The 72089-nt window shown below is 39.1% G+C and overlaps 1 long non-coding RNA gene across 1 annotated transcript; it reads right to left on the reverse strand.

Annotated features, from left to right (window-relative positions):
• Window positions 1–34153: 34153 nt before the first annotated feature.
• LOC131489801 (uncharacterized) lies at window positions 34154–37199 on the reverse strand. The gene is made up of 2 exons (XR_009250749.1): window positions 37030–37199; window positions 34154–34443 (listed from the first exon to the last, which is right to left on the reverse strand). It is a non-coding gene; the product is annotated as an uncharacterized LOC131489801 (long non-coding RNA).
• Window positions 37200–72089: the final 34890 nt, after the last annotated feature.

The following is a 72089-nucleotide window of genomic DNA, read 5'->3' on the forward strand; positions in this document are numbered from 1 at the left end:
GCTGGCTTGACAATGCACCATTTGTTGCCTACCTTCACTGCCTTGTCTCCATTCTTACTCCCACAGTGATGTTTTCTTCATCTCCCCGGTAAACTGGATGTGCCCAAATCCTTGTCTTGAGGTCCACCTCCGAGAGAACCCAAACTAAGACTAAATAACTTTTAGTGCAAATCTGTATCTGGGCTGAGGAGCTAGACAGTGGACACTCAGGAAAAATCCAGTTAGTCCCACAGACTTTTGTTTGATGCAGTCAATGTTTTCAGCCTGTAATACTCTCTGGGCAGTTGCAAGTAAAGCTATCAAAATGAAAGCAATCTTCCTCAATCCAATTTGATGATTTAATCTGTGTTCACTCTCTCCATATATATTTTTTTTCAAAACTTAAGAAGATTCAATGACATGCACTTGAGATGTTGACTCTTTTCTATGAATTAGAATTGTGCTGGCAAAGAGTAAGAACATTCTAGGATCAGCTATAAAAGGTTTTGATCATTTTTTAAATCTATCCTCATTTGAAAAACTGACCATGGTGTTTGGGTTGCTTTTGTCTGGATCTCAGGACCACACTGTATTTCAGGTGAAGAGGCACAGTTAGCAAAATGCCTTCCATTTTCTTCCACATGTTTTCTTCATGGATCCATGGAACAAAGATTTATTTGGCAAGTACTATGTGTGTGGTCTGTAATAGACCCCCGATGATTCACTACATTTCTTGGAATTTTGATATGTTGCAATTCATTACATTTATGTATCTAAGGAAGATATGACTCCAATGCTTTTTAAATTTTCTTAACAATTCAAACCCATCCTGGCATCGGGAAGCATATTTTCTCTGCTCTACGCACCCAGAACACCTTACCTGTACCTTTTCTGATATCACTGATGCTTTAGCTTGCAAAATTTTTTTGGCAAATATTTTCTGTATATAACCTCTACTAGATTATAAACTCCCACACTGTCTAAAGTATGTTTTATATAAAACAGAAGCCAAGGGTGTGTTTCTTGTATAATCCTTTCAGAGAATTTTACTCTTAAAACTTAAACTTGCTCATGATGAAACTTGTTTGCCACTTTCATACCCGCTCACGGTTTATGGAGATAATCTTGGATGTACTTTTTATCACAGAGGCACTTCATTATCCGGAAAAACAGAAGAAGATGATTAAATATATTTTTTCTTAGAAATTTCCCTTCTAGTGTATCAGAAAGGGGCTAAGGAAAATTTCTGTTTTGAACTGGGAAATGACTTCCAGGTTTCTTCCCTATGTTAAGATTCTATAAATTAGTTAGCAGGGGAAACACATGCTTACTGATAGTTGAACAAGACCACACTGAAACAGAAGTTTCTTCTTTTCCTATTAAGTGCCTATCCCCTTTTGCTTATGCTATCTTAGTGGTCATAAAAAGCATTTCCATATGATGGGTACATTTAGATAATCCCACTAAAAACTTAATGTCTTTGCCTGTGTGGAATTTAACTATTCAAGTCCCAAGAAATATGGTAGAAACTCAGAGCTGACTGGATTACCTATTATATCTCAATTTATGAGTCCTTCTAACTGAATGTGCAAGATAACATGGATTTTTTTTATTCATCTGGCTTTTTAAAATGATTTGTGAGATTAAATTAAATACAGTCTAGTCTGGGCATAGATGAAGGCAGGGCTATTTCTGAAGTGAATGGTAGCAATATGAAGTGTGAATTCTTCTTACTATATATTTTTCTATAATGCCCTTGTGATACGTTGATATGTTGATTACTGGAGGAAAGGGCAATTATCGTATGAATCGGAAAATTATTAGAGGTGATGTTGTTAAATATTAATCAGAACTGGTATTAAATGTCTAAGATCAAACCAAATCGCACAGTCTAGTGTAAGGGAAATACCAGACACAGAGGAAGAAAGAAAGATAAGCAGAAGTTGAAAAGTAAGGAATGTATTTTTATACTGAGCCTATGCTAGGTGCTTTTACATATGTGATTTCACTTAATTCTCACAAAAATTTTGCAAGGGAAGCATTATTTCCAGGTCTGCTGATGAAGTTGCTGAAAATCAGGAGGGTCTGAGTCCAAAACCTTAATTAGGAGAGAGAGAGAGAAAGAGAAAAAGAGAGAGAGGAAACAGAGAGGAGAAGAAGAAGAAGAAGAAGAAGAAGAAGAAGAAGAAGAAGAAGAAACTTTTCCAAAGGAGACATCTAGATGGCTAACAGTCACATGACAACATGCTCCACATCACTCATCATCAGAGAAATACAAATCAAAATCACAAGGAGATACCACCTGACATATGTCAGAATGGCTAAAATTAGCAACTCAAAAAACAACAGATGTTGGTGAGGATGCAGAGAAAGAGAATCTCTTGTGCATTGCTGGTGGGAATGCAAACTGGTGCAGCCACTCTGGAAAACAGTATGGAGGTTCCTCAAAAAATTAAAAATAAAACTACATTATGACATTATGACTTTATGACCCAGCAATTGAACCACTAGTTATTTATCCAAAGGATACAAAAATGCTGATTCGAAGGGGATCATGCACCTCAATGTTTATAGCAGCACTGTTAGCAATAGCCAAAATATGGAAAGGGCCCAAATTTTCATTGACTGATGAATGGATAAAGAAGATGTGATATATACACACAGTGGAATATTATTTGGTGATGAAAAAGAATGAACTATTGCCATTTGTGACAACATGGATGGAACTAGAGTGTATTATATTAAGTGAAATAAGTTAGAGAAATACAAATATCATATGATTTCACTCATATGTGGAGTTTAAGAAACAAAACAGATGAACATAGGGGAAGGGAAGGACAAATAAAATAAGATAAAAACAGAGTGAGAGGCAAACCATGAGACTCTTAAATGTGGAGAACAAACTGAGGGTTACTGGAGGGGAGGTGGGGGGATGGGAAAAATGGGTGATGGGCATTCAGGAAAGCACTTGTTGGGATGAGCACTAGGTGTTGTACGTAAGTGGTGAATTACTAAATTCTACCCCTGAAACCAGTACTACACTATATGTTAACTAACTTGAATTCAAATAAAGGAGGAGGAGAAGGAGGGGGAGAAGAAAGAGGGGGAAGAGGAGGAGGAGGAGGAAGGAGGGAGGAAGGGAAGGAAGCCAGGAAGGAAAGAAGGAAGAGAGGAAGGGAGGAAGGAAGGAAAAAGATAATGTACAGAATAAAGATGATAGTGAATAAAGAGCCACAGAGTTGGAAGGATAGAGAAGAGAGTAGGAATAACGCAAGGAGGTGCCCTGATGGGTTCTGTGTCAAGGTGGAGGTCTTCCTCTTTGACAAGAGCAAAAGGTGCAGATATATACAGGACACTCACTCTCTTTTCCTAAAACTACCTCAGTTGAGCCTAAACAGTAGAGTGTTTTTAAAAATCAATTATTGTGGGAAAAATGATAAGGATTGTCTTGCAATAGTAAAAAGGATGCTCTGTGGAAGAAGCTTTACTTCAGTTGCTATGAATATTTAAACTTTTGGTAAATGCCTAGGGTGTTTTACTTGCCAGCCTTGACTTTCCTTGGCTGTAATACAATCAATCAAATTTTAAAATAATTATTAAAATAATTATCTCTTCTTTGAAAGAAGTTGATTGATTAGACCCAAAGTTTGGGTCCCAGTGGAGCAGCTGGGGAAACTGGGAAATGCTGGGCGCCGTTACCCAAGGTGGGAGGGGGTGGGAGGTGTTGGGCTAGGGCTGGGGATGCTCCGCCTCTCTTCCCTCTAATGGCTGCAAGAGGGCACCGGACTCTGCGGAGGCCTCAATGGTTAATGTGAAGTTTGTAAATGCACTTGCATTTATGAACAGGACATCGGGATACATTATTAATGCCTGACTGAGAAGGATAACAGGAGGCTTTTGTGGTTTATGCAGTAAACTGTGTTTTCACTTAAGAGTGGAATATAGTAAATACAAATTGATGATACAGGCAATAGTAATCATAAAACCACAGCACAGGCAGGCTGACAAGAGAGGCCTGGTGCCGATTTGCAGCTAATTCAATGGTAGACGTTTGCCTTCCAAATGTTTCTATCCACGGTAGGTGGGTATTAGCAAATACTCTGTCATTTCTAAAAAGCTTTGTTCACGCAAAGATCTCTGAATTACCATGGTTAGAAAAGCCAATGTCCTCTTCAGATACAATTTGGCTTGGGAACTTATTTAATAGTTACTATTTCGAGAACACAACTGGTTTTCATTTTTAAGTAATGTAATTAAAAATATAATGAATTGAAACCATCATTTAAAAAATATTTCCAATAACAGAAAGATACTGGTCCTTCTTGAAATAATGTTTTCTTACTCGTCTTGTTGTTCTGAGAGAACTTGGCGTTTATGAAAACTTTAGGGCTTTCGGCAACTAAAAAATATGCTTGTCAACAGAGAGGGAGCTTGGGCATCCTCAGCTCACAAATCCTTCATTTTGAAGACACCAGGCAGCACAAATAGAATTTTTCTGCTGAAGCCACAGCTGCAGGAGCCATTGCCCTGGGCAGAACTATTTCAGTGGCTTTGGGTAACATGGATTTCAAGTTTACCCACTATGTGGTTACCTGGAGGAGGAATTTAATGGCAAACAATCAAGTTAGGGCCGATCAAAAGGGAGTGCAACCCATTCTTAGGTTGGAAGCTACCCTCAGTGCAATGCGTTTCTGCAATCAAGCCATGTATATATATATTGGCTTCCTTATAAATATGCATTTCAGAATATTTCCTCAACAAACCCTAAAAGAACACTTACGTTCATGCTACAGAAATCCCAGCAGCAGATTCCACATGGTTCTTCGGCAAAAACAACAGCCCATTCTTTCTGTATACTCTAACAGGCCAGCTATATGTCCATGAGTTGTGGCACTGTGAATGTTAGGTTTATAAACTATGTTATCCTTCATACTCAACATAGTCATTTGTGCCCTTAAGGGGAAAGAAGGAGGGAAGGAAGGAAGGAAGGAAGGAAGGAAGGAAGGAAGGAAGGAAGGGAGGAAGGAAGAGTTCAGAATATAAACAGCCAACTTACGAACAAAGAAATTACCCCATGTATATGAAAGGGAAAGAGATTGGTTAACTGTGTGTTTACCTCAAGCAAAATGTGTTGCATTTAAAGTATAGTTCTACTCTCAGAGAAAACAAAGAGCTTCAGAGATTTTAGTCTCTTTTGATTATTGCTTATTTTTAAATTATACATTGCTTTTATTTCCTTCCAAACAGAAGATGGTCTAAATGCTCACAAAATGAATTGGGTGATATCCATAGGGAGATTTCTCCATAAATAGTGCAAAATACTTTTTACAAACAACTGAAAGTTTCAACGACAGGACCAGTTGGCTTCATATTGGTCTTTCTGATTTGTCCCCAGTCTTTTCAATGTGTTCACCTTTCTGTCTCTCTGCCTCTGTCTCTCTCACCTTCTCCCTCTACCTCCCTCTCATCTAGGATGTTTTAACATGTACTCTGTAAATGTTCTGATGTCTTGTTCTTTTCACACACTATAGAAAAGTGGAGGAAGGATTGATATTTCTGAATCTCCTTGTTCAGAACACAAGGAAGGAAGTTGGATTCAGTGGCTGCATTACTGATCTCTCAGGATAAGCGGCTGAACTATTTAGCAGTGAAAAATATATGCTTTAATGTTAGATTATGGTTTTGCATTCTTTAGCTTGTCATAAAATTTATTGCCTTGCAGAATTATTACATGATGTTTTCGGATTAGGCCCAGATGGAGATCCAAAATGTAAAGTTGCAGAGAGAAATGTATAACATATGGTCTGAAATTCTCATTGAAGTTAATGAAACCTCGGGGTCTCAAGAACTATTATGACCTAGATGTTAGTCAAACAAGGTAATCTAAAAGATATTTGTACTTTTTCATTACGTTTGTGCCATTAGCTGAAAAAGGATGAGATACTAGCAGGTTTGAGGGCAAAAAAGTCTGGTGACGTAAACTTTTGCCCTGTAAAGTGTTTATCTTATCCCCACCTGAGTGCCAGGGAGACTGAGCATCATCTTCATTCTGGAAAGAAAGTCCTCTGCTCTTCACTGAGCTAGTTCCGCTTTTGATGGAGCTGGCACTCAGGGACCCTTGGACGATTCTGGGGTCCTGGATTCTTTTCCTTCTTGGAAATTTGTAGATGTGCTTTTTTAGCCCAAGTTTGAACACATAGTCAGATGCTATGGACTGAATGCTTGTGTCCCCCCAAACTCTCTAAATCTCATGTTGAAGCCCTGACTCCCATCATGATGATATTTGAATATGGAGTCTTCCAGAGGTACTTAGGATTAGGTGAGGTCATGAGGGGGTGGCCTTCACAATGGGGTTAGTGGCCTTCTGAAAAGAGGCACACCAGAAAACTTGTGCTCTCTGCTCAAGTACACTAAATTAAGAGGCCATGCATGGACACAGCAAGAAGAGGGCCATCTGTAAGCCAGGAAAACAGATCTCACTAGAACCCAGCTATGCTGGCAGCTTCTTCTTGAACTACCAGCCTCCAGAACTGTGAGAAAATAAATTTTTGTTGCTTCAACCACCCAGCTCAAGGTATTTTGTTATGGCAACCTGAACAGACGAAGACATCAGGTATAATAAGAGGAGATGGAATTAAATAAAGGAGACTCTCTTCTTACCCTCTACAGTAGGTGGAGTAATGGCCACACAAAGACATCATGTCCTAATTCTGCAACCAGGAAATGTTGCCTAACAGGAAAATGTTTCGAGGTAAAGGTCTTGGTCTAAGGAGATTATCCTGGATCATCTGAGGGCCCAGATCCAATCACACATGTCCTTGTAAGTGAGAGATGGAGACTCCAGGCACACTGAAGAGGAAGAGGCAAGGTGACCATGGACACGAAGATGGGGGTGATGCAACCACAAGGCGAGGAAGGCTGGCAGCCCCCAGAAGCTGGACGGGGAGAGCAGTGCAATCTCCCCTCACGGCTCTGGAAGGAGCACTGTTCTGGCCACACCTTGGTTTTGGACATTCTGGCCTCCAGAACTGTAAGAGGGTACATTTCTGTTGCGTTAGGCACATTGATTGTGGCGATTTGTTCAACCTGCCAGAGGAAACGAATACTCTCCAACTTCTTCCTCTTCTTCCATAGAGTGTTTGCTAACTGGATATGTAAGGCCAGGCCTGACCTTGAATTTGGGGCCTGTGGTCATCTCTGGGGCTAGGCAGCAGCTGCAAAGCAGGAGTCGAGGGAGTGTGAACTCAAGCCTTACGCCTGGCAGGCTGTCCTGAGAGACAGTCTGAAAGAAGGTTTCTGGCCTCTGGGTCTTTACTGACCAGAAAAGCCCGCTCCCGGGCCTGGGGGGCAAATTCAAGCAGAGCAGTGTGATGCTATTTGACCAGTTGGCCCTGTGGTCTTTCTCAACGGCAGCATGGGGCACCGTTGCCAAATCTGACCTTCAGTGTTTGAAAGGAACATATGGATTTTCTTTCTAGCATTTCTACCCTGCTTTATTTTTATGACAAAGATCGCCTGGATGATGCTTCTGGAGGATGAACCCTTTTATATGCCATCAGCAAGCCGAGAAAGAGCGGAAGCCCTTACCGCTCCCTCCATGGGCCTTTCTCTATCACTTGCTCTAAAGCTCGGCTGAGGGAGGGGAAAGCCATTTGGTGGCTGGAAGGGCCTGCTGTTCTGAAGGGACCAGGAGAAGGGGGTGCTCCGAGAACGCTTTCACTTGAAAAGACCAGCTTTCTCAAAAAGCAGGCCATAATTAGTTGGTTAAAAGTTTAAGTTTTCATCCGTGTTGGGGATTTGGCGGAGGCTCAGCCCAACAATGGATAACACATGCAGGAAGTCTCTTGCGACTTCTACCTTCTCCTCCAGACTTCTTTTCCCTTTTCAGTTCTGCATCTAATGTGTTGTGAGGTTCTTTGCCTGTCGTTCGCATTTGCCAGGAAAAAAGAGAGCTGGCCTCGTTCTCTTGTTAGGCGACTTGTTCTTGTGAATGGTATGGATGTCTGGGCCAGCTGCCCAGTCCCCTATTTTTCTGCTTTAAATAATCAAAACTTAGAGCATAAATACTAACAAATACCATCTGTGGCATCGTCCTAAAATCTTTCTAGTAATCTCAAAAGCTTTAAGTAATTACTCACAAAGAAAATAAAGCATAGAGAAGAGCTCTGCAAATCTCTGCCTTCCTGTTTATGATGAAAACCTTTGAACAAACAAATATTTTGCAGAGTAAATGCTTGAGAACTTATGCCAATGAGGCCAAGAGATTGCATAAAAAATAACATACTGCACACAAGGGATTCAACTACATATTAGAGAGTCTAATTATTTGTTGAATTACTTCCTCTCCCCCCACCCCCGACCTTTCTGGGGGTCACCCACAACCTGGTTAAAGAATCACTTACATTTTTAATTCACTCAGCATCTGAAACATTCAGACCTCTGTTTTGCACTGAACTTAATGGAGGCAGGATTCTAACAGAGAGACAACCTCCCACGTAAGTGAACATCCGGTATCCAAAGATCAGAAGAGCCAGTGGTCCTTGGTCATTGCTCCCATCGAGGCAGGTTTAGTTTTGGCCATATCTGAGATGTGCAGATGCAATATGGAGCTGGCCTGGGGAAACTGCCCAGGATTAATTAAACAAGCCCCACTGGGGAGATTATAGATATCTTAGTGGTCATCTATATTTGGATCCAGTAATTCCAGAGTGAGTCATACAGTATACTGAGAAGATCAGTCCATTTGGGAAAATGTTTCTCAGCTCAGAGATGTCACCAATGCACACATTTTCCTCCACAGATATGCCTACCTTAATGTGATCATTGCACTAAATTTTTACTGTTTGTAGAAACCAGAGAAATATAAAAAGTACTTTGAGAACAGTCTTACTGACTCAGTCACAAACATTCGCGGATACTTGTTGTATTCGGGGTCCCGTATAAGGTTAGTCTCATCAAATGTACGAGCTATTTGAAAGTTCACAGTACGTTTTAATAGAAAAATAGCAGGTCTTTGCATCGTCCACCTTTAGAACATGTCACTTCAGAAGTTTAAAACCCCATGCAGGCAATCAATCACTTAAAGTAACATCATGGCTTGCCTCAGTGCTGGAGAGGTCAAGAAATGCATATGAAGGCTTGAACATCACAGTTCACTTACCCTGGTGAATTATTCACTTAGTGTGTAAATGGCTCTGAATTTTGCAATCAGAGACTGCAGTTATTGGCTAAAGTCATGTGTATGTAGTTCAGATTGTGACGACTAACCACACCAGTGACGGTCATACAGCAGCACTCTTGATTCCATACATTGAAGCTTCCTGAGTTGTTAAGAACGAAGAGACATCATTAATTTGTCAGAGAAAGTTGTGGGAGTTTAATGCATAAAAACTCCTTTCTCCTTATCTAGAAATTAGGGGGAATTTGAAAAGTTTCACATTTATCCAGCATCCATATGACATTTATGCTAGGTGTACGTGAGGGTAGCACATAAAATTTAATTGGAGGGTCAGACAAAATGGAAGAGAAATCTCAGTAAAATGTGGTAAATGAGCAAATGTAGTCACAGACGGGCAACGTGGACAGAGATCAAGGGCACTAAACTCAGTCTAAATTGATCAGGAGAAGTGATGTCTTATCCGAGTCTTGAAGTACCCAGAGGAACTCCGCAAACACAGTTGAGGAGGACAATTCACAAACGGAGAACAGCACAAGCAAAGGCACAGGGGTGTAAAAGTTTATAGGCATCACAGTTGGGAATTCTAGGAGCAAAATAGGACCTGGAATGTGATAAGAGAGCAAACTGGAGAATGGAAATCTATTCATAAGATTTCCACGCTGGGGATATTGGACCTTATCTCACACATATTAGAAAGGTCTTTCAAGGTCTTTCAAGGTCTGTCCAGCAGTAACGTAGACAGCAGATTGCCATGTTCCAGCTAAGAAAGGTAAAGGATTGGACTAACGTAGTCAAGAAGAAGGGAAAAAGATGAATATAATTTCTTTTTTATTTTTATTTTTTTAACGTTTATTTATTTTTGAGACAGAGAGAGACAGAGCATGAACGGGGGAGGGGCAGAGAGAGAGGGAGACACAGAATCGGAAGCAGGCTCCAGGCTCCGAGCCATCAGCCCAGAGCCCGACGCGGGGCTCGAACTCACGGACCGCGAGATCGTGACCTGAGTCGAAGTCGGACGTTTAACCCACTGAGCCACCCAGGCGCCCCAGTCATTTCTTTTTTTAAGGGAAAATTTGTTTACATGCAAAAAGTGCAGAGTTAATGTCTACAACTTGATGACTTCAGAGACAAGTATACCTCTGTGAAACCATCACCACAATCTATGCCGTAAATCTATCCATCACCTCCAAAAGTTTCCTCCTACCCTATTATTCATGATTGTTTTTTGTGATAAGAACAGTTGACACAAGATTTACCCTTTTAGCAAATTGTTAAGTATATAGTACAGTATTGCCAACTGTAGGCACTATGCTGCACAGTAGCTCTCTAAGACTTTCACCTTGTGTAACTGAAAGTTTGCACCCTGTGGGTAACACCTTTCCATTTCGCCCTTTGCCCAGCCGCTGGCAATCACCAATTCACTCTCTGCTTCCATGACTTTGACTATTTTATTCATAATATAAGTGATACCATATAGTATTTGTCCTTCTGTCTGATTTCTTTCACTTGCAATAAATATCCTCCAGGTTCATTCATGTTGTTGCAAGTAGTAGGATTTAGTTCTTTTTTTAAGGCTGAATAATATTCCATTTTTTCACTAGACCACATTTCCTTGATCCATTCAAAACTTAATGACATTTAAGTTGTGTCCCTGTCTTGGCTATTGTGAATAGTGTTGCAATACATGTGGGAGTGCAGATATCTCCTCAAGATCCTGATTTCAGGATCTTACCCAGACATAGCATTGCCAGATCATATGATAGCTCCATTTTTAGTCTTTGGAGCTGCACCAATTTACATTCCCAAAAACAGCGCCCAAGGATTCCCTTTTCTCCTCATCCTTGCCAACATTTGCTACTTTTTGTTTCATTTGGTTTTTGAAAATGGCCATGTGCTCACAGGTGTGAGGTGGTATCTCATTGTGGTTTTGCTTTGCATTTCCCTGATGATCAGTGATGTTGACCAGTTTTTCATACCCCGGTTAGCTTTTGCACATCTCTTTTGGAGAAATGTTTGTTCAGTTCCTTTGCTCATTTTTAAATTGGGTGTGTTTTGTTTTGTTTTGTTTTGTTTTGCTTTGCTGTTGAGTTGTAGGAGTTCTTTATATACTTGAATATTAACTACCAGATATATGGTCTGAAAATATTTTCTTCAACTACATAAATTTTCTTTTCATTTTGTTGATGGTTTTCATTGTTGTGAAGAAGCTTTTTAGTTTGATGTAATTCCATTTTTCTAGTTTTTTGCTTTTGTCGTTTGTGCTTTGGTGTCATGTCCAAGAAATCATTAAGGCCAATGTCCAAAAGTTTTTCCCCCATGATTTCTTCCAAAGTTAAGGTCTTACATTTGAATTCATTTTGAGTTGAGTTTTATGTACTATGTGAAATAAGGGTCCAAGTTCCTTTCTCCTTTCCTTCCTTCCTTCCTTCCTTCCTTCCTTCCTTCCTCCCTTCCTCCCTCCCTCCCTCCCTCCCTCCCTCCCTCTCTCCCTCCCTCCCTCCCTCTTTCTTTCTTTCTTTCTTTCTTTCTTTCTTTCTTTCTTTCTTTCTTGTGGATATCCAGTTTTCTCAATACCATTTATTGAAGAGACTATCCTTTTCCCATTGTTTATTCCCTCAGCCTTTTCAATGGTCAGTTGAGCATACACATGTGGGCTTGTTTCTGGGCTCTCTATTGTGATTAATATGTCTGTTTTTATGTGGTATCATAGTGTCTTGTTTACTGTGACTTTGTAACATATTTGACATCAGAAAGAGTGATGCCTTCTGCCTTGTTCTTTTTGCTTAAAGGTTTTGACTATGTGAGGTCTTGTATGGTTCCAGATGAATTTTAGGATTGTTTATCCTATTTCTATAAAAAATGCCATTAGGATTTTTGATGATAGGGAGTGCATTGAATCTGTAGCTCACTTTAGAGTACTTTAGGCATTTTGGCAAAATTAATTCTTCCAATGTATGAACACAGGATGTCTTTTCATTTAATTCTGTCTTTTAAAATTTCTGTTATCAGAGTTTTATAGCTTTCGATTCTTTCACCTTTTTGTTTATTTTTAAATATGTTATTCATTTAAATGCTATTTTAAGTAAGATTGTCCTATTAATTTCCTTTTCGGGTAATCCATTGTTAGTGTCTAAAAACACCGCTGAATTTTTGTATATTGATTTTGAATCCTGTGGCTTCACTGAATTCATTTATTAGCGCCAACAGTTTGTTTTTTCAGAGTCTTTAAGCTTTTCTACATATAATATAAGATCTAAATGTCATCTAAAAACAGAGGTAATTTTACTTTTTCCTTTCTGGGAGGTAGGTATGTTTAATTTCTTTTTTCCTCTCCAATAGTTCTGGGCAGGAATGCCAGTATTAGAGTTGCAGGGGTGGATATCCTTGCCTTGTTTATAAGATTTTAAGGATATTTTTGCATTTATGTTCATGAAAGATATTAGTTTGTAGTGCTCTCTTTTCTCTTTTCTTGTAACGCTCTCTTTGTAAAATGAATTAGAAAGTGTTCTCTAATCCTCTATCTTCTGAAAAAGTTTATAAAGAATTTTATCATCTCTTCCTTAAACATTTAATTGAATTCACCAGTGAAGGTATTTGGGCCCTGAGATTTCTTTCTTTCTTTTTAAAAATTTTTTTTAAATGTTTATTTATTTTTGAAAGAGAGCAAGAGAGAGAGAGAGAAAGAAAGAGACAGAGCATGAGTAGGCAAGGGGCAGAGAGAGAGGGAGACACAGAATCCAAAGCAGGCTCCAGGTTCTGAGCTGTCAGCACAGAGCCTGATGCAGGGCTTGAACCTATGAACCATGAGATCATGACCTGAGCCGAAGTCGGACACTTAACCGACTAAGCCACCCAGGTGCTCCAAGGTCTTGAGATTTCTTTGTGAGAATTTAATGCCTTTAATTGATCTTCTATTTGTTTTTATATCCATTTGGAAACTCTCACCTTTTCATTATTTAATCTAATTTATCTAAATTTTTGAACTTATTAACATAAGGCTGTTATTTTTTTTAATGCTTATTTATTTTTGAGAGAAAGAGATTGTGTGCTCCTGAGCCTGAGTGGAGTGTGGGTAGGGCAGACAGAAAGGGAGATATGATCCTTCCAAAGATGGCTGGGCGCTGACAGCAGAGAGCAGATGCAGGGCTTGAACTCATTAACTGCGAGATCATGTCTTGAGCAGAACTGAATGAGCCACCCAGGTGCCCCCATAAAGTTGTTATTCATAATTAGATTTCCATGTTTATAGGATCTGTAGTGATGTCTTCTTGCCCATGTCTGATAATGATAATTTGTATCTTATCTTTTCTCCCCCCAAAATCAGTCTTGCAAGAGGCTTATCAATTTCATTTATCTTTTTAAAGAGCAAGATGCTGGTTTTATTTATTTTCTCTGTTCCTTTGTCATGTTCTGCACTGCTTTCTTCTTTTTCTTGATTTCTAGTTCCTTTTTCTACCTACATTGGATTTAATTTGTTCTTTTTCTAATTTCTTAAGGTGGGAACTCAGAACATTGATTTTAGCTCTTCTCTAGCATAGGTATTTAATTTCTCTCTAAGTACTATTTTGTCTTCGTCTGACAAATTTTGACTTTTTGAAATTTTTTGATCATTTGGTTTAATCACTGAAGGATATCCCTTGGGATTTGTTTTTGTTTTGTTTTGTTTTATTTTGTTTGGGGGCCCATTGATTATTTGAAAGTGATTAGTTTCCAAACATTTGGCATTTTCCTATGTATTTTATTGTTACTGAGTTTTAATTCAATCTTATTGCAGGCCAGAATATATGCTGCATGCCAGTAAATGTAGCTTATATACTTGCAAAGAATGAGTATTCTTCTTCTGTTGGGTGTAGTGTTCTATAAATATCAATTTGCTCTAGGTTATTGATAGTGTTGTTCAACCATTCTCTGTCTTTGTTGATTCTTTTGTCTGACCATCCTATCAATTGCTGGTCTGAAGGCTGTTAAGAGTGGTTTTTGTTTGTTTGTTTTTGTTTGTTTTGTGTTTTGTTTTGTTTTTTACTTTCCTAACGGCTTATCAATACCGGTCCCCCCCTCCTTCCCCAAAGAATGTGCTGAAAGCATAAAATATTTACTCTCTGGAACTTTAGGGAAAAAGTTTGCTGACTCCTGTGTTAAAATCTCCAACTGTGAGTGTGGAATTATTTGCTTCTTTCACATTAGATATAAGACAAGGGAATGGTGTAAATAAACATACTTAAAGTTGCCTTAAAAAGAATAAGAGCCTAAGTATGGGTATTTGTAAATCATGAACATGGAAAGAAAATAAACCAAACATCAGAATTAAATATTCAAACATAAGCAACAATTCAAAGCAGAAAGACTAAAATGGGAGAAAAGGGACTATCTTATGTCAGTAAGGTACAATTCTTACTTTAAAACATGATATAAGTGGTTTCATGCTGCATATATTTTTGTGTATTTGCTTATTTTCCTTAAATACTCTTTGGTAGTCATACAACTTGAAAGGTCTTACTAAAGGTCATTTGTTTTCATTGCTGCATAAAATTCTGTTGCATAAAATACTATAATAGTATATTATTTTTGGATTCAGAGCTAACAAAAATATATGAGTATATAAAAATTTACTTGAAATGTAAACTTAAGAAGTAGTACAAAGGTTTCAACTGGGGAGGAAGGAAGACAGGCTGCCCAGAGGAGGGATCAAAAACATGAATTAATTTTCTATCAATCTTTTGGTTTTCATATATTTGTTGCATTATTTTTACAACTTTATTTTCTTAGCTACTGTACACTATATAAACATTAAAAATACAATTGTAGGGGCACACGGGTGGCTCAGTTGGTTGGGCATCTGACTTTGGCTCAGGTCATGATCTTGCTCTTCATGAGTTCAAGTTCCGTGTCGGGATCTGTGCTGACAGCTCAGAGCCTGGAGCCTGCTTCAGACTCTGTGTCGCCCTCTCTTTCTGCCCCTCCCCTGCTCACGCTCTGTGTGTGTGTCTCTCAAAAATAAACATTAAAAATTTTTTAAAAAGAAATAAAATTATACTCATTTTGTCAATATAAGTTCTATGAAGCTGTGCTAAAACTAATTGCATTAAAATGTATAGAGCAAAAGATCTTAGTAATGCAATGGGAAATTCACAGAAATGGAATAGCACTGGGAGACTTTAAAATATCTCTCACCATCTAAGGCTTATGGTAGTAAAAAAAAAAAAATAGAAGAGGGGCTCCTGGGTGGCTCAGTCGGTTGGGCGTCCAACTTCGGCTCAGGTCATGATCTCGCAGTCCCTGAGTTCGAGCTCCACGTCGGGCTCTGTGCTGACAGCTCGGAGCCTGGAGCCTGTTTCAGATTCTGTGTCTCCCTCTCTCTCTGACCTTCCCCCATTCATGCTCTGTCTCTCTCTGTCTCAAAAATGAATAAACGTTAAAAAAAATTTAAAAAAAAAATAGATTTGAAAGCTTACTAAATCACTAGAGTTTTACTCAATGACTGAAAATCTACTAAATTGTGTAAGCTGTTTTAATAAATGCATATGAATTTTTTATCCTACATATCAAGAATGACTGTCATTGTTTATTGAGTACACTAAAAATGTCTTTCTGTTTATTCATTTTTGAGATAGAAAGAGATAGACAGATGTGAATGGGAGAGGGGTAGAGAGAAAGGGAGACACAGAATCTGAAGCAGGGCTCAGGCTCTGAGCTGTTAGCATAGCGCCCGACGCAGGGCCGGAACTCATAAGCCGTGAGATCATAACCTGAGCCAAAGTTGGATGCTTAACTGACTAAGCCACCCAGGTGCCCCTTGAATACATTTTTAAAAAAGAATAGTCACATTTGGGACACATAGATGGCTCAGTTGGTTGAGCGTTCAACTCTTGATCTCAGCTCAGGTCTTGATCTCAGGGTCATGAGTTCAAGCCTGCATTGGGCTCTGTGCTGGGTGTGAAGTCTACTTACAAAAAAGAAAGAAAAAAACAAAGAGTGAATAATATATTAGACTACAAAACAGACAAACAAACAGCAACAACCCCCCCCCACTATTTTCCCCAATCAAAAGTTAGAAAGACTGCATTTTATAAATATTGCTGTCATTAATTTCTAATTAGCCTACAATACTTTTAAAATGTCTTATTTGACTCAGTAGTTAGTGTTTGCTGATTGCTTTTTAATTCACTTCAATGTGATGAATTCACCTTTTGACCAGGCAAATTTTGAATGGGTTTTTTTCCTTCAAGCTTTTTATTCATTCCGGATTGATACTAATTTGTATTTGTAGACTCAATCAGTTCCTGCTGTTGGAGAACTACAACAAAAGACCCACCAATGTTCCTTGGCTTCACCGACTAATGGGATAATTATCAATTAATTTCAAGGATTATTAATTTCAAGGACCAGGACTTCTTTTTCCTGTTCTGTTGCATGTGGGTCACTTCTCTTCTTCACAGCCATTTTCAAGAGTAGTTTTCCCTTCAGCACAAAAGGTAAGGTTCAACTGAGCATTGAGGAGGATTATCTGACAAGGACAAGAAGAAGCAGATCTAGGAGGGAAGGATGGTCTCCCTGTGATGGCTGGATGGGGAGCAGGTTCTGGCGGCAGCTAAGTGGTGAGGAAGATCCATAAGGAGACAGTTTGTATCTATGAATTGTACAGTCCTATGCTTCTTGAGGCTCTTGTGAGGGCTAGATGAGTGAGTTGTATCAGGCAGAGAGATCAAAGGAGACAAATTCAATTTTCTTCAATGTTGAGGTTGGATGGGTACTAAGAAGAAAATTTGAGTTCCTTGAATGGAGAATTGACAGTGACGGATAGAGGGAGCACTTTGATCATTGTACTTTGAGACAGCTGAATGTACAGTTATATTTTTTAAGCCAGTTTTATATAAAAAGAAGGAAGTGGAAATAAGTTAGCAGTTTACCTAAGAGCCACAAGGATGAAAGAAAAACATGTAGAGATCTGCACCCTGCACTCCCACGTAATCACTGAACAATAATAGAACACAAAGTTGAAATCGAACACTGGCATAATGTAATTAGGCAACAGTGCCATTAAAAACATTTCATTGAGTTTCTGTAGGTAACAGTTGATATCTGTTTTAAGGACAGTGATGGAAGACGTATGAACTTTAACATACACACCACCGCACATTTTTGCAATTCACCTCATCAGCGTGGGCTCGAACCATCTACCTGCTGGATCGCATTCATAGGACAGATTTGAGTGGCTCGATCACAGTAGTCAAGGTCTCCCTGCTCAATAACGTCCACTGTGGATGCATTCCAGGAAATGGTTTAACTTTATAAATAATGCAGTCTTTCTACAATTTCCCTTCACCTCTAGGTGTTGGTCTCTTTAATGATTTCAAAAATTATCCTGCTATTGCATTATCCCAGTGTTATTGCATTGTCTGAATTTTGGCAAGGGGAGGGTCTGGTGTTTGATAGCTAAAGCGCCGGGGGGTGGAACCAGAATGTTCGCACACACTGCTTGGCTCTACAGTTTGCGCTCCCAACATCATTTGGTGAAATAAATTGTTTGAGAAGATGATGTTGTTTGGAAGGGTTCCTCAGCTCTCGTTAACATGCATTTCTTTTGGCTTTTTTTTAGTGCTTGCAGTTTTTCTGTAGCACCACAACAAGAGCACCCAGAGACTAGGACTTGTTCCATTTCCTCGTGAAGGGAAGGCAACCGTTGGCTCGGGTGGTACGTGGGACTGATGTAATAACGAGAAATTCGTGGTCTCATTTGAGTCCCATTTGCGATCCCATTTTTGACCTCTGGCATTTTGACATGGAAGATTTTAAAATATTAACTTTCAACAACCATAATTATGCCGACATTGATAACTTTTCATCAAGACCGTGGCTTTTGAAATGAATTCCATTATGTCAAACTAAGCGCTGAGCCAATGGTTTATATAACACAGCTAAACAGTTTCCATATTTCCATATAATTTTTTGATGAATGAATTATTTAATTTTTTTGCACACACAGATTTTATTCATTTAATAAATATTTTTCTCCCATCACATGTTTTGGATTGTCAGTTCTCCTACCATGAATTTTTATTTGTAGTTCTTATTTCCCTCGAGTCCCCCATTTTTAGAGCCCAGATTTTGCAGTTCTAAAACAGATATCAAGGTGCTGTGACGCATCCAAAGTTTTTGAGCAGCAGAAAATTTTACCATACAAGGTTTTAGCCTGTGTCGCTTTCAGTTTTTGTTAATTATTTCTATCAATATTATTTATTATAAATTTGAAAAAATTACTTCTAAGATTTTGTTTTCCAAATCGTTGAGAAATCTGGGGGAATTTTATGGGACAGATAAACGAGGGAGTTAATGGGAGAAAGTGCGGGAGGGCGGGGAAGGAAGAGGCTCCAACAGAGAGAGAGACAGAAGAAGGTCACGAAAGGGACAGACTACGGCTGGAGGAAGAGGTGAGTGGAGGGCAAGCATTGGAAAGTAGAAGGGGTGAGGTAGAGAGTGAAATGAGAGGAGGAAGTAGACTAGGTCAGGGGAGATAAGGAGGGGGAGAAGGGCTCAGCAGAGGGAAGGTAAGTGAGGTAAGAGAAGGTATAGGGAGGGAAAGGGTCAAAATAGACTCAGGGTCAAAATGGTCCCTTCAAATCATTCTGCTTCAGAAAATCTTGAATTTCTCCAGGCATTCTCAAGGCATGGGGTTTAAAATATTCTAACTTCCCTAGTAGAACTTCCCTTTATTATGAATACTGTACTTTGCTTCTCAATTGGTGTCCCCCTCGCCAGGCACCCTCTGCACTCAGGCGGGGGGGCAGGAGTAGTGAAGACACTGGGTGGCACAAGAGGAAGGAGCCCCAAGGAGACTTTCACCGATGTCTCCTCCAGCAGAGTGCTCACAATGCTTTCCCAGGCCTTTGAGACAGATTGGACGATAGAAGGGGATCGCAGCACGCGTTCGGCTGCAAAAATGACAACCAGCCATGCGTTGAGAGTTAAGGTCCATATGCCATACCTCGTCACTGCCAACCTGCAATCATGTTCTTTTCAGTACACAATGAGAACGAACACTGACCCCTGTGAAGTGTGGTACTATAGGCTCTTCTCCATACATTGACATGCATGCACAAACAGGTGCCCACGCACATTTTTTTTTTAAAAACCGGGATCATTTTAATGGTTTTGATAAACTGCTTTTCCCACTCATCTACTTTAAGGATATATTAGCATGCCTATGGACAGATAAAAGTTATAATTGTTAATAACCTGGAAAGAGAATGGCCCATCAATGTGCTTTTTACCATATGTATAGCCAACTATGCAGACTGTGAATATTTTTAAAATTGCTAATTATATATGCAAAAACCTTATATTTATTCATATTTCTTCTTTACTATTTAATAGATTATCTTTTCTTATATATATTTGTAAATAGGCCATTTGTAAATTGCCTATCATGTCTTATCCAATTTTCTATTGTGTCTTTCTTACTACTTGGTGATAACTCTCTATATTAATGCTATAGGTCTTTGTCTGGCATATAAAAGGAAAATATTTTTCCAGTTCTTAATATTTTATAAAAAATGTTTGAAAAACAGAAAATTAAAAATTTTATGTAGTTAAATATATCATTAATTCTTTCACAGTTTTTGCATTTAATATCATGCTTAGAAAAGACTTCACATCCCAGGGCATAAATACATGGAGCTATAATTTCTTATGTTACTTTTTTATATACTCTTCTTTTTCAAATCCAATTTAATCCATTGAGGTTATGTCATAACTGAATTTATTATTATTTTTTATTTCTGAATTAAAATTTTTAATTTGTTTTTAAAATATTCTTTATTATTTTACTCTTCCTAATGGCAATCATTTGTCTCAACATTATTTATTGAATAATTCAGTCTCCACTATAGATTTGAAATGCCATGAATATACTTTGATATATTTCCTTAATTCCTATTGTGTTCCACTTATTCTTCTGTCTTGCACAGTAACTACAGTTTAAATAATTAGTTAATTTTAATTTAATTTAAATTAGTAAATATATCTTAATATCCGATTGCGTTAAGTTCCAAGTGATTATTCTACTTTTTTCAGAATCTGTTCCCATACTTTGTCCTTCAGATACATTTTAAAATCAGATTGACAATCTGCAAGTAGTACTCCCCCACCAAAATAGCGTTGAAATTTACACAGGGATGTCACTGCATTTATAAATTAATTTTGGGAGAAATTCAGAATCTTTTAAGTTTTTAGTCTTCCCATGTAAGAACGAATTATATCTATTAATTTACTTAAGTCTGTTAAGGTTTTCAGTATGTACTTCTGGTTTTTTTTCCTTAGAAACCTTAGGCAATTCACGATACGTGTATTTATCTATATTATAATTCGTTGGCATTGAAAACGAAAGTTTTAGTCATGTTTCTAACTATTTATACCATTAAAGTTTTTAATTCTTATGTCTTATTTTATAATTACCTGTTTGGGGAATTTCTCTTATTGAATCTACGGTTTTCAGATACTTACTGAAATCTCTTAGGCATTTCAAAGGGAAACAGTCACAAAATTTGCAAATACTATAAAGTGTCACTTTCTGAGCACATTAATTAATACTACAGAGTAGTATTCCACTATAACATATACCACAACTGGTTTATCTATTCATCTGCTGAAAATATGGATCGTTGCCAAGTTTTGACTAATGCAAATAAAGCTGCAATGAACATGAGTATATGTCCATATTTGTATGACTATAGGTGTTTCTTATTCTTGAGGAAATATCTAGGTGTAGAATGGCCGAATTCTATGCTAATTACAAGTTTTGACATTTTAGAAACTCTCCAATGATTTTCCAGGGGGATTGTACTATTTTTAACATCCATCGGTGGTGTAGGAGAGTTCTAATTGCTCTATTTCCTTCCAACACTTGTATTCAGTCTCTTTAATTGTATACATTCTGATGGATTTGCAGTGAAATGTCATTGAGGTCTTAATTTTCATCTCCTTAATGACCAATGGTGTTGAACATTTTTGTGTGTGCTCATGTGCCTTTGGTATATCTTCATCCATAAAGTGTCTGTTCAAGTTGTCCATTTTTAATTGGCTTTATTTTTTAATTGCTCTGCTTTGAGGGTTTTTTAAATATATTCCAGGAAGAAGTCTATAGTAGGCAGACTTTTAAGATGGTCCCCAATGATTCTGGCTCAACATGTGCATGTGTGATCCCCTCATTCCGAGCATGGGCTGTACTGATGCAATGGCCTCTGATGGAGAGAAGGCAAAAGTAATGGGGTATAACTTCTGAGACGAGGTTTTACAACAAGGTTACAAAAGATTGTGACACCCATTTTACTAGTACTCTTTCTGCCTGGCACTTTTTCTCTGGCTTGTCTTACATGTTATTCTGATGAAGTAAACTGGAGAGGCCCACAGGGCAAAGAGCATAAGACGACTTCTGGCCAATCACTGATGAGGAGCTGAGGCCCTCAGTCCAACAGCCCTTCAGAAGCTAGATCCTGCTGAAAACCATGCAAAAGGGCTTGTATGTGGATCTTTCCCTAGCTGAGCCTACAGGTGACATTGCATTCCTGGTTGACATATTGTGAAAAACCCTGAAGCAGAAGCTAAGCTATGCTAAGATTTCTGACTCATAGAAACTGTGAGAGGATAAATGTGTTGTTTTAAGCCGCCAATTTTGAGGGTCGTGTTTTATGCAGCAGTGGTTAACTGATACAAAGTCCTTTATCCAATGCATAATTTGCAAATATTTTTTCTCCCAGTCTTTGAATTACCTCTTCATTTTATTCTTCTACTCTTTAGAAGAATAAACATTCTTTATTTTGATGAAGTTTGGTTTATCATTTTTGATTTTTAATGGATCATGCTTTTAGTGTTGTGTCTAAGAACTTTTTAAGTAATAGACGGTAAAATAATTTTCTCCTATTTTTTTCTGGAAGTTTTATAGTTTAGGTTTTATACTTAGTTCTTTTTTTAATTAATTCATTTGCCCTGAGAGAGGGAGAGAATGAGTGCAAGCAGGAGAGGGGCAGAGAGAGAGAGGGGGAGAAAGAATCCTCAGCAGGTTCTGTGTTGTTGTCAGCACAGAGCCTGACGTGGGGCATGATCTCACAAACCATAAGATCATGACCTGAGCTGAAATCAAGAGTTGGATGCTTAACCCACTGAGCCGTCCAGGTGCCCCTATGCTTAGTTCTATAATTCATTAAATTTTTTTTTTTAATACGGCATGAGGCATAAGTTGAAGTGTTGTTGTTTTTGCTACTAGATATCCAGTTATTCTACCACAATGTGCTGAAAAACTCTCCTTTCGCTATTAAATTGCCTTAATACTTTTGCCAAAAAGCAATTGACCAGATTTGTATGGTCTTCTAGGCTTTCTGTTCATTTTCGTTAGTATCTGTCTATATTGAGTCAAATACCAACACGTTTGATTATTTTTCCTTTTTAATATGTCTTGAAACCAGGTGGTGTAAAAGTCCTCCAGCTTTGTTGTTGTTTTTCAAAGTTGTTTTTGCTATTCTATATATTTTGAATTTCTGTATGAATTTTAGGATTAGCTCAACAATTTCCACACAAAAAAAATGCCTGCCAATATTTCAACTGGTTTTGCTGAAATTTCTAATCAATTTGGAGAGAATTGACATTCTAGTTATACTGCGACCTCCAAACCGTCAACAGGGTGTATCTGTCCATTTATTTAGGTCTTCTATAATTTCTCCCAGCAATGTTTGTACTTTCTGGTGTATGCCTCTTGCACATTTTTGTTACATTTATTACAAAATATTTTATATTTTTAATGCTATTGTAAATGGTATCAACTTTTAAATTTCAAATTCTGATTGTTGATAATATATAGGAACACAGTTACATTTTAAATAATGGTCATGTATCCTATAACTTTGCTCCACTTATTACTCTGGTAGCTTTTTTGACATTTCCATCAAATGCCTACTCAGATGATCATATCTTTTGTAAATACAAACAGCTTTATATCTGCCTTTGCAGTGTAGATTCCTTTTTTGTTTATTTTTCTTGTCTGTCGTAATGGCTAGAACCTCTGCAATATTGAATAAAAGTGAAAAGAACGACATCTTTGTCTTGTTTCTTGGCTTGGGGGAAGCATCCTTTCTTTCACGAATTAAGTGTGATGTCAGCTCTAGATTTTCACAGATTGCCTTTATCAGGTTGAGATAGTTCCTTTCTATTCCTAATTCGCTCAGAATTTTATTAGGAATGGATGATGGATTTTGTTGGGTATGTTTCTGTCTCCATTGAGATAGTTACATGACTTTTCTTTTTGAGTATGTTAATACGAATAATTACAATGATCAATTTTCCAGTGTTAAACCTGCCTTACATTTCTGGGATAAATGTCATTGGGGCATGATGTATAATCCCTTCCACATCCTTGGATTTTATTCGCTGAAATCTTGTTTGGAGTATTTACATGTGTTTTCATAAAGAATATTGGCCTGTAGTTTTATTTCCTTAAAATGCTTTTATCTGGGTTTGGTTTCAGGCAATGCTGACTTTATAAAATGAGTTTGGAACTATTTGCTTCTTTCAATTTTCTGGAAGTGATTGTGTGTAAATGGTTTTATTTTTTCTTACATGCTTGGTGTACTTTGCAAGTGAAATCATCTTGGCCTCATGTTTTCTTTGTGGGAAGCTTTTAAAATATAATTTCAGTTTCTTTGGTAGAAATAGGGCTATTTCAGTTTTTGAGTAAGTTTTAGTGGTTTGTATCTTTCAAGGAATTTGTATAATTGATCTAAGTAATTGATCAGCCTAAAACTGTTCATTATATTCCCTTATTATCCTTCCAGTATGTGCTCTAATTGTAATGATATCAGTTCTCTTATCCTTGATAATGGTAATTTGTGTCTTCTCTCTCTTTTTTTTCCCTAATCTGTCAGATTATCAGTTTTATCAATTTATCAGTTTGTCAATTTTATTGATCTTCTTAAAGAACCAGCCATTGGTTTCTTGATTTTATCTATTTTTTTTCTGTTTCCTAATTCATTTATTTTGATTTTAATATGTACTATTTCCTATCCTTTGCTTGGGTTGAACTTCTTTTTCTAGTTTGTTAAGACAGAAGCTTAGGTCACCGATATGAGAATTATTTATTTATTTATTTATTTATTTAATGTTTATTTGTTTTTGAGAGAGAGAGAGAGCGTGCAAACAAATGGGGGAGGGGCAGAGAGACAGGGACACAGAGAATCCCAAGCAGGCTCTGCATTGTCAGTGCAAAGTCCACGTGGGGCTTGAACCCGTGAACCCTGAGATCATAACCTAAGCTGAAGTCGGATGCTCAACCGACTGAGCCACCATTCCCAGGTGCCCTGAGAATTTTTTTTAATATAGACATTTAGTGCTACAAAATTTCCCCTAAATACTGTTTCAGTGGTCCCCCACACATTATTAGATGTTGTGTTATCATTTTCATTTATTTCAATACTTTTAAATTTTCTTTTTGATTTCTTTTTTGACCCACAGGTCACTTAGAGGTACATTATGCAGATTCTTAATATTTGTTGATTTTCCTGATATATTTCTCTTATTTATTTTAATTCGATTGTGACAGAGAACATGGTTTGTAAGAATTCTTTAAAATATATCTAGATTTGTTTCAGAACATAGTCTGTCTTACTAAATGTTCTTTGTATATTTTAAAAGAATGTGAATTCTGATCCTGTGTTGAGTATTTAAAAAATAACAAATTGGTTGCTAGTGTTCAATTTCTCCATCTCCTTACTGATTTTCTTTCTGCTTATTCTATCAGTTTATTGTGAAATGAGCACTGAAATCTCCTACTCTATTTGTGGACTATGTTTTTCCTTCTTGCAATTGTAGCAGTTTTTGCATGATGCATTTTGAAGTTCTAGTAGTATGTATATAAACCTTTAGAATTTTTACGTCCTCTTCTTCAATTGATACTTTTATCATTATGGAATATACTACTTAATCTCCAGTAATGGTCTTTCTCCGAAATCTACTTTGTCTGATATTAATAGTCACTCTAGGATTCTTTTGTTTCATGTTAGCATGGGATACCTTTTTCCATTCTTTTGCTTTAAAAAAATTGTGTCTTTATATTTAGTGTTTATTAAAGTAGGAAGTGTCAAGTAAAGCCTTTTAACAAATCTGAAAATCTCTGCTTTTTAATGGGGGTGTACAGACTTTCATAACACACACTTTTAACTTAACACTGTCTATTTCTAAGTGATATTTTTTTTAATTTTTTTTTTATTTTTAACATTTATTTATTTTTGAGACAGAGAGAGACAGAGCATGAACAGGGGAGGGTCAGAGAGAGAGGGAGACACAGAATCCGAAACAGGCTCCAGGCTCTGAGCTGTCAGCACAGAGCCCGACGCGGGGCTCGAACTCACAGACCATGAGATCCTGACCTGCGCCGAAGTCAGACACTTAACCGTCTGAGCCACCCAGGCGCCCCTCTAAGTGATATTCTTAAGAAGTAAGACTATACTTCTATTCATCCCTAGCAGCCTTGGTACTATAGTCGTCACATATTTTATTTTTACATGCATTAAAACCCCACATTTCACTATTATTTTTGTTTAAACAATTATCGGGGCGTCTGGGCGGCTCAGTCGGTTAAGTGTGTGACTTTGGCTGAGGTCATGATCCGAGTGAGTTGGAGCCCCATGTTGGCCTCTATGCTGACAGCTCAGAGCCTGGATCCTGCTTTGGATTCTGTGTCTCCCTCTTTCTCTACTTCTACCTCACGCATGCTCTGTCTCTCTTTGTCTCTCAAAAATAAATAAACATTAAAAATTTTTTTAAATAAAAAAAGTCAATTATCTTGTTTATGTCTACTTACAATGTCAAAGTCCAGTTGAGTTGTTACAAAGTCTCTATTTTCCTTTTGTTAGTTTTTCTTTATAATTTCAGTAATTTTTCTTTTTTTTTTTTTAAGTTTTTTATGTTATTTTTGAGAAAGAGAGACAGAGTGCGAGCAGGGGAGGAAGAGACAGAGGGAGACAGAATCTAAAGAGGCTTCAGGCTCTGAGCTGTCAGCACAGAGCCCGACAGGGGGCTCGAGCTCAGGACCATAAGATCATGACCTGAGCCAAAGTTGGATGCTCAACCGATTGAGCCACCCAGTCGCCCCTGGTTTTCCTCTTTTATAATTTCATTTCAACTGAATCGTGTGGTATGTATTATTTTGTGTTTCTTTTACTTAGTAGAATATATTTTTTTAAAGATTTATTTGAGAAAGAGAAAGTCACAGAGCATGTAAGCAAGCAGGGGAGGGAATGAAAGAGAGGGAGAGAGAGAATCCCAAGCTGACAGCACAGAGCCCGACTTGATCTCACAACCCAGAGATCATGACCTGAGCCAAAACCAAGAGTTGGACGCTTAACTGACTGAGCCACCCAAGCGTCCCTTCTTAGTATAATATTTTTGTATGTATCAATATTCTGTTTGTTTTCATTGCTAAATAGTATTCCATACTATGGACGTACCATGATTTGTTAATCCACTCACCAGTTGATCAGCTTTTGAATTGAATTGTTTACAGTTTTTGGCCATCATGAATAAAGCTGCTATAAATATTCAGGTACCTTTCTGTGTGGACAGATATTTTAATTTCTCCTGAGTAAATCCTAACAGCAGGATAGCTGGTTCATATGATTAGTACATGTTTAATTTAGTATGACACTTTGAAATTGTTTTCTGAAGTAGCTGCACCATTAGGCATCACTACCAGCGATGTATGAGAGTTCCGGTCACTCTACATCCTTACCAACTTTGAATGTTGCCAGTTTTTAAGTTTTAGTCATTCCAGTGACCTATTAGTAATGACTCATTGTGGTTTTAAATTGGCATTGCCTTAATTACCAGCGGTATTGGGCAACTTTGTATGTTTTTAATGGCTGCTCATATGTTGTCTTTTGTGTGTGTCTGGTGATAAATTTTGCCTATTTTTCAATCATTGAGGTTCTTATTATTAAGTTCTAAGACTCCCTTTAAACTCTAAACCCATGCTTTGAGTCTGATATATGTTATGCGAACTTTTTCTCTCACTCTGTAGGTTATCTTTTCAATCTCCTAATTCTGTTGTTTGAAGAGCCCAAGTTCCTAATTGTAAGGACGTCAGTTTTATCATATCAGTTTTCTTATACGGTTTGTGGGTTTCGTGTCCTCTGTAAGAAACTCTTGCCTAAACCTGACACACTGATTCGCTCCTATATTTTCCTCTAGGAAGTTTAGAATTTTAGCTCCTACACTTAACTCCTGGGTTCCATTTTGTATCATTTTTATGTATGTTGTAAAACAATGGTTGAGGTTAAGTTTTTTCCGAAACTGACATCCAGTTTTTACAGCAAACATTCTTTGAAATTACTTTTCTTTCCCCATGGAATAACTTTGGAAACTGCCAAAAATTGACTATATATGTTTCCATCTGTTTTTGGATACTGTGTTCCATTGCTGTGTATGTTTATTCTTATGCCAAAGCCACGCTCTTTTGATTATTTTACTGTTATTATAATGCTTGAAAACAAATAGTATAAGCCTTCTAAACTTGTTCTTTTTTTTTTTTTTAATTTGTTTTGGTTGTTCTAGGTGATTTTCATTAGTTATGAAAATTATACCATCAATAGTTTCCAGTATTTATTCTTGCTTTTTCCTTTGGTTCCAAAGGGTAGGTAGTGTATTCTACTAAAAGGCTACATTTCTTGGCAGCCTTCTTTTTGCATAAATATGGTCATGTGATAAGTTTCTGGCCAATGAGATGCAAGGGTAAGTGTTGTACAGGACTTTGAAGAAGTCACTTTCAGAAGAGGGTGCTGGGGGGTGGGGCACCTGGGTGGCTCAGCCGTTAAGCGCCCGCCTTCAGCTCTGGTCATGATCTCACGGTTCATGAGTTTGAGCCCTGTGTCAGGATCGGAGATGACAGCTCAGAGCCTGGAGCCTGTTTCGGATTCTGTGTCTCCCTCCCTCTGCCCCTTGCCCCCTCACACTCTGTCTCTGTCTCTGTCTCTCAAAAAAAAAAAAAAAAAATCAAAAAACTTTTTTAAAAAATTAAAAAAAATAAAGAAGGTGCTGAAGGAGGGGCAAGTACTCTTCTGGTTTTCCTTGGCCTCTTGTTTTTCTTACTTGCTTGCGATGTAGAAATAATGAGTAGAGCTTTAACAGATATTTTAAATTTTGAGCCGAGTGAAGAGGTAAACCAGCATTGAGAGCAGAAAATAGATGTTAGACGTCCTTCATTATTTTTTGTTTGCTCTTTTAATTTAAGGAGTCACCATACTAGATCTTTCTATATTCTTCCATGTAACAAAAAAACCTTTCATCTTGCTTAACTTACTGATGTTTTGTGCTGTTCTGTTGTATGTGACCAAACCCATACCTAACTGACACAGGTTCTACAATACATATTTTTTTTCTATCCATTCGTTTTAAAAAGAAGGAGTTAGTCTGTTTCCAATGTAGCGTAGATCTTTTTTCCCCTGCTTTTTTTTTTTTTGATGCATTTCCTGATTAACGGAGCCTAGCTTGAATTTCTCCGTTGAAATCACAGAAGTCCTAGATAATGATGGCTTCTAGTGTTTTCAGTGTACTTTTTGTATACCTACTCAGTGCCCACTCTCCTCCACCTCTTTCACATAGGACCAGATGTTTGTTAGTGTATGCATTCCTCCCCAATCAGCTCATTCATATAGGAGAAAACTGATCCCTAGTTCCGGGGTGTCACTTTTGGCTTATGTCTACCAACATACTCTACTGCCTTCATCAAAGGTAACCAGTCACCAGTGGTCAGATTGATCCTGCAGCCACTATTATGCCTTGTAATACTGTGAAAGTCTTAGTGAACAGATGGCATTCTCTGCAGCTGGGTCAAGAAATCCTGTATGCCACCCCATACTTGGATGTTCAGGTACATGAGCCAATAAAGCCTTATTATTATTTAATCCAGTATAAATTGAGTTTTCTGCACTGTAAAGACAATGGAAAGATAAATGATATGTTCTTTTGTTAAGCTCTTTAAGGAAGTAGAGAAAGAATGGGGAGTGTGAGCACCTGAAGGTCTTGGATCTTTGTCATTTGGTGCTTTCTCTTGGATTTGTAAAAATCCATTGCCTCCCAGTCAAGGTTGCTATGTTGGGAATAAAGGGTAGCAGAAGATGCCACCCCAGAATATGCCACTTTGACATAAGGAACATTTTGAGCTGAAGGCAATTGAGAAGAAGCAGATACAAGAGAAGATCCCTGCCCTTCCCCCATTTGCCTAAAAGCAGGACACACATTTCAAAGGTGTCCCTCCTCCCTTCTCTACAAGGGAGGACAAAAGCTAAACACTGGAGATAATTTTGGATTATATCAGCCTGGGAATGGTACCAGAAAAATGTATATAACTAACTTCACCAACTAGTCTTTATTGTTAGTTTACCTTCCTACAGTTTGTTGACCTCAGAAGCCTAAAACTGTTTTCCTTTATCCTGTCATATCGCCATGAATTTATTGTTCTTTGTTAAAGATGCTATATAAACTGGAATTCTAAAGCAACCCTCTGAGGCACTCATTTTTTCCTGAGTCACTCCATGTGTACATGAGGAATACATGTGAGTAAACTGTTTTTCTCTTGTTCATCTGTCTTTTCTTACAAGGGTCTGGCCAAGAACTCAGAAAAGTAGAGGGAGAAATATTTTCCTTCCCCTGCAGGAATAGACCTCAAGGAATTAGAGTATTCCTCTTAAGTTTGATTTTTGTCCCCACTCAGACAGCGAATTAACTACTTTGATGTGAAATTATCTTAAATAGATGGACTTCGAGTAAGGACATTTAGTTGGAGGTGTTTACAATACATATTTTTTTCGTTTGCTCAAGTTGAAACTCAACTGCCACAAGATGATTCCAAGGTGATTTTTTTTTTTAAAGTGTCCCTCCCAAATTTTATCCCTTGCTTCTAGACTCCCTTTCCAGATCAGGAGGATGTTATGGTGATGTCAAAGAACACACATGATGGTATCAGAGAGCCAAGTTAGAAGGGAAAACACAAGTTGAGGAACACCTACTTGGTGCTCCATCCTTTCATTATAGAACCAGAAAGTGTGGCTCCATTTCATTCCTAGTTTTCTCCTTGTCCTTCCAAATCTGGGATTGGTCATAGTGTTCAGTATTTCCTCCACTTACTTCAGGCATTACTGCACTGTTCTCTCACAAATGAAACTTGTGTGCAAGAGTATGTTGAGAGGTAGTTTATTAGTAAGTCTGCACGTATACATAGAGAGAGATTGAATTAATTCTAGAACAACTAAGATTATATATATGTGTGTGTGTGTGTGTGTATTTCTGTGATAATTACATACTCACACTTATTAATTTATCACTAAATACCTTGCTTGCATTATCTCACTTAAAATTCCTATCACTATGTACACTCCATTTTCTAGATGTAAGGAAAAGAATACTCTGTGAGCTTCTTAAGGTTAATCAGTTGTTAAGTGATGAAGCTGGGATTTAACTCCAATTATGTCTGACTCCCAAATCTATTCATTCTCTGCTTTGCCAGGTTGCTTGCAATCCAGTTATGATGTCAAAGTCCAGTTTGCTGCAATACATAAAGGCTGAGAATTTCCCAGAAAGGAATGGATTGGTTGTGTCATGTTCCTGCACTTGGTACGTATTACTTGTTACTACCAATAGGTACTGTTGATGGGTTTGAGTAGAATTAGAAGAACCTGCTCAGAGGGTGAGCGACATCTCTGAACTGAATTTACATGTATAGAATGGTCCAAGGTTGGGCATGGAAGCACTTTGGGAAACTGCTTTCCCTAAAGAAGTGCAATAGAAGTCTTCCCCATCTGCCTTACCACATGGTCATAATCTTGTTTTGAGGACAGCTATTAAAGCACTTGACATCTCATATCCTTTTCCACTAATCGGACCAGAGTCATCTTTTAATTATTGTTTTTCAATGTTTATTTATTTTTGAGAGAGAGAGAGAGAGAGCGAGAGCGAGCGAGCACAAGCTGGGGAAGGGCACAGAGAGATAGAGGGAGACACAGAATCTAAAGCAAGCTCCAGGCTCTGAGCTCTCAGCACAGAGCCCGACGTGGGGCTCGAACCCATGAACCACGAGATCATGACCTGAGCCGAAGTGGGATACTTAACTGACTGAGCCATCCAGGCGCCCCTTTTAATTATTGTTTCTAAAGAAAGATCTTATTGATGAGATCTTTAAGTCAGAGAGAACTTGAGTCAAATCCAGGTTCCCCTGGTCATTTATGGAGATTTAGTCAAGTCCATTATCATTTTAAGTCCGCAAAATGGAGAGAATAGAATTAACCATGCATGCTTATGTTTGAGCATTTGATATAAGAAAGGGTCTTAGGCACCAGACACTTAGTAGGCTGTTGTTGTTGTTATTGGTGCTCTCAGATTGTCTACTCTTAAAAGGGCTCCTTAATTAGAGTTAATTAATTGTGGCTAATGATCTGGTTCAGGGCTTGGAGGATGAAATCTCTGGAAGAAGCAGAAAGTTGTGGGTGGTCTCTTGTGAAACCTACTTTCATGGCCTCCCCTTGTTGGAAGTACTGAGTGGTGATCACATATCTAGGACACTGTAGAACAAGTAATTTAATTCTTGCTGTGTCAGATGCATACATCAAATGGAAGCACATAAACCTAACACAGAACCAGGGTTTACAAAAATGAGTTATTTTAATGGAAGTGATTTATGGCCATTTTGGATAGGAAATGTGAAAGGAAGGGGCAACCTAAGTCTTTTTAATTATTTATGTTTTTATTGTACCAACAGAAGTCTCTGGTTCTCTCTAGCTTGGACTAATACTGAAGGAGAAAACTCATGATAATGGAAGACTCAACTCTTGTGTTGGTGACTGAGAACATTATTCATGCTCATCAAAGTGCTTCACGGAAGTCGTTTAATGTGGTGTCTCTTCAGCTGAAAGAATGCTGACTATATTGATGGTTTCTGCTAATGCATAGAAAACAAACAGCAGCAGATTGGCTCACGTCTTCCCTTAGGATTCTCTGTCCTTATCTTTGCATTGATAGTTTCCCTAGTTGTTTATTTTCTCATTTAAGAAATAAGGATGTAGCACCACATTCCCAAACGGTCCCTGCCAATAAACAGGACTCTAACAGACCTCAAAGATTGGGGCTGGAGCCCTGCTGGGCTCTGGGTCCGAGTAAACAAGTAACAAATCCGAGTGGGTTTCCTTTGATCCAGTGGGACATTCACACCTGAGTTGGCCTTGACAAGAATGCCCCATTCCACTTAATGCCTCTGCTTTCCACTCCTCATTGGTCACGGGATATATTTGGGGGTGATCATGCTGGTATTGCTTGCTTTACAAGCAATTTATGGGGATCAAATGAGTTAACACCCTTGTAATTTCTTTGAGAAGTGAATGCATCTGAAAGAGTAAGACATCATTAATTTTCCAGTCTTTTTCTTATTGTTTGTTTCTTTATTTTGATAGACAGAGATAGACAGCGAGTGGGAGAAGGGCAGAGAGAGAGGAAGACAGAGAATCCCAAGACAAGAGAATCTGCACCGACAGTGCAGGGCCCCGATGTGGGGCTTGAACTCACAATCCGTGAGCCCAAATCAAGAGTAGGACGCTAAACCACCTGAGTCACCCAGGCAGCCCAATTTTCCTGTCTTAATTCCACTCTTCACACTTGTTATCAACTCCCTGGACTGTGCGGTCCTCAGCACAGACCTGCCTGTGAGGATGGGGAAGGTGAGAAAAAAAGGGAGGTTGTGGGACTCCACTTAGGACTTGCAATACGGCACTCGGACAAATAATTATACCATGCCACAGAGGACTTGTTTTGCCTGTGTTCACTTACTTTGGTTCTCATTATGAAGTTGGAAAGACTTCGGTTTTTGGTGTTGTGGAAATCTTTGTGGGCATGGCCGTGGCCAGGGCAGCCCTCTGCAGTGGCTGTCGCATCCTGACTTCATTCCTCCTTCTGGCTTTGATTTTCCCTTCACCTTCAGCTCCTCAACGTTCAGATTTCCAGGCAAATCACTTTGGGCATGGCATCCTTTGGGATCCCGAGGAGCAACTTCATAAAATAGGAAGAGGTGACATTCTTACAATCATCATTTGCACGTTGTGGCATGGTCGCACTGAGAGTAGACGACAGGTTTTGTGGATGGAAAAATATTGACTGACCTATGTCAACTGATTATTTGGCAAAAAAAAAACAACCTTACAGGTTTATGGTAGTAAACTTGACACACAATAAGCTGTACTTGTTTAAAGTGTACCATTTGATGTCATTATCTACCGATTTTATGATCTTTATCATTACAGAGTCTATTTCTATTGACCGATTATTTTCTTTGTTATGGGTTGTTTTTTCCTGCTTCTTTGCATAGCTGGTAATTTCTGAATGAATGCCCAACATCTGTTGATTATCAGAATTTTCAGTGTTTCTGGAACTATGGGTAAGTGACTTTGTGGAACACAGTTAAGTTCCTTGGGAACAGCTTGATTCTTGTCAAGCTTGTTCTTAAATTTTGTTCAGCAATATCAGTGCAACCTTCAGCATAGGACCTATTTGGTCTCATAACTGAGGCAACATCCTTCTGAGTTCTCATCTTTTTGCCCTATGGCTTGCAAGGTTTGTCTCCGTCTGGCTGGTGGGAAACTAACATTATCCCTGGCCATGTGTGAGCTCCAGGAATGATTTCATTTGCCTTTTGTGATATTTCTTTTCCAGGCCTTTGATAATTTCCTCATGCACATGTCTTTTCAGGCAAGAGGTTAATTCTGATTCCAGTTGCTTCATCATTGTCAGAGCTTATGCCAGATGATTCTTATCACGGGAGAGAAACTGTTCCCTGCCCCCAAGCCCATATGGCAGACCTGGATGGAAAGGCATTGGTGATACCAGGAAAGATGATGGGGAAAAGGAATTAAAATTGAGAAGTAGGAGAGAAAATGAGTGTGTTTTAGGATGGTTGTAAAGACAACCTAGGACCTTAAAAACTTTCCAAAAGACTTTATGTCCCGATAACAAGTAAAAAATTCTTAACACTGGTTGGCTCTATCCCAGCTACCTTAGTTCAAACATTAACATTTCTTACAGCAATTCCGTTGCAATATATGGTGTTATATGAGTGTATCTTGAATTCCATCTCCACTGGTTTCTCATGGTCAGTGAAGTCTCAAGAACAGCATTAGTGGTAGAGCTCCAGAAAATGTAGTCATAGGAATTATCTCCATGTTTTGGTTATGTTTCCCGTAGCAACAAGATCATACATGAAACTGTGTTATCTGTAAAGAGATATTGAAGAGATTATTTAAAAGGTGTGGACCTGATGTAAGACCAGCACAGTACCCCAAGACTACTAACAGAACTTGGGGTTAAGGGATTTTTAGTGAAGCCCATAGAAAAAAGGAGATTGTTTTTTAAAAACAGTCATTGTTGGTCAAGGGATAGAATCATCCTTGATGACACCATTGACAAAGAGCCAGGAAAATAGACACCCAACTTCACACTGACTTTCCCAAAATGCCCTGCAACTGCTCTCCGTTGGCCAACCGAAATTGGGATCCTATTGGCCAAAACAATTATCTGAGTTCATAGATGTTGTCCATACATTTCAGCCATCCACGAAATGCAGCAGGGTATAAAAGAGTGACTCTTGGAAGGCAATCAGGATCTTGGAAGTCAAACAGGGTATCTATCATACTCATTGTAAATTTAAAGAGAATTTTTTAAAATAATTTATTTATTTTTGAAAGAGAGAAAGAGAGAGAGAGAGAGCATGAGCAAGGGAGGGGCAGAGAGAGAGAGAGAGAAAGAGACAGAGAGACTCCAAAGCAGGATCCTCACTGGCAGTGCAAAGCTCAATGAGGGACGTGAACCCAACAGTGAGTCCTGACCCCGGCCAAAGTGGGAAGCTCAACCGACTGAGTCACCCACGCGCCCCTATCATATTTATTTTAAAAACTCACATATGGTCTTTACAGAAATTTTAGAAAGTTACAAAAGAGTCCAAGGACAAAAGACCAAAATTTCCAGAGATTACCATTTTGATATAGGTCACTCCAGTCTTTCCCCTCCCTCCTCTCTACCTTCATAAATCTGGAACACACTGAAAACTGACACATACGTAGATCATCCATACATATGCATATCACATCTGCCTGTATAGATCATTCATATAAACATACCACCTACATACTAATTTTACCAAGTTCTAAGCAATTTAACATATTTACTATATTTTGCTAATTATATATATATGTTATGTGTGTGTGTATATATATATACATAGACAGAGAGAGAGTGAAAGACTGTTTTTTATGTTGCTTATTCCCTTAGCCATATATTATGTTTTTCCTATAAAGAAAAAAGTTTTTACCTTTGCTTTAACCCTGAGCCATATACCATGGGAAACCATCAGATCGGAACTTAAGACTTTGCTTAACCTGTGATAATGTGTCATATTTTAAAGATATTATTAAAGATCCAGTTAAAATAGAAAATTAAGTGATAGAGTTTCCTAAATATCACATTTCCCCTCCTTTTCTATGCCATCAAAGTTAAACTGGCTCAAAACATTATTCTGACACTTTTCAGATAAAGCCACCAAGAAAAGAAAGAAAATCTCCTAGTTTTATTTAAGCATTTGTTTGTAATAGAACAATTGTTAAAAATTACATCAGATTAAAAAAATGTTTCCTAAAAATACATATTTTAAGTTTATTTATTTATTTTTGAGAGAGAGAGAGCACACCAATAAGCAGGGTAGGGGCAGAGAGGGAGGGAGAGAGAGAGAATCCAAAGCAGGCTGTTGGCCCAGAGCGTAATGTGGGGCTCAAACCCATGAACCATGAGATCATGGCCTGAGCTGAAGTCGGACATTTGACTGAGCCACCCAGGTGCCCATACATCAGATTTTTTAAAAGCAAGTAGTAGACATTCATTCAATCAAGAAAGCAGTTGAAAAAAAATCCTCATTTTAATGAGAAACATTTCAACCCTCCACAGCTCCATGTGGCTGTATGGCAAATAGTGAAATGCAATGATTTTGTTGGTGCTTTACCTATTGTCTATACTAAACCACTGCTTATTTCACCTTTTATATCCTCCTGACTGACTCACTAAGATTCCTTGAGAAAAGCAGTGCTAATGTAGTACAGGAAGTAAGCTCATTATTTGCCCAAAGAGAAATCTATACCCATGTGTATAGGAAAGATCTATCTATAATCAAGTTTAATGTACTGCATTATTTTCCACTTTCTTAAACTCAAATATTTATTTTATCCCATTTAAACACTTTTTAAAAATGTTTATTTAGTTTTAAGAGAGAGAGAGAGAGCACGAGCAAGCAGGGGAGAGGCAGAGAAAGAGGGAGAATCTCAAACAGGTGTCTATTTTGAGCCTGAGGCAGGGTTCGAACCCACGAACTGTGAGATCACGACCTGAGCTGAAGTCAGAGGTCCAACTGACTGGGCCATCCAGGCGCCCCAAGAGTATTTACTTTTTTAAAAAAAATGTTTATTTAATTTTGGGAGAGAGAATGGGCGGAGGGGAGAGGCAGAGAGAGAGAGGGAGACACAGAATCCCAAGCAGGCTCCAGGCTCTGAGCTGTCAGCACAGAGCCTGATGCGAGGCTTGAACCCACAAACCGGGGGATCATGACTGAGTGTAAGTTGGATGCTTAACCCACTCAGCCACCCAGGCGCCCCTATCCTGTTTAGAATGCTCTCATCTTGCCTCTTCCCCTTAGCATTTTCTAAGACATAAAAAGAAATGGAGAAACGTAGTTTGATTTTCATGGTGATATTGTCATTGCCCCTTCTCCCAAAATAAAATAAAGCGAACCCATAGAATCATTAGGATGCACTCACATTTGACATGAATTCTCAGCAAGTCTTCAATTCTCCCCCTCCTGTTTTATGATAGGTTTGGTAATGTTGCAGATAATCTTTTCCAGCAGCTGCATGATTCATACTGTCTTTTTTCTGCTTTCACACCAGGGATAATAGTGAGCTGAAGAAACTCCAATCTCTGTTCAGGAAAGTGGCCATGGTGACGTTTGAATTTCTATTTCATTGCTTAGCACACAGAGCTATGGAGGGTTCTCACTGTGAGTAGGGCTGAGTGCCAGAGTTTTCCCTGAATTTTAAGATTTCCTTCGTTTTTGGCTTTCACCTCCACGTCCCCTGGGGACACAGAAAATCATAGGTTCTTGAAAAATAGGGTTTTATTTTATAAACAGTGGGGTTTTTCTGATCATTTTGTACCAAAGTGGACAAAACTGCTGAAGTCTCTGGGAGAAAAGCAAATACAAAAAGTTCAAAAGTTTGCTGTTTCTAATGAATGTTTTACAAATTGTCCTTTTCCTGCCTTGAGTGACTCAACTGTTATCAATTTTTATGCGGTGCAGATTTTTCAAAACAGCCATCAGGAGCCATTCCTTATTTTCTCTTAATGTACCCGGTCCTAGGAAACAAACTGCACTGTCGTATGGAGTCAGTTACTGTCTGTCATAAATCTTGTCAACGTGTGAAACAACATGGTCAAGGAGGGAAGATTGAACACCGTTATTAAAATACCTGGCTGAAAGAAATGTGCTAAGAGCTTCACGGTTGTTAGTGCTAAATTTTAAATGTGATGGTTTTGAAAAAAAAATTAATTGGGAATAAATGTGGGCATCAGGGATATAGAATTAATGGCCTGTAGAAGGTGGATGCCTTTGGAAATATTTTCCTCCAATCACATGCTCACTTTAGGGAAAGATTCGACCTGTGTAGGATTTTGAAGATTCAGGTCAACAAAAGAGCGATGCCATATTTATCCCCCTGCCCCCCCAAAATAGAAGGGGCATAAAATAAAAATGTTTTTCAATGATACTTTTCTTTTGTGGGTCTGATCAGTTGTGGTAAATGTTCTACCTCTTGCACCTGTTGGTCATAATTCATCATTTATGATGGGATCCTACTGAGTTTTACGTGCAGCTTCATTTTTGGTTGGCCAGCATGTGTTTGTACAGTTCCTAAGGCAGTGAACAATGATGTCTTCTTTGGCCAGTCAAATTCTTACTGACTATGTCCAAAGTGAGTCAGTCAACGAATAGCCCTGGTTCTGGGATCCTGCTTAGAACAAAACATACAAAATCTCTATTCTTATAGTATTAACATTCAGGTATGTATAAAAATAAGTATTTTTCAGGTTCTTGTAGACCCTCCACCAAGCAAGCTCCATGACTATCTGTCTTGTTGCTTTTGACATCCTCTTAACCTGGGATGGCACCCAGTGCAGAGATGTTCAATACATTTTCCACTTAACAAGGAATAAGATCTAGTTTTAAGGAGATTCATCTGTCTCTTTCCACCTCATCAGTAGCTATTTTGAAACTGAGTGAAGAAAGTATGATTTGACTATGTTGCCACACAGTTCTTTATGGGTGTACTCAAAATTAATTCAAATCTTAGCGTTAGTCAAGCTTCCCATCTGTTCTGGGATGTGGATACCCTAAAAACCTGCTCCGAACCTGGTCCCTCACTCAGACTCTGAACGCCATCCTGGCGCCAGCGACTCTGGTAGCAAGGTCACTTCCTGGAATATAACATCTACTTGGGCATCGGCATGCTACCTGCCCCTGGATCTCCTGGATTCCCCACCTGCGGTCACAGATCTGTTTGGGGAAAATTGTGTTCCCAGGGTTGAAAAACCTGGTGTTTTCATAGCAGTATGATAACAGACTGGATACTAGATTGTCTGCCACCTCGGCTTCCTGGGCCTCTCTGTCTCTATGGTTGTACATCCACACTGTGGTCCCACCCAACCTACGTCTTTCTTCCCTCCTTCCTTCCCTCCTTCCTTTCTTTCTTTCTTTCTTTCTCTTTCTTTCTTTCTTTCTTTCTTCCTTCTTTCTTCCTTTCTTTTCTTTCTCTCTCTCTCTCTTCTTTCTCTCTCTCTCTTTCTTTCTTTTTAAATATTTGTTTATTTTTGAGAAAGGGTGAGATGGAGCATGAGTGTGGGAGGGGCAGAGAGAGAGGGAGACACAGAATCGGAAGCAGGCTCCAGGCTCTGAGCTCTCAGCACAGAGCCCGACGCGGCGCTCAAACTCACGAACCGTGAGATCATGACCTGAGCCAAAGTTGGACACTTAACTGACTGAGCCACCCAGGTGCCCCCAACCTACATCTTTCTAATTCAGTAAATAGGACCAGATGGGACAACCAGACGGTTGAGTATACAGAGTCCCTTCCATATGCCTCTCCAGAAGCTTCACCTTTTTGCCTCTGCTCAGTGCCCTGGGAGGCTGACCAGTGCAGACTGTGCAAAGGGCTCCTGTCCCTGAATGCCAAGGATATCTGGACCCAAGGGTCTTCATTGCCCAGCTCCTGTCCCTGGCCCATTGCTCAGCTAATTCCCTACAACTGTCTTGCTCTGATTACTTCTGTTCTGCAGGTCTGTCTCTCTCTTTCCCAGGACCACCCCCTCTCTTTGCTTTCCTTAGTGTTATTAGCCCCTGGCTTTGGCACTCTGCCTTTTGGCTTCCTGGACATTTATAAACAGAACCTGCATTAAGCCCCCTCTTCATCACCAAGTGGGAGTGTGCGTCTACCTCTTGCCATGGCCCTGGCTGGTACACTGAGGATACCTGTGCAGAGCCCTCAAGATAAAACTGATCTGACTTCGGAAAGCCAGGGTGCCAGGACACTTACGGCAGCTGGGATCTCTGACGGCATCCCTTGAGGCTGGCCTTCCTTTCCTCCTACTGGTCTTGGTCTGCCAACGATTATTCGTCATCTCATTCACAGGTAAGTACAGATACAGTCTTTCTTTTTCTGCCATCTACCAGTTTTATCCATCCACAGGAAACAGGAGCCCAGTGCTTGTGTCTATGGTTGAACAGGAAAGATGAATCCCGTCCCACCCCCTCCCTCCCTCCCCCTCTCCCTTCCCTCCTTTCTCGGCCTTAGAATTCTGACTTGCCTTCCCTCATAAATGACAATGAATGAAGTACCCCAGCTCAGAATATCCAAGTTTCTTATTGGTCCTGCAATGCACTAATAAGCTGTAATTAACCAGAATGATTGTCATAACAATAAAACAAAATCTTAATTTCCTTGTTATGAGAAGAATTTCCTCTCATTGCCTCACCACAACGTTTCTTTATTTCAATTAACTGTACAAAAAGAAAGAAACAAGTTAATGGGCCAGAAATGGGCCTGCCCCAGAGTGGTGATAAATACTAGAAAGCTAATCAAGAGAAGTGGCCTTTCCAAAAAGAGCTATAGTCTCCTAAAAGAAATTTGTTTTTAACTTTTGATTGTAATTCAAATGGTCTTGAGACAGTGATATTTTATTTTATTTTATTAAAACAATTTTTTTTAACATTTATTTATTATTGAGAAACAGAGAGAGACAGAGCATGAGTATGGGAGGGGCACAGAATCTGAAGCAGGCTCCAGGCTCTGAGCTGTCAGCACAGAGCCTGGCATGGGGCTCCAACTCATAAAACCGCGAGATCATGACCTAAGCCGAAGTCAGATGCTTAACCGACCGAGCCACTCAGGCGCCCCTAAAAGTGAGCCCAGTGGACAATGATATTTTAAAAGGATGTTTGTTTTGTTTGTCTGAGTAACTGTAACATTTGGTTATGGTTTCAGAACATCCATCCTGGAATTTACTTACACAAGATTACAAATTCATTATTTTCCATCAACTTCTCCCCAAAGCTCTGACTTCCCTTATTCCGTTTTATAGATACTCTTTCTCATTCCCTTTAGAGCAACAACCCCTGCATCAAGCTGGTGGCTCCCTCAACCTGAGACTCTGTGTCTCTCATCTCTATTCCCACTGTCTGACTCTATGCCCCGCGTAGCAGGTGTTTCTGTTTCTCAGAAGGTCAGCCTGCTCTTCCAGACCCAGAGCAGCATAAAGGTGCCGCCCTGTGGTGCTCCCCTGACTTAGCGCTATGGGCTCAAGGCGTGCAGCCTCAGTTTCCCATCGCACACATGGTTGGAGAGCTCTGGTGCCCTTGCTTATCTTCTGAAGACGGATATATCTAAAAATAGCTCGAGTCCACAAACCATCTATTTAGCAAGGCCGATGGAGTTTTCCGAATAAGAAAAAAATAGTTTTCTTTCATTCGAGAACTTGACTGTTTGGACTGGCCTGGGGAGCAGCTACCCTGCAGCCCCGTCTGATGCTTGGATATTCTGGAAATGAGCCTCGGGTTTAACTACACCAAGAGGGAGCCTCACAGGGTTGCTAGTAGCACCGAACGAGACACGGGGAAGTTTCTGCCTGGTGTAGAAGTTACAGCATTTCCAAGTTACTCCGTGAGCTTTGGGGGGAAGCTTCGAAGTCTCCAATGCTGCCTCATTGATTCCAGGTTGGAAAACAGACAAAGGGGTTTCTGTGTGTTAGTTACTGCCTTCTGCATCTAAATCCTGCCTGCGTAGTAACAGGATGTTAGAGGGTTTTTCCTCAGGGTTCGCTGGCAGCTTGTCACCGTGTTCAGGTGAAGTTATCATTTCGTAAGTCATGTTGTAGGATTTTAGCCCTTGAGCACGTTGCAAAGACGGCCCTTTCTTCCCCGTGCGTTTTGGTGGGAGGCTTCCCCCTCCTGAAAGTGGCCTGGCAGTGGCATTACCTGTGTGCCCGCGTGCACGTATTTGGGGAGGACCTTCGGAGAAGCCTGTCACCGTCGGCCTGGCCACCTGCGGCAGCAAACCCAGCATGGCCTGCTTGGCTCAGTCTCTGCGGCATCGCGGCGGCTCTCCCTGCAGCTTTCTGGGTGATGGACCTCCTGGCTGCATCTTATTGATCAGAGGACAGCTAGGCCCCGGGGAGGTGGCCGGTCCATCAGACCACCTGAAGTCAGCTAAGCTGGGATTGATGTTTCCTAGGCGCTGAGGCTCCGGGGGGTGCGTGAGCAACTCTAGCTTGTTGCATCCTTAAAACCCTCTGGAGGGGTGGCTGGACCACAGATGAGGTGGGGCTCCTTGGAGTTAATCACTTGCCGGAGCCCTCCCACCGGGCAGTGGTGGGGTCCGGGTCCGGACCCGGACGTCGGGTTCTGAAGCCGCCACAGCGCGGGAACCGTGTTGTCTCCCTTCTCTGGACGGTGTTCGTGTGTCCTCCCTTGTCCTCCTGATCTGCTCTCCACCATCCTCCTAGTCCTCTGCTCCAGGAGCGTTCTGGACGCACTACTGCCACGCGTTCTCTTGACTTCTGACTCCCTTTTGGGCTTGGCCTGGGAAACCCTGGCGGGAGATGAGAGGGTGGGAGGAGAACCCGGCCTGGCGTGAGTTTCCAGGCTCGGGTTCCTCTGGCTGCTTCTCTGCGTCCAAGCTTCCAGCTCCCTTTACAGCCCTCTTTGTTCCCAAGTTCTGGCAACTGGCTCCTCCCTTCCCGATCCAGGCCCCTCTGTTAGTCCTGGGGTCCTTTAGGGCACCTAGGGTTTCTGTGTTCTCTTCCCACACCTTCGTAAATAATCCCTCACCAAACCCCTCCCAAACTGCTCTGTTTGTGCCCTTTGTTTCCTGCCGGGCGTCAGCACAGACATGCCTTCGCTGTGTCATCATTCACTTAAATGATGTCCTCAGGTCTCATGGAGTATTGATACCAAAAGTATGCATTTCAGAGGGTCTCAGCAGTCTTCCGGGGATCTCCAGTTAAATGTCTCCAGCATGACGTTCGTGTACATCCTGTTTCCAAGGTACCAAGGGACCCAAATTACCATATTCTCTCTACAGGGCACCAGCCGATAAATATCTGGTTCAGCTAATTTATAGGCGCCAAAAACTGTATTTCACAAATGCATTTATTGGAACTTTTCTTTTGTCCAAAAAATAGAACCATGCTAACCCAATGAGCTTTAGGCTGGCTTCAGGGCAAAAGCAAACATCCGTTCTCAGGCACCTGCTAACGGCTCCCTCTTCTGTGATACCTTCATCCTATTTCTAGCCATTTGGTTCCTTTTGCAATCTACCTTCACTTTCTTTCATAAGATAATGAGCACCTTCCCAAAGAAGACAAGGGTTAATCCCATCCTGCCTGCCTCAGATTCTTTTTTCACTGAAGACAATAGTTTTTGTTTGTTTGTTTGTTTGTTTGTTTCCCTCTACTTCAGCTGTCAGAGCAGATGTGACAATTTGAAGAAGGATCAATAATGGCCTTCATGGTCAGAAACTTTAACTCCTACTCTTTGAGCTCCCTGCTCAGCCTTTTGGGGCTTCGAGGTGATGTGGAACAATTGGACTGACAGAATTGGTCATGAGAATCAACTAAAACAACACAACTTGGTTTTTACCACCCCCCCCCCCCCCCCACTGCACAGAGATTAATGGCTGAAATGAAAGCTTCACCAGGAACCAAACCCACTAGAGTGCAGGGCTCTTGTTTCAAGGAGTGTGCTTTGTGACAGCATCGCTTGGCTGCTCTTAAGTTCCTGCTCCTCTTCCCACCACAACCCCCACCTCCAAGTCCCCCCTCCCCGAATGGCCACATTAGTCTCTCCTATCAAACAGGATTTGGTGCTAACATAGAAGTTGTGATGTTGGGGAGGCATTTCTTAGGCTCATTCAAAGGGGCTCCAAAAATTCAGGTACGCCTGCAGTTTGGGGAATGAAATCTCCGTCCACTGAACTACTGAGAAGTCGTGCTTCAAAGCTTCTTAAGTAAATGCTCAGCCTCATGTCAAAAAGAAACCATTCCAGCTATTGTGAATTCAAAATGGTGATTATGGTTTGTTTTTTTTTTTTTTAATTTCTCAGAAATACACCATTTGATGGTTCCCACATTGCTAGGGTAAGAAGGGGGCAGAAGTCAAAACTTTCTTTGTTATGTGACACATGGAGCTCCATCCCCTACTGAATTATTCCATAACCAGTTTGGGTCTCTGTACATGCAGTATCTCTACGAACGTTAGAATTGAAAGGAAACTGAGGTTTGGAAAACCCAGGGTCTAATCCTGCGTCTCGATATCAGCAGACATGTGAGCTGGACAACTCTTTTGCTTTTCTTCCCTGGATGTAAAGGCCAGACAGTTTTAGTGGTTTTCCAAATTTGTAGTGAAAAACATCTTCAAAAAACATTCATGGATGCCAGATACGTACGGCCAATATAACTGGGGTTAACAGAATCGTGAACCAAGAGTACATTACACTTCCCTAATCTGCTTCCCACCGCTGCTCCTACCACATCGCCGGAAAGTCCGAGGGTCCCTGGACCAGAGGCTGTGGCCTCCCATGACTCTTATATTCCGTGTTGTTAGATGTCCTTCATTTTCTGTTGAAGTTACCTATCTCACGTTTAGTAGACAAATCATATTTAATAAATAACACGCAGCATATCCTTCAGGAGGATGGGGAATTGTGGAATGATGTTGGGAGAATAATCAGGAGTAGCTATATCCAAGTGAAACTAAGAGCTTTGTGGAGAGATAACAGTTCAGGATCGCCTGTGCTATGCTGTTGCTTCATTACAGACCAGAATGTCGTCAGAAAGGTTGGAGGAGGGAACATTTATATATCATCTCTCTTATTTTTTTAAAGTTTATTTATTTATTTTGAGAGACAGAAATGGGAGAGGGGCAGAGAGAGAGAGAGGTAGAGAGAGAGAATTCCAAGCAGGCTCTGCACTGTCAGCACAGAGCCCAATGTGGGGCTTGATCTCAAAACCGTGAGATCGTGACCTGAGCCGAAATCAAGAGATGGGCACTTAACTGACTGAGCCACCCAGGTGTCCCTCATCTTTCTTAATGTTCACAGCAATCTCCTGCATGAATAGCATGGTTTCTTTTCCACATGGGTAAATTGAGGCTCAAAGAATTTGGCAACTTGTCCACAGTCAAGCATCCAGTTAAGAGACAGTTAGGAATCCTCCCAGATGTCCTCACTCTAAACTCTGGGCTCTTGGATTATTCTCTACAGTGATTGTGAAAAGTGAGCCTTTGGAGGGAAATTGAGTGAACTTTCCAGATTGATGAATGAGCTGTGCTGGGATTAACCACCAGGCTCAATTTTGTGGTCTTTCCTTTGAAGGGTGTTATTGATTAGTCACTTGCTACTACTTACTTTTAAATATATGGCTTGTATTTTCCTATCAAATAAAGTGACCCAGCTGGTAAGGGTCAAACCATCACCCAAGTTATTCTTCCTGTTACAGTTTAAAGGAGAATAAAGAGCTCTCTGTGTTCAACAAAAATATCTTCAAGGCAAAGGTGGATTGGGGGAGGGTGGTCTGGATGCGATAGTATTTATCTTATGGAAGAAGAAAAAATTTTCTTTATTTTTTCATTGTTCTTTCTCTTTTTCTGTCTACTGCTTTATATTACATTTGACATATGTATGAAGGAGAGAACTATATTGAGTAACTTTGATCTTGGGGATGAATGATTTTTAAGTTACAACCTATGTTGATGGAGCGAAGTCCTTCTTAGATACTATAATGACCCAAAGCAGGAATAACTCAGAACAAAACTTTTTTTTCTTCAACATTGTACCCAATGGCACTGGAAAACACAGAAAAATCAGATATTTTTGCCAGTCTTTCATATCAGAGATCAAAATCTACTTCTTAGTTGAGGTTCTTATAAGCAAATGAGAGCATCCAAAGTCAACCAGCATGGTGAGCCATTTTCAAAGTGCAGACTAGTAACACTGCATCAGACTTAAGTGAGCTGCTTGGTAGACACTTAGATTTGTGTGCCCTGGACGGACCTAAGAAATTAGCTTTGGGGGCCGAGAGTTGGGTGGAATGAACATCCTAACTGAGCCCCCTGGTTGATTCATGCGCCCCCCAAATGTTGAGAAACAGTCCTGGTGTGGAAGCTAGGCAAAACTGGCTGCCTGTCCTCATTCCATTGGTTAGTATCTGCGTGATTTTTGGAAATCTTGATACCAACATTGGAGGCCAAGGCGAGAAACTTTGAAAACAAATACTACATGGCTAAGATCTAGAAAAGGTTACTTGTTACTGCTTGAGGATAAGGTTTTGACAACCTCAGCAGTGCCGGGCCCATCATAAACGTTAGCCTATACTCTCACAGTGTGTGCAGAAAAGGCATTTTCTCTTAGAGCTTAAATAAAAGATAGGATAGGACTTTAGGGGGCCTGGTGTAGGGACCACTATGAAGTAGGGATCACAGAGAGGCTGTGAGTGTTAGGAGCAGCCTGATCCCAGGAACTCAATGGGATACCTTGTGTCCAAATATATTTCTCACTTTGTCATGGGGACTGCAATTTTTCATTGAGATTCATTGCAGTAGGCATAAAATGAGTTGTTCTCAGAAGGGTAAGACTTCCTGAAGCCTATTCACACTGATCCAGAGCAGAGGGGAAACCCTGGAATGGATGGGTTGGGAGGAAGTAGGGCACAGGATAGGGCAAAGCATGGAATTTACCTCTCAGGTTTTGTTTGGACCTGGCTACATTTTATTTGTTAAATTTGATCTTTCCAGAATAAACTGGATAGAAAACCAACAGGCAAATTTTAAAAAACACATAAGCAGGGGATTATAATATAAGGCTGAATTTGAGCCACAAGCAAATTAACAAAAATGGAAGTAGGAGAGTTTAACACATTTTTCTCAGCCCTTGATGATCAAATATTTAGTAAATGCATATATGGAATATTTGAGCGAAATAATTGAATAATATGTTATCGTTGAATAATACTGAATATTGAAAAATCCAACATTGAAATATTGAAAGACATTGAATGATGTGTTATCAAATAGACCTAACATACATTGAAATGTATACATTATACACAGACACTGGACTTTCAATTCAAATGTTCATGGGACATTTATACAAGCTCGCAATATATTAGATTACAAAGAAAAATAATATTGCAAGTGAGGAGAGTCAAAATTGTCTATTTTTGGCTATGCGATAATATTATAAATAAGTGCCAACTTTGAAAGTAAAACAATAAAACCTCAACCATTTTGATTTTATAAAAACATCTGGAAAATAACTCTAGAATCAAAGAGAAAGTCAAGCCTGAAATTGCAGAATATTTAGGAAATAACAAAAATGGGAAAACTCCAAATAAAAACCCATGACTTATTGCCAAACTTATACTCAGAGAAAAATAGAATTCAGAATAAAACTTAGGTTGTTAAAAAGTACCAGAAAACAAAGCTAAGAAAAGCAGAAGGAAAAAATTACCTAAGTTAAGATGATATTGTCAGTCAGAAAAAGTAAAAATTTACAGAATTGGTGCATATATCATGGGCTATACCTTCAAGAGGAAAATAAGCAATAATTTAGATAAAACTCAGTAGATAAATAAATCAAGGGATGGGTAAGGAGAAGAGTGTAAGAATGTCAAAATGGAGAAATAATCAGTTATAATAAGACAAAATAATTATAAAAGTGTACTTTACACAAGTCTATCCTAAACAAGATCAAATATAGGATAAAAAAAAAAAGTATAACCACAAAACTGGAAAGAGAGGGGAGAAAGAGAGAGAGAGAGACAGAGACAGAGAGGCCAAAAGGTCTACTCAATCTCATACTCTAAGGAAATTCTTTCAAACTTAAAAAAACCAGATTAATTTTTATGTTATTTCAACTGTTCTAAAGCTTCCTGATTATCCTTACAGTGCCTATATAAAAGCTGTACCAAATCCAGATAAAGGTAGCACACGATATAAAAACTAGATTAGTGTCACTTATAAATATTGATGACAAATAAATAAAATATTAAGAAACGGAATCTGGCAGTACAATGAAGGAATACGTAATAAGGATAGTAATGGATTATAACCCACTGGGGATAAAAGAACGCATGTGTCCATAGGATGGATGGAAGGAAGGAAGGAAGGAAGGAAAGAAGGGAGGGAACTAGGAAGAAGGGAAACTCTTCTCTATACTAAAATACTAACCAATAAATATAAAAATAAATGGCAGACTTTGAAACACTATGTTGCTACCAGCACAATACTATTTGATTCAGGAAAAACTCATAAAGGGATTCTGAAACTCATGGGTAAAATGTAAATGAGAAAAAGATGTTCTACAGTCTTTGAAGTCTACCTCCCTCCACCGGTTATTTATTAATTACAAAGAAGAAAATGGTGATTTAACCTGGCACACATCACCTTATCAAAATGCACATGACCAAAAACGGATGGACTGACACCAGGTGTTTCTTGTGATACACTGAGCAAGACACAACTATTCTATGGCATTCCTGTCTGAAATGCTGGACCTCATCCTTAGGACACAAGAAAAGATCATTTTGAGGGACATCCTATAAAACAATAAAGACGTTGTTCAAAATTTCAGTGTCATGAAGGGAAAACCATCCTGAGGAACTTCTCCATGTTAAAATATACTAAAGGAACAACTGAATTTAATGGGAAAGCTTGGATTGGATCCTAGATCAGAACAATAACAGCTGTAAAAAACATTTGGGGCAATTGGCAAAACTTTAATATAAACCATAGCTTGGGTCATAGCGTTATATCATTGTTAACAATGTCCTAAATTTGATCATTGTACCTGTGGTTGTATAATAGAATGTTCTAGTTTTTACTGCATACATTCTGAAGTGTTTAGAGGAACAGATTAATCATAACTGCAATTTCTTCTCAAATAGGTCAGTAAACATAAACGTATGGGTGCGGGGTAAATATAGCAAGAGGTTAACATTTGATCAATCTAGGTGAAGAATTATAGAAAAATTTATTGTACTGTTCTCACAACTTTAGTAAACTCTTGTGCTTTCTTTTTATAAATAACTGGTAAAAATTTTAAACAGTTTTGAGGAGTACAAAATGGCTCAATGTTAGGAAGTACTGAAATAGTTCCAAAGGGGAGACGCTATGTGTTTATACCTGTAGTTTTCAATGTAACATAACAACAATTTGACAACTATTTCTAATATAGATGCCAAACACCTTTAGTGAAGAAGGTGGAGAGCTTAGAAAGACAAATATATATCTTTATATGGACACACACATACCTGACCATGAGACAACTTTAAGCTTCATAACAGAATGGTAGAAGCATTTCTGTTAGAGAGAGGAAAATAACACCTTTATTCTCAGCACAATTTTATTTATTTTTATTTTTTTAATGTTTATTTGGTTTTGAGAGAGAGGGACAGAGTGAAGCAGGGGAGGTGCAAAGAGAGAGAGGGAGACACAGAATCCGAAGCAGGCTCTAGGCTCTGAGCTGTCAGCACAGATCCCAAAGTAGGGCTCGAACCTACGAACCGCAAGATGGTGACCTGAGCTGAAGTTAGACGCTCAACCGACTGAGCCACCCAGGTACCCTTCAGCACTATTTTAAAATATTGTCCTGGAAGTATTAGATCATACAACCGTAGCACCAAATATAAGTTATAGACATCACATAGAAATAAAACTGTAATTGTAAAAACTAAATTCAGATATTCAGTACTGAATTCAGATATTCAGTGAGATTGTTAGTTATAATTAATATATTAAAAGCAATAGGAACTTTTTATTTGAGCAGGAATAATAAGATATAGTAGAAAGAAATAAACCATTGACAACAGAAATCTCTTTAAAATTATGAAATACTCTTAATAAAATTAGGAAGCATTTTTTGTACCTGTAGAAGAACATAAAGGAAAAATTGAGCAAATTGAGCAATGTACCTGCTTCTTGGATAAAGAAGTCATGTTACTAAAAAGTACTTTTCCTGAAGTTAGTATATTCCAGGGCAACATGAGAAAGAGTCTTTTGCAGGTTGCTCGTAATTGTTGTAAGTTTATCTTGAAAAAACTGAAAGAAAATCTAAAAATAATGAAAATAAAGAAGGTACAAAGCCATATCTGCATTACATATATTTTAAAAGTGCGATAATTAGAACTCTGTATTATCAGTAAGATATTAGTCGTTCCATTTATGGGATAGAGAATCCAGAAATAAAACTAAGGTACCTATGAGATTCAGTATATTATAAACATGACATCTTAAATCAATAAAGGGAGGGGCGCCTGGGTGGCTCAGTCAGTTGAGCATCCGACTTCAGCTCAGGTCATGATCTCTCTGTCTGTGAGTTCAAGCCCCGCGTTGGGTTCTGTGCTGACAGCCCAGTGCCCACTTCGGATTCTGTGTCTCCCTCTCTCTCTGACCCTTCCCCTGCTCATGCTCTGTCCTTCTGTCAAAAATAAATAAAAACATTTAAAAAAAATTTTTTAATCAATAAAGGGAAATGAAATATTTGATCTATGGCACTGGGAAACCTGAGAATTTGTATTTATGAAAACACTACCTCATTCTAATGTAACAATGAATTCCAAATTTTAAAATAAAACATTAGAAAGTGTAGCTAATTAAGTTTATAATCATGTATACATGTATGTGTGTGTCAGTTGCAAAAGAATATTTGTTGTGATGAGAACCTCAGAATGTTGGAAAAATCAGATACCACAAAAATATAAAAGAAATTTACCTCTACAAGAATACAACTCCCTTATGTCAAAAGATACTTCATAGAAACTGAAAGAAAAACTACAAAAGAGGAAAATGGTTTGAACAAAATTGTTGACATATAAGTAGTATTGAAGGACAAAGCGGTATTTTTAAAAAAAGAAAAAATATGCAAAGGATGTACATAGACAATTCATGAAAAAATTACAAATGGCCAACAAGCATATCAAAAGATTGTTAACCTCATCGATACACATTAAAATAGATATTATCGTTCTCCTATGCAATTCACTTTCAAGATAAAAACAAAACACTTAACATTTTAATCCTTTTCACTGAACGTAGGTATTCTTTTGAGTTCAAATCGTACTTTAAGAAATTTGCCCATGTTAACTAACTAGAATTTAATAAAAACTTGAAGAACAAAAATTTGCCCGAATATTTTCATCGCTGTCTTGTTTACACTAGGTGAAAAAAGATGATACTATACCTCTATTTATAGGAAATGGATTAAGTAAATTCCTGCACAATTATTTAATGGACAACAATCCAGTCATGAAGATGATAATGTAGATTACAACTTTTGACATGGAAACGGGATCATGGTATATTGTTCAGTTAAAAACGACATTTTACGACAGCACATATACTACAACTTTATGTAAAATGGTTGATCTATATCTAACGGGGGACAGAGTGTCAGCTTTGCAAGATGGAATTGCTCTGGGCATGGAAGGTGGTGATGGCTGTGCAACAATATAAACGCACTTAACGTCACTGAACTTGACACTTAATAACGGTTAACATGGTATATTTACATGATGTGTTATTTTACCATAATTAAAACAAACAAAAAAGAATCAATTGATCCAAAAGAAAGTTTTCCCCCCAAATCTGTTGAATTTAGCAGGAAGATTTATCAGTTTGTGAAGTGACTCCGAGAGATGGTAAGGTATATGTGGAAAACATGGGAATACCATATTCAGTGGGAAACCTCTTACAAAAGAATATACATCCAGGAAACAGATGGGAAGACAGAGGTTGAGGTTTATCTGATTATATCTAGATTCTAACCGGTGGCAGTAGCCAGTGATGTTAAGTTGGGATATTTTAAAGAATTGGACAGCTTAATTTTTTTAATGTTTATTTATTCTTGAGAGAGAGAGAGAGAGAGAGAGAGAGAGAGAGAGCGTGAGCAAGGGAGGGGCAGAGAGGAAGACACAGAATCCTAAGCAGTCTTCAGGCCCTGTCTGAGCTGTCAACACAGAGCCCAACGTGGGGCTCGAACCCACGAATTCAGAGATCATGACCTGAGCCAAAGTCGGAGGCTTAACTGACTGAGTCACCTAGGTGCTCCTAGAACTGGACAACTTTTAGTAGCATAAGTAATCTTTTTTTTTTTTTTAAGTCGATACATTAAAATGTCCCATGGGAGGGAGAAGGGGAGTGAATAGAGTGAAGTCATTTTGTGAACTGCAACAGATAGAATGCGGGCTTGTTTTTGCTGGGCAAAATGGTAGAGGCTATGTTTCACATGGAGAACAGTGGGAATGGCATCCAACATTCTATTTGAAATAAAAGGCTGTTTTCCTTTGACATGTCAAACAGACAAACAGTGCTTCACAAAACAGGAGTGGGACCATGTTGGTATGAGTTCAACCTTTTAGTTTAGTCTCTAAAAGTGAAAATCAAGATGTGGGTATAGTTTTTCACAACAATTTTTACTCATTCTCATCGCCGCCATGATCAAGACCTATTTCCTCACCATCTAATTTTATATTCGTTCCAATTTAACCAAAATAAATATGAATAGCAGGGCTTTCCATGCCTCCTGGGAATGCTGCGTGGGCGAATCTCAATGAATGCTGACTGCTTTTAAAATAGAACATGCCGTCAAAAGGAGCATGGCTTCCCTTCCAACCCCATGGGCAAGGAACGAATCAAGGAGTACAGCTATCTTAAGGGAGTAATGACTGGGAGAACACATTTGTGTAACACTTTTTTGCAGCTGAAAATAACATACATATGAAGGAGAGAATAAGAAATATCAGGTGTCATAAATTTCCAAACCCCAGGTCGCTTCAAAGAGGATGAGTCAGAGCCACATGGAACAGCGGGGTATTGCATATCTTCACAGGAAAAGTCCACTGACCACAGAGAAGGGAAAGCACAGAGATCCCACAGAGGATTGAATCATATAAAAACTTGCCTTTGTTTTTCATTCCAAAGAATTCCCTATTCACCCAAGGTTAATAGCTATTTTCACATGGCCATCCACTGAAAGGAAAATAAATCTTGCCATGTCCCATCTACTGGAACTTCCATTATCTTAGGTCACTCCATTTGGTCCCGGTAATGATAGCATATAAAATGAAATAAATTTTAAGGCAAAAATTGGTAAGTGTTAATTAGGATAGTTATGTATCAACAAGATGAATAACTTGCTGAGAAGATAAAATAATTGTGGATCTTACAATGTAGTGGAAAAGTCTGTGGTGCAAAAGCTAATGTCTACAAGTGAAAAATTGTGAAATTACAATAAGAAAATTTGTACCTCTTTCAATATTGGGTACAGAAAGCAACAAAATGTTAATAAATATATAGAAGATTTAAAGAACACACAATATTGATTTAGTAGACATGTAATAACCTTGCAACTAACAATTAGAAAATGTGAAAACTTACAGTGCCACTGAGTTGTATTATATAAGGACTTAAAAATGTTAGAAATGGCAAATTTTTTGCCAATAGTTCACCACATGCACATACAAAAAATGCATGTGGAACAGAACAGCATAAAAAATGAAAAAGAAAGAAAAATGGGAAGGAGGGAGGAAAAAAGAAAGATGGAAAGTAAGAAAGAAAAAAGGAAGGAAGGAAGGAAGGAAGGAAGGAAGGAAGGAAGGAAGGCTCAATAGAAATTAGAAACTAGTTAGAAGAGAATGTAAATTCCAAGGCAACATTTGTGAAACACAGCTAAATAAACCAACAGAGGGAAATTTATAGCCTTAAAACATAGGCATGGGGAAATAAATCTTCCCTTGATTTCTCTTATTCCTGCAAAGTTCTGGCCTCTTGAAGCACTGAAATTGACATGCTATGAAGCCAGCATTTACTTTACTCCTCAAATATTTACTTTACTCCTCAAATATTTACATTACTCCTCAAATATTTTTATTTATTTTTTTAATTTTTCATATGCTTTGTGTATTACCTCTGCAGCTATTCATCTATTTATAGGTAGAGTTACTTTACTTTCATCCAAAGGATAAAAGTTTGTTTACCTCCCTGAGAGACAAAGGGCTAGATTAGGGACCTGGAACAGTAGAAAGGGACAGTGAATAAGCCTGAGATCATCTGAGAGATTTGGAGAATTATTTTTCTTATTTTTCTATTCTTGAAATGTGTTTACATTTCAAAGGGATAAAACTTTTTATTGGATGCTCATGTTGCCTTTCCCCTGGAGACACTACTATTTCAAAGGGTAAAGAGCCAGGATCCTTATATAATACATAATATATGTGCAATATTATAATTTATATATTATATGTAATTGCATATAATAATTAATTAAAATTTTTGAGTTAAAAATAAAACCCAAGAATTTAGAAATAGAACAAAAGACTGATTCCAAAATAGTAAGAGAACAGAAATAATAATAAAAACAGAAATTAATGAAATAAAAATATGCAAACTTAAGAAAATTTTTTTAATTTTTATTTTGAGAAACTCAGAGAGAGAGAGAACAAGCAGGGGAAGGGCAGAGAGAGAGAGAGAGAGAGAGAGAGAGAGAGAGAATCGTGAGCAGGCTCCATGCTGTCAGCACAGAGCCCAACGCGGGGCTCGAACTCACGGACGGCGAGATCACCACCTGAGCCGAAGTCGGACTCTTAACCGACTGAGCCTCCCAGACGCCCTGATTTTAGCCACTCTTAAAAGTTTTCTGTTAGTTTGCTTGTTCTCTCAAGAGAGTAGTGGTTTTTTAACGCATCTCTAATTTTCATTTCTCTGAAGATTAATGATACTGAGCCTTTTTTAATGCTCATTGACCATTCATGGCTTTGTGGTGTGTCTGCCCAAGATTTTTACCAATTTGTATGACTGGGCTCTTTATCTTAAAAAGGAAAGAAAAGAAAAGAAAAGAAAAGAAAAGAAAAGAAAAGAAAAGAAAAGAAAAGAAAGGAAAAGAAGAGGGAAAGAAGAGGAAAAGAAGAGGAAAAGAAAAGAAAAGAAAGAAAAAGAAGAGGGAAAGAAGAGGAAAAGAAAAGAAAAGAAAAGAAAAGAAAAGAAAAGAAAAGAAAGGAAAAGAAGAGGGAAAGAAGAGGAAAAGAAGAGGAAAAGAAAAGAAAAGAAAAAAAAGAAAAGAAAAAAAGACTTGTAGACATTTTAAATATATTGTGGATAGAAGTCAGATAATTCTGGGATATATATATATATATATGTATTATATATATATATATATATATATATATATACATATATATATATAATTTTCTCCCAGACTGTATCTTCTTTGTTAAGTTTCACAATATCCTTTAATGAGCAGAAAAATTTAATTTTACTTTTAAGCTAGTTATGTCTTTTAAAGTGGAATTTTATAGCTAATGTATTATTGGGTTTTGCCTTTTTATCTATGCTAATAAAATCTATCTTTTAAGTACATTTCTAATCTCTCCCATCTGTTATGCTATTGTCATGTATTTTAGATTTACAAGTTTCAAAGACAAAAATACATTGTATTATGTCTGTTTTGTTGTTTATCTTTGTTGTTACTATTGTTTTTGTTAAAAATAATTCATATACAGTAAAATTGGCCTTTTTGGTGTGCAGTTCTGTGAGTTTTGACCAATGCATTGAGCTGCCCGTCCCCTACCCAATCAATACACAGAGCACTTACATCGCGCTGGTTCCCCAAACCACCTGTGCTACGCCTTTTTAGCCAAACTTTCCTCTCTACCTCTTTAGCCCCTGATAACCAATGATTTATTCTCCAGTTCTATAATTCTGCCTCTTCCTAATTATCACATGAATGGACTTGTACAGTATTTGGTCTGGCTCCCTCCCCCCTGCCCCCCCACCCCACCTTAAACAGCATGGGTTTAGTCTGGCCTCTTTCACATGGCATAATGCATCTTAGATCCATACATGCTGTTGCATATTTCAATTGTTTGTTTCTTTTTATTTCTCATAAGTATTCCATAGTAGGGATATAGTGCAGGTTATTTATCCATTCCCCAATTAAGGGAAACTTGGCTTGCTTGAGTTTTTGGCAGTTCTGAATAAAGCTGCTGTCAACATTCATGTACAGATTGCTCTGAACAGAAGTTTTCATTTCTCTAGGGCAAAAACTTAAGAGTGGAGTTGGTGGGTCATATGATAACTGTGCATTAACCTTAAAAGAAACTGCCACACTGGGGCCCTTGGGTGGTTTAGTGGGTTGAGCAGCCAACTCTTGATTTCGGCTCAGGTCATGACCCCAGGATTGTGGGATTGAGCCCCATGTCACGCTGAGCGTGAGGCTCACTTGAGAGTCTCTCTCTCTCTCTCTCTCTCTCTCTTTCTGCCCCTCATCTGCTTGTGCATGTATGCACGCTCTCCCTCTTTCTCTCTCTCTAAAATAAAATAAAATAAAATAAACTGCCAAACTATTTTTCATAGTTTTGCATTATCAGTAATGTGTGAATTCATTTTGCATTATCAGTAATGTGTGAAAGTTCTGATTACCCTTGTCCTCATCAGCACTTTATATTGTCACTTTTCTTTTAAATAGCTATTCTAAAAACTTTATAGTAGTATCTCATTCATCTTGCTGTGGTTTCAATTTGCACTTCCTAATATCTAATGGTGTTGAGTATTCTTTTTTTTTTAATGTTTATTTATATACTTTTGAGAGAGAGAGAGAGACAGAGATAGAGACAGAGACAGAGAGCCCAAGCCAGGGAGGGGCAGAGAGAGAGAGGGAAACACAGAATCTGAAGCAGGCTCCAGGCTCTGAGCTGTCAGCACAGAACCTGATGTGGGGCTCGAACTCACGAACTGTGAGATCATGACCTGAGCCGAAGTTGGACCCTTAACTGACTGAGCCACCCAGGCGCCCTGAGTGTTCTTTATTGTACTTATTTTTCAGCAATATATCTTCTTTGGTGAAGTGCCCACTAAAATGTTTACCAATTTTTAAACAAATGGTGCTGGGAGAACTGGATAGCAACATGCAGAAGAATGAAACTAGACCACTTTCTTATACCATTCACAAAAATAAACTCAACATGTATGAAAGACTTGAATGTGAGACAGGAAACCATTAAAACCCTAGAAGAGAAAGCAGGAGAAAACCTCTTTGACCTCAGCTGCAGCAATTTCTTACTCGATACATCTCCAAAGGCAAGGGAATTAAAAGCAAACATGAGCTATTGGGACATCATGAAGATAAAAAGCCTCTGCACTGCAAAGGAAACAATCAACAAAACTAAAAGGCAACTGACGGAATGGGAAAACATATTTGCAAATTACATATCGGATAAAGGGCTAGTATCCAAAAAATCTATAAAGGACTCACCAAACTCCACACCCGAAAAACAAATAATCCGGTGAAGAAATGGGCAGAAGACACGAATAGACACTTCTCTAAAGAAGACATCCAGATGGCCAAAAGACACATGAAAAGATGCTCAACGTCACTCCTCATCAGGGAAATACAAATCAAAACCACACTGAGATACCACCTCATGCCGCTCAGAGTGGCTAAAATGAACAAATCAGGAGACTATAGATGCTGGCGAGGATGTGGAGAAACGGGAACCCCCTGGCACTGTTGGTGGGAATGCAAACTGGCGCAGCCGCTCTGGAAAACAGTGTGGAGCTTCCTCAAAAAATTAAAAATAGATCTACCCTATGACCCAGCAATAGCACTGCTAGGAATTTACCCAAGGGATACAGGAGTGCTGATGCATAGGGGCACTTGTACCCCAATGTTTCAACAGCACTTTCAACAATAGCCAAATTATGGAAAGAGCCTAAATGTCCATCAACTGATGAGTGGATAAAGATGTGGTTTATATATACAGTGGAATGTTACTTGGCAATGAGAAAGAATGAAATCTGGCCTTTTGTAGCAACGTGGATGGAACTGGAGGGTATTATGCTAAGTGAAATAAGTCAGGCAGAGAAAGACAGATACCATACGTCTTCACTCATATGTGGATCTTGAGAAACTTAACAGAGAACCATGGGGGAGGGGAAGGGAGGAAAAAGTTACAGAGAGGGAGGGAGATCTTTGACAAATATGGTATTTTTCTTTCTCTGCCTGACTTATTTCACTTAGTACATATCCTCTAGGTCCATCCATGTTGTCTCAGATGGCAAGAGCTCATCCTTTTTTATGGCTACATAATATTCCATTGCATGTATATGTCACATCTTCTTTATTCAAACATCAATCAATGGACAATTGGGCTGCTCCCATAGCATGGCTATTGTAAACAAAACTGCAATATATATAGGGGTGAATGTATCCTTTTGAATTTGTGTTTTCATTTTCTTTGGGTAAATATACAGTAGTAGAATTATTGGATTATATGGTATTTCTATTTTTAATTTTTTGAAGAAACTCCATTTTGTTTTCCACAGTGACTGTATCAATTTACATTCCTCTCAATGGTGCATGAGGGCTCCTTTTTTTCCCCTATCATTGCCAACACTTCTTATTTCTTATCTTTTTTTTATTTTAGCAATTCTAACAGGTATGAGGGGATATCTCATTGTGGTTTTAATTTGCATTTCCCTAGTGATGAGTGATGTTGAGCATCTCTTCATGTGTCTGTTGGACATCTATATGTCTTCTTTGGAAAAATGTGTATTTAGGTCCTCTGCCCATTTTTTAATTGGATTGATTTTGTTGGTTGGTTGGTTGGTTGGTGTTGAGTTGTAGAAGTTCATTACAAACTTTGGATATTAACCCCTTATTGGATATTTACAAATATCTTCTCTCATTCACTAGGTTATCTTGTTGTTTTGTTGATGGCTTTCTTTGCCATGAAAGAGCTTTTTTATTTTTATTAGTCACAGTAGTTTATTTTTGCTTTTGTTCCCCTTGCCTTAGGAGACATATCCAGAAAAATGTTGCTTCAGGTGATATCAAAGAAATTACTGCCTGATGTCCAACTATTTTAACACAATTTGTTGAAAATATTCTTTCTCCATTGACTTTCCTTTGCACCTTTGCCAAAGCCCAATTGTCTATAATGTGTATTTGTATATCTGAAATCTCTATTCCCTTGCCTAGTTTCCTTAGTAGCTTTATATTAAGACTAGAGATGAGGTAGTAGGCGTACCTAAGCTTTGATCTTTTTGCAAACACATTTTTGCGGTACTGTTTTTTTTTTATTTTTCATGTAAATTTTAAGACAAACTTGTTTTCTAAGAAATATGCAAAGACATTGCATATAAGAAGTCTTGCAAAGACTCTAAATACCATTTAGGTATTACCTAAAGCTCTGCTTTAGGTAAGCTGACCTCAGCTGTGACTCTTTGTGTTCTCTTTTATCTCCAGATGTTGGGGTGGTGGTTTGTCCTGTGACCTCACTTTTATGATGGCGCTAATCAAATTCATTGAGTTTTAGGGTGCTCAGTTTTTATCTTGTGAGAAAGGGAGTGAAAACTCTAAGCTCTTTACCTGTTGGAGGTGAAATTAGAGGTGGGAATTAAATTTTGAATGTTTTTATTTTAAATGTTCATTTATTTATTTATTTTGAGAGAGAGAGAGAGAGAGCATGAGGGGGATGGAGAGAGAGAGAGAGAGAGAGAGAGAGAATCCCAAGCAGGCTTCACGCTGACCCAATGCAGGGCTTGATCTCACAACCGTGAGATCATGACCTGAGCTGAAATTGAGAGTCAGAGGCTTAACCGACTGAGCCACCCAAGCACCCCTAAATTTTGAATGTTTTAAATATTTGTGACTGATTTGGGAAAGAGAAAGAGAAGGAGAGAGAGCTAGAGAGAGAGAGAGAGAGAGAGAGAGAGATGTGCTATATGAGTCAGGACAGGCTAGGTAACAAATGATCCTTAAATCCCTTAAAACTACAAAGGTTGACAATGGACTTCCAGTGTGAGGAAGTAAAGATCTTGGCAAATTTTCTCCCCCAAAAGTAATGACCAAAATCTGCAAAATTGCCAAAAACCATCATTGCAGGATTCTAGAAAATGACCATAGACGTACAACAGTGGAGAAAGGTTCATTCAAGGAAAAATTACTGAATCTTCGGTAAACACCATGGGAGTTTGCGGTATTTTAGCCAGGAGCTGCTGCCATTCCCTTCCCACCTCCTATCAGGTCCATTACTCATGGGGAGTCTTCTAGGACAGGGCAGGGCAGGCAGCAAGAACTGGTAGCTTCTCTGCCAGTGTGGTTTACTTGATTTGGTGGAGAGCAAGGCACAGCCCCACACCTAGGTGCATTGTTTAAAACAAAGGGGCCATGGGGCCCCTAGGTGGCTCAGTCGGTTAAGCGTCCGACTTCGGCTCAGGTCATGATCTCACGGTCCGTGAGTTGGAGCCCCGTGTCAGGCTCTGTGCTGACAGCTCGGAACCTGGAGCCTGCTTCGGATTCTGTGTCTCCCTCCCTCTCTGACCCTCCCCCGTTCATGCTCTGTCTCTCTCTGTCTCAAAAAAAAAAATAAACGTTAAAAAAATTTTTGGAAAAAAAATCTGCCACTGACAGATTTAAAAAAATAAATAAAGACAACCAAGGGGCCTTGGCAAGCAGCCAGTGAAGGCTAACATCTCCGATGGACTGATTTGAGATGGGGCAACCAACAGAAGAGAAAACTGACCAGAAACGTATGAAGTGATCCAGGCAGTGAGGTAGCCATAATGGATCCTTGTGCACTTGTTTTTTTTTTTGTTTTTTTTAAAATTATCTCTATAAGGTCCTTTGTTTGATTTAATCACCTTTTATAAAAATCTCATAAATAAAAATTATGTTAAGTTTGCAAGAGAGCAAATGTTCAAAACCTGAGTTGGGGGATAAAAATCATGTTTTCCCCACCGTTTTATTTCATCTAAATTAAGTTAGATGTTAAGGCACAAAATTTACTTGGGCTAAGAGGCTATCAGTTAAAACAGAGACAGTAATGGCTTTTGGTAGAATTGCAGAGGAATTTATTGTGTGTATTCTATTTTTTGTTTAAAAATTAAGGTTAATTCTCCTAATTCATTGGGCATTAGAAAGACAAAAGCTGTTTATACTGTCGTCATTTTCTTTGCACAGATCTGTTACTTGAAGAAACCTCTTCTGTGATTGTTTTTCTAAAAATGTCTCACTCCAACATCCAGTCCACAATTGTCCTCGATGGATGTGACTGGTTCACATTTGGAACTCCAAGGTGTAGGGAATGGAGTGCATTCTGAATTTCACATTATTTAAGGGCTTCTGGGTGTGTACGTTACCATGTGTTTTATGTTAAATACTGATGGAGCTCTGCACTTCATTAAATGAGTCCATAAGCCAGTTGGTGACCTGAATGAATATTGAAATGGGAGAATCAGGAAAATAAGGGTGAAGAGATTGTTGGCTTGATGACTTCAAATACCCAAAAGCCACAAAAATTTTAATTACTTTCAAAACACTGCACAGACAGACTTAGAAAACATGAAGTGGTGGTTTATTTAGTTACTTTTCTCTTATGCAACATTGCTTAGCCAATAAGATTGTAAAAGTAAAAACAATAGCTACTTCTAATGCACAGGGCTCTTTCTATTGAAACAGTCCATTTCTAATGCAAAGCCTCCTAAATAGCAAGCTTGAATGAGAATTCAAATAGTTTTAATCTAACAGGTCTTGCTCTCTTTATCAGTGTAAATATGTTTTGAAAAAGATGATCATGGCTTTCCTCGTTGTGTGCCTTGTATTTCGTGTCACTTCATACTCCGTGCGACCTAAGCATGGCATGCAGAGCTTCCTCGACTTTGTGTGCTGAAAATATCGTTAAGTTGAAAATACACTGAACGCTCCTAACCTACTGAACACGAGCTCAGCCCGGCCTGCCTTAAGCATGCTCACAGTACTTACATGAGCCTGCAGCTGGGCAGAATCATCTAACGCCAGGCCTATCTTATAATAAAGTGTCGAATATCTCATGCAATTGATTGAATGCTGTACTGAAAGTGAGACACAGAACGGCTATGTGTCCGTTGTTTACATTCCTGATGGGGTGGTTGTGGTAGACGCATGACAGGAGAGTATCTACCGCATGTTGCTAGTCTGGGGGAATTTAAGAAACAAAACAAATGAGTAAAGGGGAAGAAGAGAGAGAGAGAGGCAAATCAAGAAACAGCTATAGAGAACAAATGGATGGTTGGTTACCAGAGGGGAGGTGGGGGTGGGGTGGGGAGAATTAAACAGGTGATGGGGATTAAGCAGTGCACTTGTCGCGATGAGCACCGCGGGTATTGTACGGAAGTGTTGGATCACTATATTGTATACCTGAAACTGATATTACATTGTATATTAACTAAAAGGAATTCAAATAAAAACTTAAGGCAAAAGAAAAGATCAAAATTCCAAATTCAAAGTATGATTTCTACTGAATGCATATGGCTTTCACACCATTGTAAAGTCTAAAAATCCTAAGTAGAACCATTGTAAGTTGGGGACCGTCTATACATGGTAGTATCTCAAAACCTCAGGTTTTGTTCAGCTATTGCTTCTGTAATAATAGGATTAATAACTAATACCTCATACATGACACAGTTGTATTAAGGATTAAATATTAAAATGTATAAAAGGACTTGCCACACAGGATGCATTAAACGATAGCTGTAATTAGTATAGTTTTCCTATTAGCTGCATTCTGTTCCTTTTCCCATTCAATTACATAATGTCAGAAATATTTAACCAGACTTAGGAGTAAATTGGTATCATCTGAAACCATTCCCTAATATCTGGGCAGACCTCAGCTTCTAAGTCATTTTGTTAATTCCTGTCTTTTTACTGTTTGGATTCTCTTCTCTAAACTGCCAGTCACCCTCAGTTTTTTGTTCACTTTAATTCTACTTTTGCAAATAAACATCTACATTGCTTCTCTGGATTTCCCGCCCCCCCCCACACACACACCTTAAAATCAACAAACCAAAAAGCAAAAACAAAATCCTGACCCACAAAAAAATCACTACCCAAGAGCCAATGGGATTCAGATGCAGATTTATGTTGGATTTCTGCCAAAGGCTCTCTAACCTCAAACTACGAGAGAGATTTTTGTAGTTACAAGGTTTCCATAATGGTTTCTTTCATATAAATGGTCAAAATTAATAAATTGGTGATAAATTGACCATGATTTAGTCCAGGTTTTTATTTTAGCTGCTGCATCTTCCAAATTTACTTGCTCTATAAAGGGATATTTACAGACTTTATTTCATGCGTACAAACTGTATGAGGTCTTCAGGCAAAATATTAGCTCCAGTGCAGTGTGGTTGTAATATAAATAGAAGTTTTAAAAACCTAAAGAAGTGTTTTAATTACTGGTTTTGAGCCATTCGATTACGTGTGTTGGTCTAATTTTAGGCATGGTTTAATACTTGAGTTTCATTGACCTTCTTGGATCTGCGGATCTATAGTTTTCATGAAATCTGGAAAATTAGAAGTCAATATTTTCTCAGATTTTTTTTTTCTGTGCCACTTCTACAGGAACTCAAGTGACATACACGTGTATTAGGAACTTAGTAAAGTTGTTCCACAGCTCACTGATGCTCTATTTATTTTTCGGTATTTTTCTTTCTGTGTTTCATCATTTTGAACAGTTTCTATTGCTGTGTTTTTAAATTTGCTCATCTTCTCTTCTGCAGTGTCTAATCTACAGTTTCGCCCATTCAGTGTACTTTTAATCCTAGGCATTGCATTTTTTTTTTTTTTACCTAGAATTTCAATTGGGAATATTCTGTATCTTAACACGCTCAAAATTTCCTGTACCTTTAACATATGAATATAGATATAACATTTTACTGGTTTTTACCTTCTTTAACGTATGGATATAGATAATAACATTTTACTGTTTTTTTCTACTATTCTACCATTTATATCATTTCTTGGCCTGTTTGTGTTCATGGACTGATGTTCTCATTATGGACTGTGTTTTCATGCTTCTTTGCATGCTGGATAATATTTGCCTGGGCCAGACACTGTGAAATTTACCTTGTAGGGTGCTGGGTAGTTTAATATTCTGAGCTTTGTTCTACAAACAATTTGATCTTTTCAAGGCTCAGTTTCAAGTTTTGTAGATGCAATACCTTTCTGAGTATTCTACCTGCCTCCCCATGAATGATCAAGTGTTATACCCTGACTGACGGGGACACAAACTTCTCCTAAGCCTGTTTGTGTGTGATGTGCAAGGATTGCCCCCTCTACTCCTTTGGGTGCTTCTTTTCCTGGTGTGTGGTTTCTTCACACGTGTGCAATGACCCATCTGAACTCAACTGAAGACCGTCCAGAATGCTCTCTGCATGCGCCTCCCCCCTCTCCTGTTCTCTGCCATGTGAACTTCAGCTGAGGCCTCCCTGGATTCCCGGCTCTATCTCCTCAAATCAAAGAGATTGCTGGGGGATTTTGGGGTGTTGCTGCCTGAACACTCTAGGTGGTGAAATGGCACAATGGTGGACTCCATTTTTCCCCATCTCTCAAGGATCAGTCCTGCGCTGCCTGGTATCCGGTATAGAAAATTATTTCATATATTTTATCCTGGCTTTGAGTCATTTCATGTGGGAGAAGAAATTCAGGGGTTCTCTGAAGAAAGAAGATGTTAAGGAAAATTGTGTGGGTTGATTTTGGAGAAAGTTCCAAATTTCTTGCATGAACACCTACCTTCCTTATATCCCGTAATCACGGTGGACGGTATCTGATGTTTCATGTGATAAGCTTATATTTTAAATATTTTATTGAACATGAATGTCAGCATTTTAGTAAAGAAAAATGAAGCTCCTCTTAAGTCTAAATAATGGCATTTTAAAGTTAACATAGTTTTTTGTTAACATTAGGAAAGAATCTATAAAAACAAAAAATACCTAGGTTAAATGTGGCCAATTTCTTGGTTTTAATTTTAGAATACTCAGAATTTCCTTAGTTGGGATTTTTTTAAATGTCTGTGAAGAATAATATTAATGGAATAAGTTAATTTTCCTTGATGTTGTTTAGAGATCACTTAAGGAAAATTTATGTATATTCTTGGAATGACTCTTAAAAAAAGGGTTTTGTCGAGCTGGCAAAATGGGGAACACAATTATTAAAAATAAAAAAGTAGAGGGGCGCCTGGGTGGCTCAGTCGGTTAAGCGTCCGACTTTGGCTCAGGTCATGATCTCACGGTCTGTGAGTTCGAGCCCCGCGTCGGGCCCTGTGCTGACAGTGCAGAGCCTGGAGCCTGTTTCACATTCTGTGTCTCCCTCTCTCTCTCTGACCCTCCCCCACTCATGCTCTGTCTCTGTCTCAAAAATAAATAAACGTTAAAAAAAAATTTTTTTAAAGTAGAGGAACAAATTTATAAGAAATAAATTCTTTTTTTTTTCTAAAAATAGAGGAAATAAATTAGAAGTAATTTTTTTCCAAATAGATATAATCTGTCAGGAAGAATAGTAAATTGCTTCAATTTTCTATCTTGCAGTGAGTAGGAGAATACTTTTGAATCTTGACTTTCTCCAAGTTCCCAAACATTTAATATCACTTTTAGCCAAATAATACATTTTGACTAAATAGAATTAGTGTTGTGCAATTAATATGCTTATGTTTCTTCTTGTTTTCTACACAGAGATCTTCTATTTCAAATAAACAATTTGTGATGACAGACCCATTATCAGGCAATGTAGGACCTGTTTCAATGGTGTTTGTTATCAATGTGTTGTACAGTTTGAAATGTTTTGGTATGGCACAAGTACATTAAAATTTAGTGATTGGCTTCTGTTTAGTTTCTCGTTCAGAATAAACCAGGTGATTGTTTAATTTATTGCATAGACCTAAAGAATGTACCTCTTAAACAAATCAAGGTCGTATTTTAAAATAAAGGAACATTTTTTTACTTTTATTTTGTGGAAATTCATTTCAAAGATTTCCAGAACTCCCTTCAATAAATTTTATTCACTGGCTACTAAATGAGCAATACCAAAGAAATTTGTCATATGTTCAAATCTGTCATAATTTCTTGCAAGGATTATTACTGTTTGTTCCTTTTGTGGGGAGAGGCGGGTTAGCTGTAAGATACAATGTACTGGCCACTTTTAGCATGAAAATAGCAGGCAGTTTCCCCTGCATCACGTGGAAAATACATAAGAATCTTTTTTTGTTTTATTATGTAATCATTAAAAGCGTCTTGGTGCTTTAGATTCTTTGGCATTTCATCCCAATATTTCCTTAGTAGACCCATTACATTCCCAGTTGGTCTTCTGGGATTTGGATCTCCTTATTGTCCTGCTTGCCAAGAGGGAAGGTAGGGGCTGATCCCAAGGGGATGAGCATTGTCATATAAGGAGGCTGCCTCACTTGGGACCTCTGCGTGAACCCCAAACAAGGGGGAGTCAATCAAGGAGAAGTGGGTCATTTCTGCAAGCCTGATGTGTCCAAGGCAAGCTGGGAATTCAAAACTCCTAACTGCATCTACCGGATATTCCCTTCCCACGTTTCACTGTCCCCGTCCTTCACTGCTGGGGCTCTGGCCACTGTGTAGGAGACCTGCCGGGCTGAGAATTTACCCTCTGAAATTCTACTATTCTTACAATAAGGTCTTGGGCTTGGCGTTTCACTCTGCTAGTTTTCGGCCTCAGGAGATGAGGGTTTCACGGAGTACGACCAAGGGGCCCTCTGGCTTTCACATGATACCTTCCATTGTTCATTAATCCCACTGCCCTGTTATTATCTCTCTTCAATAAACCAGTGGCACTCTCACATCCATACGGTTCCATAGCCCTTATAATTACCATTTCCCTCATGCCTCACAAGTGCAAAAGATAGCTCATCGGCCAGTATGCCCCCTTTCAATGGGGCGCCATCCCATTTCAATGCAGTGCAAGAAATGGACGGTTGTACCACTAGCGCGTGCTAGGGGCTGTGTAGATTCCACCAATGACCAGAGATGGTGTCGTCAGTGCTGGTGATGATCCACCCTCAGATCCCCTCTCAGAGGATGCTTTCCAGGTCCACACCTGGTATCAATGCTCTTAGACTGGGTTTCCTGAACACAGACTCTGAAACAGGTTTATGGAAGTTCTTCTGAGGAGTGCTCTCAGGAGTTATCCCTGTGATGAAGACAGAGGACAGAGGGGAAGCTGACACATGATGCAGGTGCGGCTGGTGTGGCAGCCAATCCACCAGGGAGCTCTGGAGATGAATAGGTCTTCGGGGTAGCCCCAGATTAGAAAAAGTGTCAGGGCTGTGTAGGCTTGCATCAGCCAGTCATTGATGCAAGCTTCCCTGGAGGGGGCATGACTTTGGTGGGGTACTTCCTGAGGCCCAGGAGAATTCCCAGGAAAGAATGCAGTTATGAGTGGTCAGCCACGGGCAATGTTCTCAGCAGGGGGTATGGATGCCTCACTCTTAAAAAGGGGATCCGTTGGGAGTGCCTGGGTGGCTCAGTCACTTGAGTGTCCGACTCTTGATTTTAGCTCAGGTCATGATCTCCCAGTTTGTGGGATCGAGCCCCACCTCGGGCTCTGTGGCTGACAGTGTGGAGCCTGCTTGGGATCCTCTCCCTCCCCCTCTCTCTCTACTCCTCCCATGCTCTCTCTCTCTCTCTCTTTCGAAATAAATAAATAAACTTAAAAATGTTTAAAAAGAGGGGATCTGGCTGCAGTATATGCTATAATAGAGCTTCAAATAAAATATGTCACTTGCAGAAACCTACACTTTTAAAATCCTTAACTCGTCAGATTTCTACAAGAGTCTGACACTTAATGAAGCTAGTCTGTCTTCCTTTTGACTGGTATATTTGCTGTGGAATAGTTCATTATCTGGATTGGAAGAGTTAGTTCATAAAACTAGGTCCATTAAATATAGCAGGATACCAATGGGGGAGGGGGGAGGGGGTTGCTTGGCTTTCCTGTTTCATAGTGACTTTCTCTGAAATTAAAGAGTGCTTGTGTTGATATTTACAAAGGCAAAGGTTACAAGTTAAAAGCACCATGGCAATGCAAGAATGTGCTTTTCTTCCTTCCTGTATCACTGAAATTAACTTTACCCTTACTTGTGTTGATAGCAAAACAATTCCTTGCCCTTTCACAATATCATCTGCTTTTTCAACCTGACTCTTGCACCAGTTTTGGCCCTATTCAGGCTGCTGTCCCTCTCCCTTCATGACACTTTCTCCTGGTCCTGGGAAGTGCGGCTGGGGCTTATAGTATCGTGGCAAAAAGGTAAGGCATCTGATATCCTTGCCATCTTTTGTACTCAGCGATCTCTGCTACAGTTGTGCTAGTTCTACCTAGTCCTGATTGTCAAGGTGGAATGCTTTTTCTCCACCCCTGATATTTCTTACCTTGAGGGAGCTCTATTAGTGTAACACTTCTAGCCTCCTCTTACCCCTTTACCCACACCAGCTCAGGGGAGGTGGAATGATTTAAAACCACAGTAGATTTAAGAAAATTAAGGGGTGTCTGGGTGGCTCAGTTGGTTAAGCATCCGACGCGTGATTCCAACTCAGGTCATCTCTCATGGTTCATGAGTTCTAGCCCTGCATGGGGCTTTGCGCTGACAGTGTGGAGCCTACTTGGGATTCTCTGTCTCTTTCCTCTCTCTCTCTCTCTCTCTCTCTGTGCCCCCTGCTCACACAGTCTCTCTCTCAAAAGAAATAAGTAAACTTAAAAAGAAAAGAAAATTAAGCAGAGCTCATCTAGCCCAGCTCCTCATTTTTTTTTTTTTCTTTTTGGGAATAAGCTTTCTAGAGGAAGAAGGAATTTTCCTGTTCCCCCATCCTACCAATCCAGAGCCTCCTGAGCTGGTGCAGTGACACCAGAATGGGGACAGTCTGCATACTTCATAGGTTTTGGGCCCATGTGTCCTTCAATTTAGGAGATATTATGGTTTTCCAGATACTGATTTTCACCTTATTTCTCAATGCATTCAGATGCCAGGCAGGTCAGAAAGGAAGGGATAAGTAATATATATTCTACAAAACTCTTTGAAAAAAAAGAGAGAAGGAGTGAACAAATTCAAAATATTGTTTTGAGAATAATACTATTTTGGTACCCAGCCTCCAAAAATATATTGCAAGAAATAGTCACTCCAGACTAATATCTCTCATTAACAAAATTTCAGCAAATGAAATCCAGTAGCATATAAAAATGATCATAAGCCTGGAAGGTTGACTTAACACCTGGTAACTAATCATTGTCATTCACCATATAAATAGAATAAAGGAGGAAAACCATATCATCACTTACTAGATGTGGAAAAGTTATTTGGTAAGATTCAACACCCATTCATGATTTTTTTTAAAAAAAACTCTTGAAAATAAGGTATAAAAGGTAACTTCTGAAACATGATAAAATATATGTATTGGAAATCTACAGCTACCATTATATTCCAGGTTTTCATATTTCCATCTAAAGGCAATGTAAAAAATATATTTTTTGCAACTTAAAAATGATGTATGCTGTTACCTGGAGCATGACAGTAGCTATAGATTTTTTTCTACAGCTTTTAGTTACTCTACTAAATGGAAGAAAAGGCAAAGATGTTCTCTCTCAGAATTTCTATTCTTATTGTACAGCTAGTTCATAAGGCAAATAAAAGGTATAAAAGGCACACAAATCAGGTGGAAAGAAAAAAAATTTTCTTTTTTGCTGATGACATGGCCATCCAGTCAGAAATCTGTAAGTATTTTAGAGTTAATACTTGTAACAAAGTAGCAAATAAGTAAATGACCACGAAGATCACAGTGAAAGAGGTGTAGTCTCCTTTCATCAAGTGAATTCGTAAAGGAATAAAATGTTGAGGAATCTCCAAAAGCCGTGGAACTTCTTTTGGAACTGCTTCATAGGAAGCAGGCTTCCTATTAAGTCCTGGACCAAAAATGTTCTAAATGAGCAGTAACAGCCTTTGGGTTCATCAGCCACGCTTCTGGCATGCTATGTAAACAGAGTTGACAGAAATCCCACCAGCACGAATGGCTGCCAAATTACTACCTGTATCATTAGCAAACTGTGTAACAGCAATGCAGAAGCATCAATCGCGGTCAAGTTGGGTTAGATGCAGTTGTTTCTATAAGAAGGCTGAGTTACTTTCAGCCACAGCCACGAGGGCAGGCTCCCAGGCTGGGCACAGAACTGCAAGTTTGGCAGTTACTACAATTCAGATGGGAGTTTGAACCAAGGAAAAGGCACCAACTCATATGTAGTAATAGGTCTTGAGACAGGAGCACAGACCCTGACTCATCCAAGGTGATCTCGAAGGAGTTACCTGGTTGCCCAAACTAGCAGCTGTGAGCGGAGTGACATTATAAGGATTTACACCATCCTTCTTGGAACTAGTGCTAACCCCAACCATTATTATTCCCTGAATAAGAGGTGCCACCAAGGCCCAAAAGTTTGGAATGACCAAAGTCCTTTCTCTCTGGACTCCAGCCCAATGTAACGGCAACTGCAAGAAAACCAACTACTGTCGCCTGAACCCATTTTTAAATTGCCAGTGATTAGGTCCTACTCTTCAATGGCTGAATCCTGCCAACATTTGCTGCAGTGGAAAATCTGGATGCCAGTGTCATTTCCAAGCTCCCTTTGAGAGCAAGGAGTACATGACTAAAAGAAAACCTTGTGTTACTTAAAAAAACAAAAAAACAAAAAAAAAACCCACTTCTGTATTAGTTTCCTATTATGATCGCTGTAACAAATGATCACAAATTTAGTAGCTTGAAGAAGCACATATTTATAATCTTACTGTTCTAGAGATCAGATGTCCTAAAATCAAGCTGTCAGCAGGGCTGCATTCCTCCTGGAGATTCTAGGGGAAAATCTGTTTCTTTGCCTTCTTTCAGTTTCTGCATACCTTGGCTCATTCTGTGTCTCCCTTCTGTCTCTGTCTGTGTCTCAGCTTTTGTCTCTGACCTTGCTTCCATCACCACATCGCATCTCCCACTGACACCTTCTGCCTCTCTCTTCCAAGGACCCCTGTGCTTCCCCACTGGGCCCACCCAGATCATCCACGATCATCTTCCTAGTTAAAATCCTTCAGTTAGTCATATCTGCACAGTCCCTTTTGCCATGTGAGGTAACATGTTTATAGGTTCTGGTTATTAGAATGTGGACACTTTTGTGGGGCCATTATCCTGTCTACTGTGACCCCTGCTCTGGCACCCAAAGACCCATGACCATCCCACGTGCACAATGTATTCACCCCTCCGAATATCTCCTCAAATCTCAAATCACTGCAACTTATCAGTCCTGTAGTAGATCCCAAATCAACCGGACACACCAACTTGGACATGACCTGGAGTCTTAGGGGTCTGGAAGCACAATACACACTGGGACTGTGTTGCCCTGGGGCCCTTGCTCCATCCATTAGAACCCCTCCCTCTCTCTCTGAAGGTTGGTCAGGAATGGGAGACGTGGGAGCCACTGGAGAGCCCCTTCTGGTCCTGGCTTTGTCAAATTTTAGAATAACACCTATTATCTCTGTGAGTAATAAATCTTACTCCAAGTCTAAAGTAGCCTTGGATCTGTCTCGTCAACCAAGCAGAGCAGAGACAGTTGTAAACTTACTGCTGACCCACATGCAAATTTAAATGTAAAATAATGTAAATCCCAAAACCAGTTAGCAAAATATAGGACGAGGATTTGCAATATAATAGTGCCCCGGATTCCTTTTATAATCTTTTAGGTTTTTTCCCACAGTGGTATCTTCCTCACCTTCACTGAGAATACCTTCATTTTTAAGGTGGCAGTAGTTTCAGAAGCCCCCCTTCCAACAATATGATCCCGACAGTAATTATAGTTGGTATGGTCATCCTGCATTTGGCTGCAGCTCGAAAGTACTTGACCTATCTTGCCACGAGAAGACCGTTCTCAGAAACCGATACCCCACATGCCCTTCCGATCTCTTACTAACGGTCTGTGCTCCGGTTGATAATCCATTTGACAAATGCCATTAAAAAAAAAAAAAATTCCTGCCTTTCTGACTTTTCTGGTAAACAACTGGAACCTTTCTCATCAGTAAGTTTAAAAACTTGTAAGATTGAGGGGCGCCTGGGTGGCTCAGTCAGTTAAGGGTCCCACTTTGGCTCAGGTCATGATCTCACAGTTTGTGACTTCCATCCCAGGGTTGGGCTCTGTGCTGACTGCTGGGAGCCTGGAGGCTGTTTCAGATTCTGTGTCTCCCTCTCTCTCTCTCTGCCCTTCCCACACTCACACTCTGTTTCTCTCTTTCTCTCTCTGTCTCTCAAAAGTAAATAAACATTAAAAATTTTTTTTAATTAGCAAAATTTATTAGATTGAGATGTGTTAAATTTGGGCTGCTTGGGTGGCTCATTCGGTTAAGCAACCAACTCTTGATTTGGGGTCAGGTCGTGATC

This window comes from Neofelis nebulosa, chromosome 11 (genome assembly GCF_028018385.1).
Source record: "Neofelis nebulosa isolate mNeoNeb1 chromosome 11, mNeoNeb1.pri, whole genome shotgun sequence".
Taxonomy (NCBI): Eukaryota; Metazoa; Chordata; class Mammalia; order Carnivora; family Felidae; genus Neofelis; species Neofelis nebulosa.